The sequence below is a fragment of the Emydura macquarii genome, unplaced genomic scaffold, assembly GCF_026122565.2.
Source record: "Emydura macquarii macquarii isolate MOO-44397 ecotype Brisbane River unplaced genomic scaffold, CSIRO-AGI_Emac_v2 contig_2205, whole genome shotgun sequence".
Classification (NCBI taxonomy): Eukaryota; Metazoa; Chordata; order Testudines; family Chelidae; genus Emydura; species Emydura macquarii.
In genome coordinates, this window is record NW_027132342.1 from 19,322,530 (window position 1) to 19,391,760 (window position 69,231).

At 47.3% G+C, this 69,231-nt stretch overlaps 4 protein-coding genes across 10 annotated transcripts in view; 3 read left to right on the forward strand and 1 right to left on the reverse strand.

Annotated features, from left to right (window-relative positions):
• The first annotated feature begins 5,137 nt into the window (after positions 1 to 5,137).
• WBP2NL (WBP2 N-terminal like) lies at positions 5,138 to 18,812 on the forward strand. Its single transcript, XM_067559599.1, has 8 exons — positions 5,138 to 5,233; positions 8,951 to 9,059; positions 10,428 to 10,563; positions 12,585 to 12,677; positions 13,844 to 14,050; positions 14,616 to 14,744; positions 15,500 to 15,576; positions 16,692 to 18,812. The coding sequence occupies exons 1-8, from the start codon at positions 5,175 to 5,177 to the stop codon at positions 16,737 to 16,739; spliced, it is 858 nt and encodes a 285-aa protein (XP_067415700.1). The 5' UTR covers positions 5,138 to 5,174; the 3' UTR covers positions 16,740 to 18,812.
• Positions 18,813 to 20,786: 1,974 nt separating this feature from the next.
• Positions 20,787 to 41,824, reverse strand: NAGA (alpha-N-acetylgalactosaminidase). Of its 3 annotated transcripts, XM_067559603.1 has the most exons (10): positions 41,710 to 41,755; positions 37,302 to 37,479; positions 32,337 to 32,514; positions 28,574 to 28,748; positions 28,134 to 28,311; positions 27,142 to 27,236; positions 26,641 to 26,802; positions 25,951 to 26,148; positions 24,584 to 24,727; positions 20,787 to 23,744 (listed from the first exon to the last, which is right to left on the reverse strand). In XM_067559603.1, the coding sequence occupies exons 3-10, from the start codon at positions 32,489 to 32,491 to the stop codon at positions 23,562 to 23,564; spliced, it is 1,290 nt and encodes a 429-aa protein (XP_067415704.1). In that variant the 5' UTR covers positions 32,492 to 32,514; positions 37,302 to 37,479; positions 41,710 to 41,755; the 3' UTR covers positions 20,787 to 23,561. The 3 variants fall into 3 exon arrangements, with proteins under 3 accessions (XP_067415704.1, XP_067415703.1, XP_067415701.1); XM_067559602.1 differs by lacking the exon at positions 37,302 to 37,479 and having other exon boundaries at positions 41,710 to 41,824; XM_067559600.1 differs by lacking the exons at positions 37,302 to 37,479; positions 41,710 to 41,755 and adding an exon at positions 32,851 to 32,935.
• Positions 41,825 to 49,858: 8,034 nt separating this feature from the next.
• On the forward strand, positions 49,859 to 61,418 carry PHETA2 (PH domain containing endocytic trafficking adaptor 2). Of its 4 annotated transcripts, none has more exons than XM_067559606.1 (3): positions 49,859 to 50,194; positions 57,339 to 57,492; positions 58,282 to 61,418. In XM_067559606.1, the coding sequence occupies exons 2-3, from the start codon at positions 57,395 to 57,397 to the stop codon at positions 59,099 to 59,101; spliced, it is 918 nt and encodes a 305-aa protein (XP_067415707.1). In that variant the 5' UTR covers positions 49,859 to 50,194; positions 57,339 to 57,394; the 3' UTR covers positions 59,102 to 61,418. The 4 variants fall into 4 exon arrangements, with proteins under 4 accessions (XP_067415707.1, XP_067415705.1, XP_067415706.1 ...); XM_067559604.1 differs by having other exon boundaries at positions 49,859 to 50,058; XM_067559605.1 differs by lacking the exon at positions 49,859 to 50,194 and adding an exon at positions 50,669 to 50,757.
• A 4,520-nt stretch (positions 61,419 to 65,938) lies between these two features.
• Positions 65,939 to 69,231, forward strand: part of SMDT1 (single-pass membrane protein with aspartate rich tail 1) — a 4,246-nt gene continuing 953 nt past the window's right edge. Inside the window, exons 1-2 of one of the 2 annotated variants that reach the window (XM_067559611.1) lie at positions 65,939 to 66,204; positions 67,949 to 68,088. In XM_067559611.1, coding sequence (XP_067415712.1) covers positions 66,049 to 66,204; positions 67,949 to 68,086 — 294 coding nt within the window. In that variant the 5' untranslated portion in view covers positions 65,939 to 66,048 and the 3' untranslated portion in view covers positions 68,087 to 68,088. The remainder of the gene's footprint in view (positions 66,205 to 67,948; positions 68,089 to 69,231) is intronic. The other variant, XM_067559610.1, reaches the window with a different exon arrangement.

Consider the following 69,231-nt stretch of genomic DNA (forward strand, 5'->3'; position numbering starts at 1 on the left):
AAATAACAACATTGTGTTAGTCAACACATTTTCTAACAGGATGCTGTCGTTCCCAGTATAGACAAGGCCTAAGAAGGCATCTGGAAAGAGGTAAACATATAAGTGAAGTGCTCAAGGAGTGAACTGGCCATGTCTCGGTAAGAGAGAGTTTTAATAACACAGTGTGTTGTGGTTTTTTGTAAAATCTAAAGATTTTTTCCCAAGGACACACAACATTGTCCATCAGTAAATACAGCTGGGAAGATTTTGAACCTCACTGGAAATATCAGATGCTGATGCAGATCAGATGCTGCATTAAACTCTTCCCTGGAGAAAATCGATTATTTATTATATTAATAATAAATAAAATACAATAATCATACTTTGTAAGAATGTAGTGCTTTTTATGCAGGGATCTCAAAGCACTCTATAAAAGTGGGTTGCAATTATTATTCCCATTTTACAGAGGTAAGCTGAGGCAAAGAGGTTACACAACTTCAGGGGCACAGCTGTGAATAAAATCCACACCTCCTGAGTACCACAGGTCTGCTGCCTCCCCCGTCATCATGTGCTTTTAAAAACCAAAGGTGGAGAACATCCCCTGTATCTTGAATGAACCAACTGTTGTTTGAATAAACAATAAGGAAGCCAGGGTCACTTCTTAACAGGTTATTTCTTCCCCCAAAGCAGGATCAACCTCTGAGACATGTCCCTCTGAAGTTGGAAGTCATGCTCACCCTCTTTCCCCTTTCTAGCCCCCGTATTCTTTATGCAGCATCTTCCCATGCAGTACCCCTGGGCTGAAAAAAGATATTGGACTGCTGATTTCAGAGCGAATGCCAATGCAGTGCAGTGGGTGGATTGGTGATTCCCAACAACAAAACAGGTGACTCCACTATTAAAGCTGGAAGTTCCCACACAACATATTTCAACTAAGAGTAGGTGACAAAGCACCCTGAGTTTTCCTTTCTCCCCACTGCCAACCCGAAAGCCATTTGGTGCACCCCAAACCTGATGTACCTTATTACAGAACTCTACAAAGAAGAACAAAAAATGCTCCTTAGCAATAAGGGGACATCTACTCAGCTTCTCCCCTTTGATGTTACTTATGAATCTGTACGGCAGCTGCAGGGCACCAAGGCTTACAGGGCAGAAAGAGAAAAGAAATAAATGGTGATCTCTGCCTTAGCTCTGGAAATACTGTGCCATCACCAGCCATTTCAAGATGCACCCATAGGTTTTCAGAAATCTTTGATCTCACTTCTTTTGTTTGGAAGCAAGTGCAGTGAAAATCAGTTACTCTCACTGAGAGACAGTAGAGCAAGAAATGGAAGCAAGAGCAAGCAAATTAAACCTGGTTCCTGGCACCCCAAGCCCCTGACAGTATCAGGACGGAGTCCTCTTGTATCAGTCCAGCGCTGATCGAGGAAGAACAAAAACACACAGATTAGTGGTGTAAATGTTGCCTGACTTAACTTTGTGTTGTATGATTAAACAAAATGTCACTGTTTGAACAAATGCCTATCTCATTTCTTTTCTTTTTTATTCCTGCACTTTGTATTTTTACTTTCCCTTTCCCCTACAGTTAGAGTTCCCTGATCCCATGCAATATACATCTGGCACTATCCTGGTGTAGCACAATCCTGCACCTACAGGCAGGGGCCTGTCCAGGTAACAGGAATAATACAAATAAGATAAGGAAAATAGCTGTTAGGTCACATCTTGACCACTGCCTCCCAGTCACCTCTCCAATGCAGGCTGATTCCCTACATTTTGTATATTATCTTGGGCTCTCTCTAAGCTGACTTTAATCACTCCAGTGATGAGACATCCCCCACTTCTCTTGTGAGAACATTTCATTGCCTAATAGACCTCACTGCCAAGTAAAGTTTCCTTTTTTGGCTGGGATATTCCTTTGCTTCATTGAAATCACAGAACTCAGAGACAGAGAAGACTTATTAACTAATCTGCTCATTCAGGAGAGTTTCCAAATAGAGGATGTGTCAGATATTAAAGAGGTAACCCCTCTTATTCCTACGTATATCCCCCTAAAACACCCTGAACTAGTTGTCTCACTGGGTGGTGTTTACACCCTTCAACAGTCTCTCTCTCCGTTGTCATTTAGCAGCACTAAATATTTCTCTTTCTTCACAAGGCAACATGCCAGCCTCTTTAATGATCTGAGTTGGTCATCTCTCAAATCCCATTAGTGTTTGGATGCTTTTCTGAAATCTGGTGATGTCATGAAGACCAGATCTTGTGCAGGAAAACAGGGAGGCTAGATAGAATCAGCTCTTATAGAAGATTCCCACTAACCTTCTTCTCAATTCAAGGTCTGGCTTAAATTTGCATAAACCAGGGTCCTCCCAGGCAGGGAACTGGTGGAGATGATTCAGGTCTGCTCATAGAAGTGGAATTGTGGGTGGCAGAGAGGGATTGAGTTTAACCTCTACCTACATACATTTGGGAATCTGGAACTGTACTGGAAGCTAAGCTCACAGGTGGATGGGACAGAGCTATAGACTGAGGACTGCCTTGTGAATTTTAGGACAGTCTGTGAATCTTTTCTCCACACCATTATATGCAGTCCTTGTGTTATTGGCCTGGAAGGAGTGACTTGAGGTCTTTGCAAAGCCCCTGAAGAGGTTTCGTTCCTTCCTCACTGTGTCTGGAATCTGAGGACCTGTCTGTCAGGGAAAGCTCAAATGAGGGAGCAGTAGAGGCAAAAAACCTAACTAGTTTCAAGACTGAGCTAGATAAATTTATGGAGGGGATGGAATGAGGAGACTGCCTTACAAGAGCATGTGGCCCATCTATGTCTGCTAATAGCAAATATCCCTTATTGCTAGAGATGGGACACTAGATGGGGAAGGCACTGAGTTACCACAGTGAATTCTTTCCCAGATGTCTAGCTGGTCGGTCTCGCCCCCATGCTCTGTGTCTAACTGATCACCATATTTGTGGTTGGGAAGGAATTTTCCTCTGGGTCAGATTGGTAGAGCACATGGGGGCTTTTGGTCTTTGTAACAGAGCAGAGGATGGTAAACCCCTCACCTGGTTTTGCTGGCCAGGGCCTAAGAGGCTCTGACAGAACAGGTAACAGTTGCCACCTTGATTAGGCTGAGTCAGAGCCCTGGCTAATGAGGGAAAAGGGAACAGCTGGTGACCTGTCTTTGGAGATAAATAGGCCAGTGCAGGAAACCAGAAAGGAAGCATGGCTAAGTAGCATAGGGGAAATCTGTGAACCAGGCTGCCTGTGAACTAGGAGGGAAGTAGAAACCTGAGCCTCTGAGGCCCTAGGATGTATGGAGCAGACAGTGGGACTAAGCTGTATGCACTGTAAATAAAGGCACATGTGTGATTGCAACCAAAGAAGCTGTGGTAAGTCCTTTGGGCTGGGGGAATGTACCCTGTGGAAGAAAACAGGGGACCCAGCCTGCTACAGTCTTCTTCTGCAGCATAGCCCATTAGCCACTTGCAGTTTTAAAGTAGTGTAAATGGTGGATTCTTTGTAACTTGAAGTCTTTAAACCATGGTTTAAGGACTTCAGTAACTGCAGAGGTTAGGGGTCTATTACAAGGGTGGGTGAGGTTCTGTAGTCTGCAATGTGCAGAAACCTAGATGATCATGAATTAACTAAAGGTGCGAAGTGAAAGTGTATTCACTAAAGCACATGAAGCCCTTGAGGGTGCTACTCTCATTCAGAAGTAGGGTAGCCTTAATTCACTGTAGCTTAATTCCCTTTGAAGACATAGGTTGCCTCCCAAATATCTAACCTGGGTTTAGTAACTGCATCTGAACTTCTAATTTGGATGTGGGGGACACTTCAGACACCTTACAGATTGAGCAGGGCGTCCAAGTTTTCAATGTCGAGGGTTACAGTGATATCTTGCTATTGACAGAGTCTGGGGACTATGTCTAACTTGCTATTGTAACCAGTTCTAACGTCCTTCGGCTAGTTTAGCTGGCCCTGCTAGCCACTCAGGCACTGTTTGAGAATGGAGATCCCAATAGCTACTGTGTGTGAGAGCTTGAACTCTGGCTTTTATGGTTTCAGCCCCAACCTCTCTCTTAGTGAGAGGTCAATGTTTCTCTGAGATGATTTTCCACACTGAATGGTATTCAAGACCTCCATAAGGTACTTTAAACTAAAAATAGACTTTATTAGCAAATGATCGAAACCGAGAGAAGAAACCATAAAAGGAAAATGTGCACTCACCTGCACAGCTACTACAAGAAAGACTCCTATGCTGGCCCAAACCTTGGGTTACAGAATATTGGTTTAGATACATGAAAAACTGTACATGGTAGAAAAGCCTTTGGTCTAAGCAAGCAACAGCAATGCTGTCTCTGTCTTTTAGTCTGTCAAATTTCCCAACAAGGGTCATGACCTAGAGCTCCTCTTTCCCTTTAAGGAATATATGACTAGGTCTCCCCAAGGTACCTGCTGCCCTTCTGAATGGAGCAGGTGGTCTGTATGTTACATTGCCTTACAAAACCATACTAGTATGGTGGAACCATTTGGAATCTGGTTCAATTGCCTCATCCTTCTCTTTACCCTCAAACTGCATTATGCAATTTTTCTACTCAGTCATCTTTCCCATCAGGTTGGTTTCCCACCTCTTTCAGTTGGCCTTTTATTTAACAGGTTATAATCAGACTGACCCACCTAGACCCATGAGAAACAACAACAAAGAATGTGGATTTCACCAACCTCAAGGGCAGTCAGCTCTTGGGATAAAAAGCTTCCAAGTAACAGAGAGGGAATATTTCAAAATCATTTTGGCTTAGAGAATACAGCTGCATAAATGAGCCATTCAGGTACAAGTGTCCGTCACAGAGCTATACAACTGGACAAGACCCAGCCTTCTGTTCCTCTGTCTGTCCATCCGCCCGTCCCTCCGCCCTTCTGTCTGTCCGTCCCTCCGCTCCTGTCTGTCCATTCACCCCTCCCTCCGCCCTTCTGTCTCTCCATCCATCCATCCTATCCTCTGTCCGTCCCTCCGCCCCGTCCTCTCTTTGCCGCTTGCCCGCAGCCGATCCGTGCACGAACCTCCCCGCGGCTCTGTCCAGTCCAGGCCCCACCCGAGACCCCGCGGGGCGGGGCTGTGCGCGATGAGATCACGGGGCGGGGCCACGGCATAAGACGGCGGGGGGGGGGCTCTCCCGGACGGTGCCATTGGCCGGGAGGGAAGATGGCGCTGAACAGGAACCACTCGCAGGCGGGCGGGCTCGTCGCCCCCCCAGGGGAGAGGTACCGGCACCGGCGCGGCTAGTGGGGCTCGCCCCTCCCCTCCCCTCCTGAGACTGAGGCGGACCTACCTGGGCTTGGCCGAGCGGGGCCACCCCGAGCCGAACCGGAGACTCGTAGCTCGCGGGCTCCGTCGCGACTCCCCCCCGCGCAGGCCCGGCCCCGGCTCGCCGCCCCCTCCGGGCCGCCTGGCCTGAGTGGCCTCCCGCCGGCCGGTGCCGCGGGGCAGAGCGCTGCGTCCGGCCCCCGAGCGCCCCAGCGGCCCGCCCGCTCTCGCCACTTCCCCCGGGCCGCACAGTCCCGCTGCCCCGGCCCGGGCTGGGGTTCGCCCCGACCCAGGAGCGGAGGCGCCACAGGCGCAGCGGCCGGGCCTCGCCGCCTCCCTCTCGCGGGCTGTGGGTGCCCCCGACTCGGGGCATGTTGCGGGGTGCCCGGCCGCGGTGCTCGCCTCGCAGGCTCCGGGAGGACGGCTGGGCTGGGCTGAGGCACGGCTCTGCCGGGGCGGGAGGCTTCTTGCTGTGGCCTGCTAGTCTGGATCTAATTTCATACTTTAAAAACCGATCCAGTTCGTTTCCGGCGCGGGCTGTCAGAGTCGCTCACTGGCTTCGGCGTAAATAAAAAGTTGGTGGGGAAAAGGAGATGTGTCTGGCGGGGAGCTGAAGGGGGAGGTAGGGGTGTGGATAGGACTCTCAAACCCTTTGGGCAGAAGTGCCCGGAGGCCACTGGGAGATGAGCAGTGATTTGATTATTGCCCAGATGAACCCAGTTTTCTTTAGCCCACTCTTTTTAAGCAGCTCTGTCTACGTAGTGCTTTCTTGACTTCTGCATCAGGTTTTTCCTGTGCTCCCTGAGCAGCTCCCAAGTTGGCAGCAGGGGTGTTTGTTTGTTCAGAAACTGAAAGCTGCTGTTGCTCACTAGTAATGGGCGTGACCACCCAGAAGAAATGCATACGAGCGAATCCGAAGTCACATGAGCTGCAGCTTGTCAGAAGATTAGTGACTGACTGAGCTACATCACAAGGCATTACAGGCCCTTTCATAACAGGGTGTGCAATACTGGGTTATTAGGAACATCACATGGGTTTGGGTATGTGCTGAGGTCTGAATTAAATATGCTCAGATTGCAAATAGGGATGTAGTTGCCTTCTGAATAGATTGCAGTAAATTATTTTTAAATATTAAATGTATTATTAGTGTGAGACCTGACTAATTCTCCTTGTCCACAAATCTTCATTGCCTGTTTTTTAAAAAACAAAACAAAACAAAAAAACTGAGGTATTTAGAAAAGGTACTGACTTTCTAGCTTCTATTTTGCTTTTTCCATAATGAGATGTAATTCTGAGTCTGACTGCTCATGGCCATTAAAGATTCCATAGTATTCTTATGGGACTATGCCTAAAATAACCCACCACCACAATCAGATCAAACTCTGGGCCTCCTCACTTAATTAGTGTAATTCTTAAGTAGAATACAGAACTAAAACGTGCTGCTATTCTAGTGTCCATAAAGATACATCTAGAACACTTCTCATATCTCTTCTGGTAAATAGTGGGCCAAGGAAGAGTGATTTGGACAAGCCCTGTGTCAGAGCAGCTCTGAGACACTGAATGGAGAAGTGTGGGAAAGAGAACTGCCTTCTGGATTGCTTTGGGCTGGTTTAAGAGCAGAAATATAGATTAATAAATAGTAAGCTAAAAATTCTACTTGTCAAGTAATTGGCAAATGTTATCTGACCACCTGTAGCTTTCCTTGTAAAGCTGTTGGGCAAACTTGCTGGACAGTATATAAATAAAGTTCCCAACAGCACCAAAATTTCAGTCCTCCTTCAGGCATGAGTTTGTCTCAATCAAAATAGTCCAACATAAATTTAAACAAATAAAGCAGGTCTTGATGCCTGTCCACTTCCCAGATCCTTCCCCGTACCTGCTCCTTGCAGGTCTCTCCCAACTGAGCTACTTGTTGGCCTCTTAACTAAGAGCCAGGTTCCCAGCCAGACATCCCTTGATCTCTGACTTCAAACCCATCACCTGTGATAAAGCTTAGTCACAGTTGGGGTGAAGCCAGTTTACCTAAAGGGGCCAGTCCTCCTTGTGACAGTCCTAATAACTAAAATTAAACCTGTCGAACAAACAATGTAATGACCACTGCAGTTGATACACTAAAAGCAGTAAGTGCTGTTTTACCTACCTACATATACAGTGTATGATTAAAACAAGCTCTTTAAAATAGGCACATTTTAAAATTGGATACCTGACTGTTCTTCTCACACAATGTAAAGTTACCTATGACATTTGTTGCCATAGAATATTGCTGCAGCAAGTAGTTTGGTGGGATTCAGAACCAGATTAGACATAAACAATTGCCCTACTTAAGAAGAAATGTCTCCTCATTGCATCCTAGAAATGGAGAAGACCCATTAGTTTCTTCAGTTCGTCCCTCCCAGCCTTCCAGGAGTGTGATGGGAGTATTACATTTTAAGTAATATTCTAAATTTCCCTCCCTCTTTGATGTCTATGCTTTTCAGATACTTGTGGATTGTTATCCTCTGTGTCTCCCTTAAGTAGTTCCACTAAACGTTACCTAGCTTTCAATAGTTTTCTTCAGAATCATATCCATTTAATTCTTCTCTTCCCCCAATAATATTGCTGTTCCCAAATTTGCCCATATTTGTGTAACAGGGCCCCTAAAACTGAATGGAGCATTTAAATATGGTCTCATCAAGGCCATATATAGTCACCCTATCTATGATGCCTCTGTGCTGCTCTGAATAGCATTGCACTTTTTTGCTGGCATAACACACTGCAAACTTGTCACTCCTAAGTCTGTCAGTATTTCCACTTCCCTGGTTTCACTTTCATTGACTATCTGTTTTGGATCACTTTCCCCATGTTTTCCCAAACTGACTTTATCTTCTATTCTCATTTGTTATCTCTGAGTCCCTCTGTGTTATTTCCTGTCATTGTTAATATTCACAGTTCCTGTCAGTTTAGTATCTGTAGCAAACCTTACTAACATGTTGACTCCCTGTTCTAAATCACTGAATAAGTTTAGAACCTGACCACTTGGAACAGTGTTTCCCCAATTCCCCTCTCCCTTGAGGCATTGCTCTTTATCACAAATCTTTGCTATAGTCCTCGGTCATTTGCATGAGGCTATGACAGCATCTGCAGTAAGCCTAGCTAGCTATAAAGAAACGTTTTCCTTAGTACAGTTGGCATAAGTGGGGTTGTATTATTGGGGTTATGCTTTCCTGTGTAGCATCAGCATTTGGCTACTGTTGGAGATGGGGTACTGGGCTAGTCAAACAGGGACTTGCTCTGAGGCAACTCACTTATTCCAGAAAGACATATTCAGTCAGTCATGCTCATTCTGTGCTATGACTTTTTGTACTGAGTCTCTTTCAATGAGAAAAGAATGGTTTCCCCAACAACTGTCTCGAATGGCTTTGGAAATGCAGGGAGAAACAAGCTCATGAGGCTAGAGACTTCCTTTGGCAGAACAGGGTTGGGTGCTGCAGTTATGGAAAGAGTAATTCTCAGACTGTATAAACTGTGCATGCATATGTAGGGAGAGAAGGTGGGATCCTTATCAGAACTGAGCCTTTTGGGGAAATGGCCTCTTTCTTGGCATGCTAATGTACGTATGGCGATTACTCATACTTTAGGTTTGTTTTTGAGACTCTGCATCCCTGAAGTCTGTCTGTCTTTTCCTCCTGCTGCAGTATTCTTAAGCAGTGTAAAGATGTGGAGCTTTCCTTCAGCGATGTGTCTGACAAGTCTGAGATCTTCAAGGGCACCAAGAAAGGAATGGTATACCTCACCCCCTACAGGGTAAGTCTTGAGCCAACAGCATTCTCCCCTTTCTCAAGGGATCCCACTGGCTTCTAGTCCAGGAGACTTGTAAATGATTGGATAAATCCCCTAGTTATGTGAGGAGGCTAGAAATTCAAGATGGGAGAGAGGATGGTGGAAATAGGTCATGCTTGTCGTTTTCTTCACAAGCCCCCCTTCCCAGCTATGGCCAGTATCAGATTGTTCTCTACAGCACGTTTTTATATGTCTTATATAGTCCTGTTTTCAGTGTCAGTAGGTGGGACTTCCACTATTTTCTTTGGAAGTCTTCTTCAGAATCCTTGCTGGGGAGTAAGAGAGAGTGAATGGGTGTGTGTGTGTGCATGCATGCACACAAAAAACACTCCATGAGCACATCCAAAGACACTGTCCTGGACGCCAACCACTATTTAACTTGGCTTCTGAATTCTCATGCCTGGTGCTGCTTTATGTAGTCTTCTAAACTGAACAGGATTTGATTTTTACATGGATTTAGAGTACATTATATGGGCATTGGCTTTACCTGTTCAGTCTTATTGTACAGGTACAGTGGCTTAGCTGATTGAAACAAAGGGGAAACTGTTCAGGGTAATTCAAAAAACTGGACTAGCAAAGTCCTGGAGAACCTTCTACAGGGGTCGGTTCTGTACTGGTTTGAGGGATGGACAGTAAATCTTTCCCATCTTCAGTTCTGTGGCTTATGATGGCCACAAGTATTCCTCATCCCCTCAGGATGCAACTAGTGCTCAGGTGCCAACATCACTCTAGAATTCTTCACTTAGCCAATGCTTCCCTAGATAGAGTTAGAAAACTAACTAAGCTGGTCTGAATTCACAGCTTTTGGTTGGATACAAGTCAGAGGACACTGCCTCTGGTTTTCCCTACTTAGAAGTTACTGTGATCATTCTTAAGTGCATGTTCAAACAGGCCACTAGATTTGGGCAGAAAGACCACATGTGTAAGCAGTCTGGCACCCCAGTCCACTTCAGTGCAATAGAACTGCAAGCCATGGTGCTGTGTACTGTGCCACGCAGATAGTGCGGTAATTTGAGGTTTTAAGGGAGGAAATATTTCTTAATATACATAGTGTCAAACTGCACGCTACTGTGGAAGTTACACATGTTTCGGGTGAGTGAGCCCTACATATACAATTGACAAAGTTCTTTGGGATCTTTCAGAAAGAAAACTGCTATGTAGCTATAGAATAGAAACTTACATGCATAATTGTTCCTGGGCTTTAGTTTCTTTTTACCAGCTTTTAAAGTAGTTTCTGGTTTGAACACTCCTGAAATTGCCTCTTTCACTCTAGGTATAAAGACTGCTTGTAAATTAACGACTTAAAAATGTCCCCTCCTTTCTGTCTTGCAGATGATCTTTGTGTCTAAGGGCAAGGATCCCATGCTGTCCTTCATGATGCCATTCTATTTGGTGAAAGGGTGCTCCATCGAGCAGCCTGTCTTCTCTGCCAATTACATCAAAGGGATGATCCAGGCTGAGGCAGGAGGTATGTGTTAATGTGTTACAGCTCCAAGCAGATTTAACTCTGAGCTTCCCAAGTACTTTTTCCCTCTGCTAAATTTTTAACCCAGGGCTTGTCCACGTGGGAAATTGACTAGCATAGCAATAGTGAAATATGCCAGTCAATTTTCCCGCCTAGGCATGCCCTAAGTTTAGTGGAAAGCCAAAAAAAGCCTTGCATAGTGGATGTTTTTGTCCAGTTTAATCTTGTAACTATGATTCAAATGTTATAAGAAAATTATTTGGTCTTTGAATCTCGGCATGTCTTAGTTGCTCAGCTTGAGAGAGAGGTGGAGAGGGTGGGGTGATGGGTTCACCAACTTCAGTTGCTAATCTTACTGGCTGCTATTCATGACTGTACGAAGTGAACACACTTCTCTGGAGATCTGCAGACCCTTCCGAACTGAAATGCACGCGTGTGCGTCTCCGTATATTGCTGGTTCAGACTTGACCCAAAGCTAGTAGTGGCTGAAAATTGTTACCATCTGAATGATGCCCTGTTTGAAATGACTTGGTGGTCTTGCTCTTGTTCCTAGTAGTCAGATATCCGTCTCAGAAACAACAATCACAGTCGGCACTAATTGTCAGTAGTTACAGAAATAAAATCAGGACAAAAAAGGACCATTAAGACAATTCCCCTCAGCTGTGGTACTAGTTCCTCTTGGTTCGAGGTACTTGAGTAGGAGAGAGCAGTGTATCTGGAAATCTTACATCTCTGTTGACTGCTTCTGTACTTGTTCTAGTGCTGACTAGGTCTCCAGGGCTGTGAATTTTGCCACTTTTCACTGGCAATAAAATCACTCTTAAAAATACCAACTTTGGGGAAATGATGCTATAGTAGTGGTGACTCATTGTATGTCAGGATCACTCTGGGTCTTGAATAGCTAGAGCTTTCTGCATAATCTACTCATACACTGTAGTGGTCTCTGGTACCTTTTTTTTTACAATTGCAGTTCATTTGCCACACTCCTTTAAATCCTCTCTCTCTACCCTAGCCTTTCTTGCTGGCTTGGGGTGTTACTTCATGATGGGAAGTGTAGAAGTGGGTTGTTGATTGGTTGCGTAACTTGCCCAAGTTTAACTACCAAACTACTACTGATAAGACAATAGGAAAGAATAACATTTGAGCAGTGCAGTGTTTATAAGTGCATTGTGGAGCTAGCCACTTCCTTTCAATTTATGTGCCTGATTTTCTTTTTTTTAAACTCCTCTAACAATGCACAGGAAAAACTCCAAACTTCTCATACAGTATCCTGACAACTTTTCTTGGAAGAAGTTAATCAGACAAGGGATTTTGGAAACTGGACTTTTCATTTTAAAACTCAAACTTTAATCTCCCATCTGACAACTTAAAAACTCCCAATTTGGTTTATCCACTTGTCTTCCAATAAGGAAAGTCGCCTTTTTGTACAGTTTGGATGGCTTATCTTGGAGTCTTGGTACATAGTAATGAATTTCTGAAAACTCCTGGTAGGCCTAAACCTTTGTAATCTTTGTCTAAGATGATTTGCTTCAAAGAGGTTAAAGAGTCTGTCGGTGGAATATTTGATTCAAACCCTGGCTTGAGTTTCAGGCCCTGATTGAAAGTCTGTTTAGTTTGGTGGAAAGACTCGCATTCAATGGGCAGGCACCGAGTGAATAAAATGTCCTTTTTACATCATATTTATAATTGGATTCTCTTTTAGCCTACCAGAAGAAAATATAGATTTACAGCAACTCTTTCATATCCATATTTTAGACTCTCCTTTTAAAAAATAAGGAAATTCCCAGACAAATCCTCTCCTGACCTCTTGGAGATTATCTTGTATACAAGTGGACTGAGTGACCATTGCAAAGAAAGCTGGCAGGTCTGCAGTCAAAACCCTGTGTGGTCTCTTGTTTAAGTTGGGAGGTTCTAGGAAACAAATCAACTGATAATCAATATCCAGATTCAAACTAGTTTCTTGGCTTGAACCTTTTAGAGGGCTAGAATAGGTCTCATTTTTAATTCCCACTTTTCTCTTTTAGGTGGCTGGGAAGGGCAGGCTTCATTTAAAATGACCTTCAATAGTGGAGGAGCCATTGAGTTTGGACAGTTGATGTTCAGAGTTGCCACTAATGGTAAGTGATTTTCAGAGATTTGAATATTCTTTAGCTAGAAGAACTGGCTGGAAAACTAACTTTTGCTGCAGTAAACTCTGTGAGGTGGATCGGGGGGCAATAAGTCCTTCAAAACTTCTCTATCAAAAAATGTTGAGTTTTCCATGAGAATTTTTTGTCTTGATTCTAAACCCTATTGTTACATTTGGTCTTAATACTTTGGTTTTGGAAAACTGAAAAATGTAATTTTCCCAATTCTCAGAAAGATTCCCCTCTTCGCTTTTATTTAAAAAAAAAAAATTGTTTCCCCTCTATCTTCCAACTGGAAGAAGTAGGAAAACATGAAATTGCAGTGGGGTGTGGGGAAATTATACTCACTTATTTCACCCCTCTCCCCTCCATTTTCCCAACAGGGAGAGAGTGTATTAAAAAAATAGAGTGGAGGAAGAAAAACTTCCTACTTTTGTCATCCAGAAATTGATGATGATGATCTAAACCAGTGGTTCTTAACCTTTCCAAACTACTGTACCCCTGAAGCCTGAGTCCCACCCCCACGGGGCTGAGGCATGTAACTTAGTTTCATGGCGCCCCTGTGGCTCCAGGCAATTGCCTTTCTTGCCACCCCCAATACCAGCTCTGCACTTGCGACCCCTCTAAAACCCCAGGTTAAGAAACACTGATCTAAACCAAAAATTTCATTTTGATTGGAAACAAACATTTTGTATAGACTTTCCTAATCAGAAAATAGAATTTCTTAAAGGTGTGGGGGGTTTTTCACTTTATTTTTTGTTTGGTTTTGGTTTTTATGAAACCACATTCTTCAGTAGAGAGAACCTTTCAGTGGAGAAATTTTGGCCAGTGTTAGTGACTAGCATCTGTGTGGATGTTGCAAAGCAGGGTTAATCTCAGTCATCTCCATAAGCTCTTCCCAGCTCAAGGTCCAGCCCTGCTCCTTAGTGTCCAAACTGGCAAAGCTAACTACCACAGCAGTATGAACTTGGGAGAAGAAATTATTGCTAGATGGGTTTCAGGCAAAGCAATCATACCAGAACCTGGTAGCTCATAGCTCTGTCGCAATGACAGATCAAACTAAATTAATCTGACAGATACCTTTCCTTTTCTTTGCTGCTCCATTTTAATTGCATGGCAATGTGCTGAGTCAGACTTGCTAAACTTATTCTTTTTAGCTTCCCGAGGGGCTCCTGCCCAGAATACTGGCTATGGCTATCCACCTGTCCCGGGGGGGTATACCCCTGCTCCAGGAGGTTATTCGCCTGCACCTGGGGGTTATGCCCCCCAGCCAGCGAACGGACCATACCCCTATGTGCCCCCACCAATGAATGGATATGGACCAGCTCCGCAACCCATGGGATACCCTTATGCACCACCTCCAGGTAATGCCTTCTGACAGGCTTCACCTCTTGTAATATACCAATGTGCATGAGAGGCAGAGTGCCTGTGCTGTGTGTACTGGGAGCGGTAAAGGGCTGTGTCAGAGGATTAAAGAACACAATACTGAAACATAGCCGGTGGATGACTTGTACTGCAGCAGCCCAGCCTCTCTGAGCAGCGTCGTTAGTCTCATGAGGTCCCTGAGTACTCTGGGTCACTGAAACTCTTCCTTGTAAGGGCAGGGGTGTCCTGGAAAAATCCAGCTTGAGTAGTATTGCATCTCCCTAGAGTTCCAGCTGGACAGGAAATAAAAGATGCAACATCCTAAGCTGAGTAACAGTCTCTACCAGAAGGTGACTGCCAGATTTGGGAAGTGATTGTTGTCTGCAAAGCCCTCTGGGATCAAAGGCGCCACAGAAATATAAAATCCTACTGTGGAGCTGCTGCTCTTTAAGCTTAGGTCAAGGCAAGTCACCCATGTATATCAGCGCTGGACAGGAGCAAACTCCCTGCTGCATGTCCCACAGGAATGGCTTAAAGCATCATTTTAATGTCTCCTTTCTATAGGCATGTACCCACCTCCTCCTGAGATGAACCACCTGTATATGGCTCCTCCTCCTCCCTACCCTGGCCCTCCTACTGCAGGACCCTCCGCGCCCACTGCCCCTACAGCCTGGGTGGAGCCTGGAATGCCAGGTAAGGGAGCAGGAGGGACTGTCAGTGTCCAATTACAAAAGGGGATGGTGTAGATATGAATGATGGAAATGCTCTTGTTACAAGCTCTTTGTGAGTCACCCATTTCTAGGCAGTTTATGGGGGATGGGCACTTTCCAGCATTTATGCTGATTCTGTCCAGCATGAGCAAGTCCCTTGCTGTCATGAGCAGGCCCAAAGTAAAACCAAGAGCCGGCTCCGATGTTGCAAGCTGGTCCTCCTTGGCAGCTTTTGTCTCCAAGTCTGCTTAAGAAAGCTGTATTAAAAGGCCAACTACAAAGCAGGAAGGGGACGCTACTGAAAATGTTCAATGGGGATTCTTTTGGAACAGGAGGTCTGCATTGATGACCACAAGTCAAACTGCTGCTGGGTGCTATCAATTGGAATTGGAAATGTAAGGTTCCAGATCATTTTATAGTATAGCATATTGCCAGACTAATAGTCACAGTTCCTCTGTCCACAACAGTGCCATGGTTCTTACGCTTAAAATGAAATGTGACCTAGCTTATGTGAGGGGAGACTTGTCTTACTTCCAAAGAGCTGTAAAGCCCTGGATATCTGTTAATGAGGAAGGATTGTCTGGGGGTTAGAGCACAGCTGGGGAATGTGGGTTCCATTCTCTGCTCTGCTACAGACTGACTTTGTGACATTAGGAAAGTCAGTTAACTTGTCTGGGACGATGTTCTCCCCTACCAAAATGAACTTAGGAAGACTGTGTTTCTTGCCTTACTCTGTAGGTGGCAGTAAAGCAGCAGAAGCAGCTTCGAGTGCCTATTACAACCCAGCCAATCCCCACAATGTCTATATGCCTATGGTAAGCAACTGGTTGAGTTGTCTGTTGTGCCGGAGTGCACAGGGCAAACACGCTTGCTGCAACAGCTGAATCCTGGCCATCTTACTGCAGCAGACACTCAGATCATAGCACCTGTTGTGCCATATCACACCAAGTCTGGTATCCTGCTTCTGGGTGTATCAGTGCAGGCGCTTTGCCCATCTAGTCTAGCAGTGGGCAATGCTTGATCCTAAGAGGAGAGTGGATCCACGCACACCCACCAGATCAGTTATACTAAGATGGGTCTAGGTGTCTCATTTCTTCCTGACCTCCATAGGCAGTTGGGGCTCCCTAAAGCAGGAGGTTTAGGATCATTTGGTTTCTAAATAACACAGCTACAGATGGTGGTGGTGGAACAATCCATCCATACTCTCCTACAAAGAAGGCCCATCAAAATACTCGTACTTCATCACTGTTCCTGGGATCAATCTTAGTATTTTTCTGAACAAAAAGTTGTTCCTGTACAGAAACAATATATAGTTCTCTGCTTCTGCAGGAATGAGGGGGAGCCTGTGTGTCCCCCAGCCAATAAGCTCATCCCCACTCCTGTTCCACCACAGCATATTTACTCCAGCAAATCTCTTATTTGTCTTGTAATGCCCCAAGCTGAGTTAGACTGACAGAACATATAACAATCAGTCCCTGCCTCAGAGAGCTTGCCATCTAAAGATCTGTCCTAACAAACTGCTACAGGACCAACAAAGTCAGTGGGGGGAGGGTGAGAGGAAGATGAGGATTAAAACGGTGTCCAATCACAGTGCTGCTTTTTCTGAAGTACACACATCCTGATGGGCTTTTAAAGGGACTCTGTTTGGGTTCATTTTTTTTGGTGAAGCTCCATTTGAAGCAATATGGGAACTGGCAAAGGGTCTGGGATGTAACTGAAACTGGGGCAAAATGGCCATGAGTAGTTAGCCTAATGTTTAGGATCACATCTGTCACTGTCAGCTCAGTATCTCTCAAGCTGTAACCAACTGAAAAGGCAAAGATTGGGTGCATAAGCTAAACCTGGGAATGGCTGGAAAGCTGAACATCTAAAATTGGCAGTGCCCTGTGTAAAACAGACGAGGGAACTAATTGTTTCTTTCACTTTGCAGGACCAGCCACCTCCTTATGCACCTCCTGCTGAGAAAAAGAACAACTAATCCACCAACCAACTGCTCACATTCCTTCTCCCCAAAGACACTTCTGTCATCACCGTCACCCCCTCAGTTCAGTGCATCTCTAGGCTTCCTCGTGTATATAATATACGTAGTGTTGGCTGGTGTAACACCCATCCTCCTTAAACATTGAGTGTAGCAATACAAGTGGAATAGCAGAAGCGGCAGCTCCGTCTTTCTGCCTGTTTGCTTTTCATCCCAGCACCAGAGCGCTATCCCTCTAAGGCTTTTGCCAGGAGTTTGAGGGAAGGGGTGAAATCTTAGACCAGCAGAGAGAGCACATAACGAACATAGGAATAAAATATTAAGGCTGCTTGATTTTTTGGAATGAAGTCAAATGGTTTGAGACAGTGGCTTTCAGCTTCCTCTGAAGAAACAGCAAATAAGAAGGAAAGAGGCAATGGGTTGCTGGGTTTCCCCAGGTTGGCATAATCAAGGCGCCTGTTAGCTTTTTAACTTTGGTGCTGTTCCCTTTGTAAAGTGGAACTTGGAGAATCGAGTGAAGTGCTGGAGGCTTGTGTCCCCTGCAGTTCATTGGAAGAGGGCCACATTGTAACCTGGGAAACGTCTCCTGAGACACACAAACTAGCTAAGCATTTTGGAGAGTGTAGGCTTCAGTGTGGAGTAGCCAAACCCAAGACCTAACTGAGCAGCAGCAAGGAAGTGTGAACTGGCTTTCGCTAAACCATCAGCCTACAGGCAAGAGGAGCAAACATAGGTGCAGTTATACACCTGCCTTGGACACCGCAATGCCCCCTGTATGTACCTGTCTCCTTTCCCAGTAAACCTGCCTCTCATAAAATGGGTGATGGCTGGAAGAGGCAAGATGCTCCACTTGCCTGGATGCATAGACATCCAGTGGTGCCTGGTTCTTCCTCCTCCTCTCTCCCCTCTGTTGTGAGAGGATGCTCTTCTGTATTGTAAATGTATTTTTGAGCAGAGGGGGATGTGTGTTAGCGGGTCTCGTGAGTGCAGCCTAAGCCAGACCAGATGGCGGTGGCCGATGAAAGACTTGGGAGGTCCTTGTGCATCTGAACTGCGACTGGGCAGTGGCTTTCTAAAAGCAGCCTGCCTGCGTAGATGTACCATAGAAAAATAAATTGGGACTGGTTGGAGGGGAGAGGAATCGGCTACAGAGCTCTGAGTAAATGGTGAGCATGCTGGGAGTGGGAATTAAGCCAAATCTTCCTTTCATTCTCCTGGAAACTGGCCCCTCTGTGCAGTGATGCTGTGTGTTCAGCTGCAGCCGTGTGGCTGTGTGAAAAGTATTCGGGTGTTCTGCCTTATGACAGAACATGTTCCACCAAGGAGAGAATAACCTTTAGCAACAGCCTCACCATAGGGATGGGGACAGAAGCTGTTGCTCTGACTACTGAGCAACCTCATACCATGTGCTGGCTTACCTAGAAAGAACTTGGGGGAGGGGGAACAGTCTTTCCTCCACATGCGACTGAAGCCATGCTGGTGTGAATGCGCTGGCATCTGAACAGCAATGGGGGTGAGGAGGGAATCCTAGTGGGTGAGGTGGGTTCTGTTTCTTCAATGGAGTTGTGGTAACTGGATGGCTCTTACTGCTTGCATGGCATCCCCCCTGTGGTGAGGCGGTGCCCTTTTGCAATCAATAACCAGTGTTTTTTGTAATGTAGATGTTACTGAGACTAGAGCTGCTCAGCTGTGACCTTCTCTTCTCTCAGGAGCTAATGCCCCTAAAACTTGTTCTCCAAAGAGAATCACACTTGTCTAGTGGAGAACTTCTGATTCCCTGTGTCGGGCCTGTTCAGCCCTGTTCTCACTAAAGGATAGGGAATGTTTTTCCCCCTTACCCCCCATGTGCTATTGTACAAGCAAGGCTCACATGAGGGGGGGGTGTATTCCTGTAGTTGCCTGACATTCCTCCCCATAGCAGCTGTCCGCAAGGGAGGAACTTCCTTTTCTAAGAAACCTTTTTAATCTGAGTCAAAGTTTCTCTAATAACTTTCTGGAATTAAAAATGTTCTGCCATGAATGTTTGTAATATTTTTTGCATTGCACTTTAATACAGAAGCATTGAAATCTTCAGGCCTGTGTGTCAGTTGAGTGTTGTATGTAGTAACCACCAGCTGGCCGTGCAATGGGCAAGAAAAATGGAATGGCTAGGATGAGAATTGCAAAAAAAAAAAAAAAAGAATTGGCTTTGTGCTCAATGCAGGGTCCTTGCACTCCTCCCCTCCCCCCCCGTGCACTGCTTAGCTGGGCTGTAGAACTAGAGTGGGGGAAATGACCGTCAGTTAAAAGTCCTACTCCACTTGTAGCTTGTGCTGTGAGGTATCCTATTCCTTAGGCTGAGAGGGGAGGGAGGCTGCCTTCTGCCGTCACTGCCTTAGCTGCTGTAACTAGTGTCCCAGTTAACTCAGAACTGGTGTACTAACCTTTTTTGTGGCATGCCAAGCACCACACTTAACAAGGGCAGTGCCAGGGCTGTGGGAGGCCTCTGCCAATGCAGTATTCCTGCAGCTCTTCTTATAAGCAGCTGATCTCAAAGGGCTTACTTGCCCAGATCCCACAACTAGCACTGATTCTCTTTTATTAGTTAAGGAGCAAAAGTGGAAGGTCCCCAGTTCTTTCCCTGCTGCCCAGTTGTCATGGTGGTCAGCTGTTCCTCAGGGCACAGGTGTATTGTCCACAGGGATTTTAACCTTTCTTCCACATTCCCCTGCACTCAAACAGCTTGTCTTGTGCAACCTAGACTTGCTCTGGTGAAATGTGGGATAGCTTCAAGGGAGCCAGGTAGCTGGAGGAAAAGCAGTCAGGCACAGTTGCTTGTGGCTGCTTCTGCTGAAGATGGAAATGAGGGCAGGTTTGGGACAATCCCACAGTCAAGGCTGAGAATTGCTGTCTCTACACACTCACTGTTAGGAAGCCCTGGTACACTCCAGGCTTGAGGAGATGGAGAATCACATCTGTCTTTGGTAACTAGGGTGATCAGATGTCCTGATTTTATAGAGACAGTTCCAGTATTTGGGGCTTTTTCTTATATAGGCACCTGTTACTTCCCCCACCCCCACCCCTCCATTCTAATTATTCACACTTGCCATTTAGTCACCCCATTGGTAACTTGGCTAAAAGCTTTGGCTGGATCAAGGCTTAAGCCTAGGTACTGAATGTGCCTAAGGTCCCCCCTGCCATCAACTGGCAGGGTCATACCCAGCGCCCTGCGACATGTTGGCAGTGGTGGGCTCTACGCTGTCACCATGGTTTGCAACACTACAAAAGTTGGGTGAGGAGAGAGAAAGTGAGAGGCTCTTGGCAAAAGGGTGACAGCAGTCATCTGTTACCTGCGCCCAGCTTGGTTGGCTCAGCAGCCTATACGGAGTCCTCTGGGTAATGGGAAGGAGGCAAGCTTGAGCCATTCTTTGAGCCTCTTGCGGCAGGTGTTGTTGAGAAGGACAGTGACACTCACTGCTGTCCCATAGCAGTGTCCTCTAGCTGTCTGCTCCAACTCTGTGTATATCTAGTGAAGACTGAAAGGAGTCAAAAATTGACACCAGCCTCCTTGAAACACCAGTGAGTGAGGTGTGATGGGAGGACCGTTATTGCGCTGAGATTGTTTTTCTGTCAGGTAACAAAGTCAACACACAAATTGCACTGTTTATGTAAGTCCTACACGGAGTCCATGTTCTCGCCCCTCCCCTCAAGCTGAGTGGAAACATTTAAACTGTCCCCAGACCTCATAACAATTTGCTTTGTTAGCATCTCTTTTTGTGGGGCAAGGATAAAAGGAAGATCTAACAGTGACTCTTACAGGGGAGGGGAAAATCTTAAATTCTTTTTTTATTGTAGATAGTTACAGATTTAAGAGATGACTTGTTAATTGCAAAAAATCTAATTTGAGTATAGTGAAGGCTGAGTCCTCACTAAGAATTGACCTTGCCCCATAATCACTTGCAAACTAGCTCCTGCTCTTCAGTGGCCCTCTATAATGTATGCAGTTCCTAGGGTGGGTCTTATGGCACTGTATATATAGGCTGAGGTGGTACATTACAAGTATGAGTGATAACCTCCCGGTAGCTGGTAACATGTTTTATGCTGCCTATTTAGGCAGCAGTTACAGTAAAACAGATCTGTGATTCCCTTCTCTAGTTAAACAAAATAGATTTAGAAAATGCTGTCCTGCCTACAGTGCTCCGGACATGCACAATGGACTCCTTTGCAAAGGCACAAAGTGTGATCAATCCTTCAATTATTTTCTTTAGAAAACATAGGTTTTAGAGTTCTCAGTGGCACCTGGCTGGTTCTGCAAACCATCTGCCACTCCCTGCTCTCCTTGCTGATTAGGAGTGGGGAACTGTGCAGGGAGAGCACAACATCTGTCTTGTAGCCCTTTTCCTTGCAGAGAAAGCCTTGCAAATGTAAACAGGTGGAAATCCATGCTATCAGCTGGCTGAAGTGGAAAGGAACAAACAGCTGGCTTCTACTTCTGCACCAGGAGACTGGGGGCACCTAGAGATTCTCCCAAACTCCTCAGGCCAGCCTTGCAGCTTGTAGTGTAATCATAAACAGGTTTCAGTTACAGCCGGGGGGGGATCACCTAGCACAAGACTGTGGCAGTTTGGTCCAAAATGGCCAAGGCCAGTGCTGCTAGCAACCAGCAGCACTGGCATCTCCCATTGTATCAACAGTACTATTGTACTGCAGCGAGATGGGTGTTACTTATCCGAGCCCGCTGTGGGGGTGGTGGGGAATGCAGTGGGCAACCATTTGCCTACAGCACTTGGTGTGTGCAAAAGCCTAGCTTAGAGCCATTGTTCAAAGTCCCCTCACCACCAGTTAGCATCTGCTATTCCCCCCACCTCTAAGCTGTAGTGTGTCCCATTCATCCAGCATCAAGGGACCCCAAGTGTTCTGAAACATTCTTTCCACTACTGAGGGAGGAGCTAAGCCTGTATCCCCCTTTTGCTGTCCCTTTGTGCCCCTCCACCCCCTCCCAAGCTGGTGCCTGGCTGGGCTGGAGAAGGTAAGGTGTTTTCCTGCCTGTTACAACATTCCACTATCAACAGTTCCTCTTCTGCCAATACAAATATATTATTCAAACTTTAATTCTCTAGAACAACTTACACTGTAATACCGACCGACAGGGTTCCCTTTCACACCATGGATTGCAGCCCTATGGGGCTCTGGGGCCCATAATGAAAGTGCCAGCCTCCTAATCCTATCCCCTGAAAGCGTATTAATGGCTAAAAGGCTGTTTGTCATGGAGACTTACAAATATGTACACTGCTGCCTTTCCCTGAGAAATCCGAGGAGAGCTAGAGAAGCGGGGAGGGGGGCCCAGTTGCTGTTTCAATAGGAACAAGTAGCTCAGTTCCTGGATATGCCAGTGCTAACATGGGGGCAATTCTCAGCTTGATAAAATAGTGGCTGTGCATGTGTGTCTGAGCCCAGCCAGGCACTGCACACTGCTGCTTTCTCAGCTAATAAACCTGTGTACAGTTAGTGGGGGTGTTTTTCTAATGGTGATAACAAGGTGTAATCAATCAGTTGAGCACACTAACTCTTCACCCTCTTTTGAGAACTAACTAAAGAGGCAGCAGAAGGGGTTGTGCAGAAGCCAGGGAGCCAGACAGTCCTGTTGAATTTCTGCTCTGCCCCTGATTTAATGTCTAGCCCCTCTGTGCATCAGTATCCAGCAATAGGGCTATATGAACATTAAGGCTCACCCGAGATGAGATTTTGTGATGATCAAGTTCCTGTTTGTAGGGCATTTGGAAGATGTTAAGTGCTAAACATTACTAGTAATACCACTCCCATAACTGCAGATTGTCCCCAATTTACAGAATGGGAAACTGAGGCATGGTCTACACTTAAAAATTAGATCGACCTAGCTACATTGCTCAGGGCTGTGACAAATTTTACACCCTAAGCACTGCAGTTAGGTTGACCTAACCCCTGTTGTTGATGTGGCAGAAGAATTCTTCCATGAACCGAGCCACATCTGAGAGAGGCGGATTAAACAGCTTCAGTGGAACAGCCCCATCCCACAGTGCAGGACATGTCTACACTACAGTGCAGCAGCCCCATAGCTGTGCTACTCGAGCAGAGGTAGTGCTGACGTACCCCAGGGATTACTAAAGGCTATGCGCAGAAGCAGCATTGAAATTCAGGAGCTTCTAACTCCCAGGCCCCTGCTCTAGGTTCAGAATAATGCTGCCCCTAGTAGGAGCTAATACTTTCACAACTGGAAAGGGAGGAGTGCCCCTGGGGGAATTTATCATTGAAGGCTTCTAAGCAAAAGAAATGGTAGAAAAGTTCCCCCCAAATGGAACATGTGATTGTATAGTGCCTCCAGGAAGACTCACTCCTCATGATAGATATGTCAGAAGATCAGCTCTAAGACCCTATTGCCCATCTAGGGGAAATGACCACTTCAGTGAGCTGTGCTGTTTTCTTCAGCTCCTACTGCTCTAGAGAGGGATCAAAGCCAAGTGTTCAAGTATTGAGAGTTAGCAAATTCTAACAGCGGCCACGCTCTGCGCCTGGCTGGCACCATCCGTGGCAGGGTCTCAAAGCACTTTACAATCAGTAAGGAATTAACCCTCACATCACGCTGTGAGGTATGTAACAATCCTCCCTGAATGAGGGAGAGGAAAACCAAGGCACTGAGAGGTGAAGTGTAAATCATCAGCTTGCTCACTGTGAACGAGCAAAACATCAGCGCCGTGCAGTAGTGGAAACACCCCCAGGAATCACTCTTGGCTGGAGAGGAATGTACGCATAGGGGCTTGATAAACCCACAGCTGGCGCCCCCCACCCCCCATCCTCGGATTGGATTCACAGTGCAAATGGGTGGAAGCCCCACCCCTGGGGCTGCTGTCTGACAAAGTCCAAGGGCTGATCCAGGTACATTATGGGGTAGAGGTACCACATGACTACTCCAGAGGGGTTAACGACAACAGTGAAGTTCTGTCCCGCCTTCAGGCCGCTGATGATCCCCCCGCTGTACACATCCTGTGCCTGGAAGAGATGGGGTTGTTGCCAGCCTTTCTATTGCACCTCTCATCCCAAAGTACTTTAAAACCCCATTTACATACTAGGATCTCTCATCCACCCGGGAAGTGTAGCCCCCTCTGGCAGGCCCAATGAGCAGCTGTTCAGCAGGGCACAGTACTGCTGCACAGCAAGGGCAGAGTACTGTATCCCACCCAATGGGGCTACAGGAGGGGGATCTGCTCCAGTTACAAACCAAGAGTCAGGATGATCCAGGAAACCCAGGACAGGTGACAACCCTGCCCCCATCGTCTCCTCGAAATCTCTCATCCACACACTGAGCAGCCTGACCCACTGAGCTTATGAGCTCCATAGGGAGCACGGCCCAATAGGCTGTGACTAGTGGCACCGCAAGCACACAGTCAAACAAAGTCACTGAGCCAGGCTTGTCAGCGATTTGCTACGGTCGCCACGCCCACAGCACCAGCATGGAGCGAGGACGGGCAGGAGCTTTGTAGGTGTTGCTCCTCCCCTACAACAGGAAGGCCCCACTTGCCCAGGTTCAAGACTGCAGTATTCAGAGCGCACTTGAATCCGTGGCATGACTGTGCCAGGGAAGGGATGAGCCCCAGCCCCAGGGGGTGGACGTAAGTGGGTTTGGGGGCTTGGCTCCCGACAGTACTACGTGTTGTGCGAGGCTGAGGAGGCAGGACAAATCCCACATTCAGGGGCAGATAGTAGGAGGGGGACTCTGAATCCAAGGGCATTGTGATTGAACTTGGGGGCTGGGATGCCCACTCTGTGGAGACAAGGGGACTGCCCGGCAGGGGCACCAGGATGGGCCCTGCTGTGCTTTCCCTGCTCACCTCGTACACGGCGCTGGCCGTGAAGTTGAGCTTGCCGAGGGAGGTGGTGTAGCGGTACGGCTGGTCCGTCCGCCGGCTGAAGAAGACCAAGGCACTGGCTGAGTGGGAAAGCGGGCGCAGGAACACCTCAATCTGAGACTTCTCCTAGGGAAGAACAGGGGGGAGGAGAAAGAGGAGTCTAGGTGAATCTCCAGCTTCTCTGCATCTCTCCCTGCAACTGCCACCAGCTCCCCCACACACGCGACAGCTCCCAGGATGGCTCATGAATCTGCCCTTGCAGGGGCCTAGAAGCATCACTGATCAAATCTCTCTGTTGGGCATGAGGTGCCCAGCCAGACGCTGACACAGTCAGCAGGAGGCAGCAGTTTTGCAGAAAAGAACCTGGGGGTTACAGTGGACAAGAAGCTGGATATGAGTTAACGGTGTGCCCTTATTGACAAGAAGGCTAATAGCATATTGGGCTGCATTAGCAGGAGCATTGCCAGCAGATCGAGGGAAGTGATTATTCCGCTCTGTTAGGCACTGGTGAGGCCGCATTTGGAGTATTGTGTCCTGTTTTGGGCCCCCGACTACAAAAAGGATGTGGACAAGTTGGAGAGAGTCCAGTGGAGGGCAACAAAAATGATTAGGGGGCTGGAGCACAAGATTTATGAAGAGAGGCTGAGGGAACTAGGCATTTTAGTCTGCAGAAAAGACTGAGGGGGAATTTGATAGCAGCCTTTAACTACCTGAAAGGGGGTTCCAGGGAGGATGGAGCTAGGCTGTTTTCAGTGGTAGCAGATGACAGAACAAAGAGCAATGGTTTCAAGTTGCAGTGGGGGAGGTCTAGGTTGGATTTTAAGAAAAACTTTTTCACTATGTGGGTGGTGAAGCCCTGGAATGGGTTACCTAGGAAGGTGGTGGAATCTCCATCCTTAGTGGTTTTTAAGGCCTGGCTTGATAAAGCCCTGGCTGCGATGATTTAGTTGGGATTAGTCCTGCTTTGAGAAGGGGTTGGACTAGATGACCTCCTGAGGTTCCTTCCAACCCTCATCTTCTATTATTGCAGCTGTGTGATGGCCTTCCTCCTATCACTCATCTGATCCCAGAGCTCCTAGATGAACCCTTTCAAAACCAAGAGAGAAGAAAGGGAACGGGAGGACCAATGGAGTAGGCAAGTCTGGTGGGGAGGGAATGAAGGAGAAAACTAGAGCTATTTATAAAAAGCGTTTCTTAGTTCAACCCTTCCCCTATGGAGGCCTCCCCAATATTACGTTACCCCTATAAATCCTCAGCTCCACAGCCAGTCCTTCTCAACGGCTGTTCCCCCATCTACTCCCCTCTTCCTGGCCCTTATGCTGTCAGGTTCCCAACGCTCCCTCCTGTACCTTAAGGACCCTGCGTCCCTGGATTCCTAGGGCGTCCTGGTTGATTTTGATCATCAGTTGGTTCTGCAGGATCTCCTTGGAGCTGCGGGAGAGGGTGCGGAGGTCCGTGGACATGAAGAGTGGGGCGGCCAGCACCGTCCACAGGGCCATCTGGGATCGGGACTGTTCATAGCTGAGGCCAAAGTTTCCAATGATCAGCTGCGGCGCAGAGGGGGAGTAGCCAGGCAGCGGGGTGCGGGCGACGAGGGAGAGAGTGGAAGAGCAGAAGGGTGGTACAAATTAGCGAGACAACTGCTGTTCTTAATGGCAGGAATAGTACCCAGCCCAGGGAAAGCGAGCACTGGAATCCTGGCAAGCTGTTTCCCTCCTCCACGGGTGGAGCATGCCTAGCTAACACGGTCGTAAAGATGTCCAGCCCCATCTATGCTCGGTGCTAAGCGATATTAAATATGCATTAATTAAAATACTAACACGTTTAAACCCACACCTTTTCCCTAGTCTAGACTCTAGTCAGGGCCTTTCAGAGTGGCTGGGGGATGCTAATCAGGGGTGGTATAAAGGTTAGGCAGTTCTTTGTGGTGTTCCAAGGGTTAATGAATTCCTGCCAACCATGATCTCCAATTCTCCACCTACTTCTAGACAGGAAACCCCTGGAGACCCTCCTCTCCACCATCCACGGCCCACGATTACCATGTCCGGGTCATTCCAGTGGCCAGGGCCAGTCATTGGCTGCAGCACATCCTGATTTGCCGAATACCAGTCCACGATGGAGAGGACGCTGTTCCAGGAGTCCTGAATGTCACCATAGTTACGCCAGAGGTTACAGATGTTTCCCAGGAGGGTGTAGTTCACCTGAAGAGAGCAAGGTATAAGGGCGGGTGGGGAGAGCAGGTGGATGGGAAAGAGGGGATGTGCCCACAGAGCTGTGGGATGCATCTTTGTCATGGGGAAGGTTGGGAATGGGGAGAGGGAAAACATACCAACCCGCCGCCCCTCCCCACACATACTATACTTCTCATCACCAGCTCAGAAGCCACTGGCGAGACCCACTGGGAACATTGCTGCTCAGTTCTGAGGGCCTTTGTGTCCAAAAGAGGTGGATGGATTGGAGGGAATTCCAGTGACTAAGGGGCAAGGGGACACTTAGAGGAAAATCAAAGGAACCCCAGGATCTGCCAGGGTGAGCCTTACCTTGGGTGGAAGCCCTCCCTGATAGGCTGGCCAGCTGCAGGAATAGGCAATGGGACGGCCTGTCGCATTCAAGGCCATTGCCATTTTAGGGTAGCCTTTGAGAGACAAGAAATCCAGTTGGTCAAGGAGATGGCTGGCCCTGACCTACATCCCAGGGGGAAAATGACAGCGCTTTCTGGATCAATTGCTCAGATGACCCTAATTACATGTATTTTTAATGGGATATTTTAAGAGACACATAAACAGAAAGAAAGAGGCTCAGGGGTGGAGAGTGGGGGAGGGAAGGAGAATAGCAGAAGCTGCCTTCCTTAAGCATCAAATATTTGAGGGCTTCTCCACCCTCAGGTTCAGACTCTGCGGCTGGAACCTATCTTCCTGCCATCAGCACTGCCAAGCCACAGGGTCCCCCACCAAAACACAGAGCCATAAGACAAGCCACACTCCTGCCACTACTGGGATTTCTGTAGAAAAACAGCTCTGCCTTATGGCCAGTATGGACAATCCCCTCCCCGCTCCCCCAGACAATATCCTATGCATGTGTATCTTGGATACCTTCTAAAATCCCAACTAGGGACCTAGCTAGGATGTGAAGATCCAGAACGGGAGGCACAAGGAAATTAACCTAACACAACAGGGGTTCATGCCCTTTAGCAGAGGGGTTCTCGGCCTTTTGCCAAACCCCAGTCAGCCACTTCCGCACACCCTTCCTGAAACGTGCCACCAGCGTCCTCGGACATGGCCCCACTTCCTCTGGTGCTCCATGGGAAACACCGTGAGAATCAGTGCAATGGGTTATGGAGGTGGAGAGCAGAAATGAGATGGCAGCCCCGTTCCCCTGGTACGTGCAGGAGCATCCATCTGGGATGGCTCACAGGCTGTGACAGCCTCTGCTTTGGCATCAAGAAAAGAGGTCCTCTCAGTTTCTCTGACACTGAGGACAGTAACCGAGTGGTATGGCTCCAAGTCCACACAGCCTGGGAGGCAGTCTTTACCCTGGGCCTGCTCTTCCTCTGATGAGTAGCAGCCATCCAGCTTCAGCATGTCTACCCCCCATTTCGCGAAGGTCAGGGCATCCTGTTCGATCCGGTCCAGCGTGGTGCCTGGGTAGCCCCCACAAGTGTAAGTGCCCAGGTCTCCATAAATGCCCAACTTTAGCCCCCGGGAGTGTGTCTGTGAGAAGGAGAAGGCTGTGAGAGAGAGGTTGAAAGCCCCTGGCTGCCCCTTGGGGCAGGTGTGTGTTTGTAGGGGAACATGTCAGAGTGTACAGTGCTATAGCTGTTCTAGAGCATCACCTCTCACATCTCTCCGCCCATTGACCTCATGCCTCAAGGCCACACGATGTGATGTGGTTGAAATACTGGGAACCCGCTCTGCTCCCCACCCACCCCTTCCCTCTCTGGATCCAGCCTTTGCACCAAAAGAATCTGCTCACGTAATCCGCCAAGGCTTTGATCCCGCTGGGAAACCTCTCGGGATCCGGGATCAGTTGCCCCGCTGCGTCCCGCTTCTTTGCCATCCAGCAATCATCTATGTTCACGTACACGTAGCCCAGCTCCTTCCAGCCATCATCGGCTAGACGATCGACCATGTCAACGAAAAGCTTCTCACTGCCTCGGGGATGGGGAGAGAGAACAGGCTCAGAGCAGGCAGAGGTAACAAAAGACACAAACAAAGCCATTACTAAAAACAATACTTAGCAGCTGCTCCTCTTTATCCCCAAAGGCTGCTACAAAAGCCATTCACCCATCACGAGTCATTCAATCTTTAACCAAGACCGGAAAGGTCTTTTAGGTTCCATCTTCCGCTGTCACTGCCAAGGCAGGGCTCTTGTCTCTACAGAAGAGTCTGAAAGACTTTGCTCCGGTCCAGTTTGAAAGGACTCCAGCAACGTTCACTTCTCCTGGGAGTCTATTCCTTTGCCCACCGGTTTCCTGCTACTCCTCCTTGTGTCTCTGGGAGTCTGAACAATTCTATCCCAGGCACTCATCTGACTGTAGCATCTGAGCCCCTCACAATCTGTAATGCACTGATCCTCACAACACCCCTGTGAGGCAGGCCCGGGCTATTCTCCCCATTTCACAGATGGGGAACGGAGGCTAAGGTTGCAGCAGGGAACTGACCCTGGGGCTCCCAAGTCCCCAGGCTAGGGCTGTAACCACTGAACCTTCTTCCCTCTTTACTAGCCTTGCTGTTTACACCCTTCATGTGTTTGTTGATAGTTGCTAGCTCCCTCCTCACTCCTGGTGAGGCCAGTGCAGACATATTTTGTCCTTTCACTTTTTCCTTTCAAATCATGCCCTCCAACCCCAGCATCAGTTTTGTTCTTTAAATTCCCTCCCGTTTCTCAATCTCTCCCCGTTACTAAGGTCCCAGAACAGAACAAGGAATTGTCGATGGGGGTCTCTCCCTCTCCCTTGACAGCCACGTAACCCCCACTTGGAGTTTGTCAACTCCTGGGCTCCAGACTGAGCCTCAGGGGACCCCACCCAGACTATAACTCAGACTGCGACCAAAGTCCCCTCACCCCGTTCCCAGCCTGCTTGGAATTAGGGAAGGGGACGGAAGGAGCTAGAAACCCCTGCTGCGGACAATAGGTACTTGGGAGGCTTCTCCCTGAGGTGATTTGGGTCTGGTCAGGCAGTCTGTTGGATCAGTGCCAAGCCAGGGTGGCACAGCTGCTGAGGCAGTCAGCCCAACTTTACACAAAGGAGAGAGGCAGGACGTGCAGATCCGGGAGTCCCTGCTGAAATACCACTGCTCTGAAACTCTAGCTGCTTGAATCAGGCAGCTCCAGTGAACAGCATCCAGCAAGAGAGAGAGAGCTCCAACCCGGCACCTGCTACCAAGAGCCCATCAAGACCCCAGGAGGATTCCGGACCAGGGAAGAGTGAGCCCAGCCGGAGTCTGGAGAGGACCCTGCCCTGTCCAGGGGAGAAGAAAAAAGCAAGGAGACTGTTATTGAAGTTGGCCTGTGCCACAGAGCTGCAATGCTCCAGCTCAGGACATACAACCTCAGCCTACCATCTTTCTTGGGAAGATGGGGCTGGAGGAGCTTCAGAGTGTTAGGAGGTGGGGAAATGATTTAGTTATCAATGTTGATCAATTATTAGTTTACCTTAACCCTTTTCTTCCCCAGATCCTAGCTTCCTGTTCCTAATAAAGTCCCCCTATGTTGTGCTGTTATTTTGGGTGCGCCATTCCTTTGCTTTATTTACTTTATTGTCCTCAGATTACTGGTCTTTCCACCAGCTGGTAAATGTGGTCACTGATTTCTCAAGGAATGGTATCTCCGTGTATCTGGCACAGCAAGGAGTCACAGCAAGGAGCAAGGAAAAAAAGCCCCAGGTGCTGACCTGCAAAAGGAGAATGGACAAGCTCCAAATATTGGTGAAAGCAAGCGCCACAAGAGAGAGGAATGGGGAGAGGCTTAGTCCACACCTCAGAGGGAGCGGCTATAGTTATTATTTGTTTTACAGTAGCATCTAGAGATCTCAGTCAAGACCAGGACTCCATTGTGCTGGGAGATGTGCCCGTGCAGAAGAGCTTGCCATCTGAGATGAGATGCTGTGAGGGGCTGTCACAGGACGGCCACAAGGAGGTTGTGCAAGGGTCACAGTGACAGGAACGTAAGATTACATTGACTGGCTAAGTGAAAAATTACATGCTCTTGGCTTATTCCTATTATATATAAATCAGTGGTTCCTATTGGCCGCCTGTGCTGTGCTGTGCTAGAACACCCAGCTCCAGATCCTAACAGCTCTTTTGCAACCACTCCACACAGCACCTTCTTATCTCATTTGTCATCCTCTACCTTCCCTGACTGTCAGCAGGATCAAAGAAAGAGGAGGGGTGTCCGGGAAGTGGCTGCCTTGATCCTTTTACAGGGCAGAGAGGGACGTCGGGCTGATAACGTTTCAGACCTCAGGATGGTTCCACAGGCTTTGCTTTAAGCATAGTAGCTCTTGGGGGCCTCGGCACAGGAATGAACAGTGCCCTGATTCACCACAGTGTGTGGGTGTGTTTCTGTTGCTGGAGTGAGAGGAAACATTGTCCATCCCCTCTCAGAAAAAGAAAAAGTGTCTTATTTCTAGGAGAGGTGTTGAAAGTTCTGCTGGGATCCCATCTGCCAGACAGGAGATTCCCAAATGAGATCCTATGTTTTCATGGATAAGAACAGCAAACGCAGAGACACCAGCTGGAGTACAATTAGGAGGGAAGTCAACCCTGTGCATTCAGGTCCCAAGCTGAACACACCATCCCGACCCCACAGCTGGGGCCAGGAAAAGGTGTCCCTCCAGGATGTGATATCACACAATTAAGCATGTTATGACCATTTAAGTTCTCCGCTGAAGCCTGAGATTGCGGTGCTGCTAGGGGTGGGAGATAGACGAGAGGGACCAGTGTCCTGGCCCAGTGTGGCACGTCCCACCGTCCTTCAATCGCTTCTGCCACGTTTGAAAAGGACTCTTCACAGCTCGGAGATCAGCTAGTGCAGGTGTTAGTGATCTTTGCCTCACATCCGACTTGAGTCACGCGTGACATGAGTGTGGTTCTCTCACCTCAGATCCTCCTGAGCCAGGTGCCATGGCACAACCCAGCTCCTGCTCCCAAATGCCTCGTCTCCCCCCTGCCTACCACCCACTCCTTTTGTCTCTCCCAGCTGCCAAACAGCGGGTGGGGGTGCAGGTGTGGGACTCATGTCCGGGGGCTGAGACAGAGAGGGGCGGGCAGGAGATAGAGCGTAGGAGGGGAAGACTCTGCCTGAGGCGTCTCTGAATGGGGAGAGAGGGGATGGAGTGTGGGGGACAGGAGGCTAACTCTGCCTAGAGTATCTCTGAATGGCGGTAGGAGATGGAGTGGAGGGGGATACTGGCGCTGCTCGCTCAGGGTGTCCTTGAGTGAGGTGGGAAGGAGACGGAGCACGCGGAGAGGGGCACTGGCTCAGCCCAAGGTTCAAAGATCCCCCTCTGCCTTTGCTCTCCCAAGCAGCGAAGCTATTCAAACAGAGCACTACAGAAAGGTAAGGCTTTAGCCCTGGACACAAAGAGGGGAAGCATGGGAGCTCTTCATGGGGCCGGCGGCTGCAGGGCGAGCCAAACAGGTGTCAATCGTGGGGGTGGTGTGCCCTTTCTCCGCCCTCCCTCTTCTCACCAGGCAGTGCTTCTGGGAGCAGCCCCTGGCACTGCCTCGCTCACCTGATGCAGTTGTCAGGATCCGTCTTGCAGTCAGTGTTGCAGCGAAATCTCTCCCATGCCAGCCAGCCCATTGGGGGCGTCCGCATGAGCCCATTCTCCAGAGCCAGGGCACAGGTCAGTAGGGCCAGGCCAGAGACAAAGGCTGCCAACTTCATTGCTCTGGAGCGAGGGATAAATGCTGATAAGAGAGAGAAAGAGAAAAACCTTTCAGTGGAAAGAGCCCTCTCCTGCCCCAGAAATCAAAGGTGTCCGATAGGGGGATTCTCCCTCTGTAGCCTGTCATCCAGTGTGTAGCAGGGCTCCCCCCACCCATCCACCACACACAGACAGAGTGAGGAGGAATATGATGAGATATGGTATGTCCAGCCCACTCCCCTGACCCAGCCCTGTGCAAATCATGGCCCTCGCATATACCACAACTTTATCATCAGATCTGGGCCACCGCAGCCGATGGATTTGTGTAGGGTCCTGTGGTGGCTCTAGTTGTTAGTTATCCCTCTCTGGCTTTGTTTACCTTGGAAGGGAGGTTGTATCATCCACTCATTATGGTGTTAGGGTTCCTTCCATATAGGGTGACCAGATGGCAAGTGCGAAAAATCAGGACAGGTAATAGGTGCCTATATAAGAAAAAGCCCCAAATATCGGGACCGTCCCTATAAAATCGGGATATCTGGTCACCCTACTTCCACATCCCCACTTCCTCTTCCCTCTAGTCCAGTTGCCTGAGAGTTCATCCACAAACACCACCACTAGTACAGCAATCCGTGAGTACCTCAGAGCTGTGACTGTAATGCTGTATGTTAATATACCAACATCCCACCTGTGCGGCATCATAAATTCTACCTGTGCCCACTATGCCATCATCTAGTAACCAGTGCACTGCACCCCCAAAGCACCAGAGCAAGACACTTGCACCCTGCCCCACACACCCATCCAAGCACCATGGTGTCAGGTCCCATCTCAGTGATTCATTCCTAAGGCTGAGCTGGTCATGGAGGTCACAGATTCCATGACTTTACATGACCTCCATGACTTCAGCCCAGTTGTCAGTCCCAGGCGGCAGGGCTCCAGCTTCCGTGTTTTATTGTTTATTGCCCGCATCCTGTCTGTGACTTTTATCAAAAATCGCCTTGACAAAATCTTAACCTGATTTTCCAGTTTGCCCAGCAATCTTCCTGCATTTCCATTACTCCCCAGACCTTCCAGGCTGCCATAACAAAATGGCTGAGTCCCAAATGCCCTTTCTGGACCCACAGCATGTTATTGGTGCCACCTGCACTCCAATGCACCACTGTATCACATACAGGTGGTGCCCCTGTGGACTCCTGTGCCATTATCCAGTAGCAATGGTCCAATGCACGCCGATGTCCTGAACGCAGGCTCACCAGTACTGCAGTTCAGTGACACACACACTCCCAATATGCTCTCTGTGCTGGACCATTGGCTTTTGCTGAGCTGTTGGTGAACTCTCTGCTTCTGCTGTCCTGAGGGGGACACACTGTTCTCCGGCTCAAGGCTGTAAGGCTTTTGCTGTTTATTAATCCTGGGCCACAAGTGTGATGGCAACAAACACGTGATAAAAAGCTCAACCACAGGGTACTGCAGGCTATTGGGGGTGGGGGGTATGTCTACACATCATGAGAAGCCTGGGCTCTGACTCATGTTTGAGTCCACGCCCCACTTCTGTCCACAGACAAATCTGTCTGACTCGAGTCAGCAAGCGTGCAGGACCTGGGTCCTAGGACTCTGCTAGAGGGATGGATCAGAGCCAGGTCCTGCTGTGACTTGGGTCCAAGCCCTGTCAGTCTGCAGTGTTGACATGACGCAAGCTGCAGACCTGAGTCAGAAGGTCGGCATGGTGCAGCATGGACACATTAGCAGGGCTGAGAGACTCGGGTCCAGCAAGTGTAAGTCCAGGATTACAATGCCGTGTAGGCTCTCCAACACAGCCTTGGAAACACAGAGTCCACAAGACCAGGCCTCACACGCCTAGGTTTACAATGCAGTGTAAATATACCCTGGGGAGGAGGGGCTACAGGCAGCACAGGCTGTGATTGGCCAGTCAGGTAGTTACAGAGCCAGAGACAACCACAGAGTCAGTCTGTGTTCAGCAGCTTCAGTAAAGAAGCCCACTTTGTGCTCGTTCCAGATGAGCCGTGCTGGGAGATACCCCAGACAGGAGCAGTGAGGAAAAATGCTTCCCAGTAGATCACACTGGAGATCTGGATGGGTGGGGTGCCTTTAAATACACCCATTTACTTGGCAGCCCCCGTCTTTCCTGTTTTGGCTTGATTTTTTCTAGTCTTTAATCCTCACCTCTGCCTTAGGTGACTTTCTATAGTAGGTGGAGTGGAATAAGTGTATTTGCTTTGGTTTGCACTGTATACACAGTCAGATCCTGCTGCTTATCTGCACTGTATGTCCAAACTGTGTCTCTCCGTTTCCATTTCCCCTGCCAAGGTATTAGTCTATGCACTAGAGTAATCCCTGTCTTGACCACAGCACCTTCCTCCTCTTTAGCCATCCTCTGCTTCCTCCCTCAAATCCATTTAAAACTTGGCTGCCTGGATAGTCTTCCTTTCCTTCCGCTGGTCTCATGTCTTTCCCCCTTCTTGAGTCTGCACTGGTTTTCCCCATCATCTTCCACATAAAGCTCAAGCTTCCCCTGGCCCCCCAAACGCTTGATAACCTCAGACTCCACTTCTGCTCTCATTTCCTGTTCCTACACAATCTGCCCTGCACTATGCTTCACCCATTCTTCACTCCTGACTGTTCCCTTTGGGGGGTGCTGACACTCAGGGCTGAACAGAGGGTTTTGGGAGGCCTGGGGCAAAATCTGAAACTGAGGCCCTCCCTTTAAAAAAAAAATTACAGTCCAATGAGGGCAGTCCAAGGGGTAGGAGCAGGTTGGAGGTGAGGGCAGACCACATTCACCCCACAGCAGCGACTCAGCTCCTGTCCCACGGGTCTAGGCTCAGCTCCCTTCTCCAGGTGTTGCAACCTGGCCCATGGGGTAACCGAGCCATTCAGGTTTGGCCCTCATGTTGGAGGGGCCACCAGGTCAAATCCCATGAGTGACACTGAAACCCAACAGGCCAGGTCTCACTGCCACTCAGTTTCAAACGGGCGTCCGGGGCAAACTGCCTGTATCTGGGTGGTCCTGTCAAAACTAGGCCTTTTCCTAAATATTTCCCATGGCTGCTCCCAATTGTAGTAGCACTGATGGAAGCACTGGTACAGACAGGCTGCCAGCCTTCTAACTCGGTTCTGAGATCATCTACACAACACAGTGTTTATAGCTCATGGAAAGAAGTTCTAAAGGGCTTGCATCAAGCGTTTAAATATTTAAAATGTGGTTGTGGTTAGAAAAAATGCAGTGTCATCAACCTGTGCAGCTGTGTTGCAACTCTTAATATATCTGGTGCTTTCCTTCAAGTCCCAGCTGATATGATGATGTGAGATGCTTGGCTTTCATTTAAAAAACAAAAACAAAACAAACAAACAAAACCCTATATCTCTAGCCTTCATGGTTGTAGAGAAAAGCTTGAAAACGTGACCCCTAAAAGCTATGGCCCCCAAAAACAGAAAGAACCCCACACTTAATACTTTTTAAAAATCTCATGATTCATGATCTCATGATTTTGGGGGCTTGACTCATGATTCTTGAATGTTTGGGATTGACAACGTTGAACACAGCAGTGTAAAAATAGTACTTTCTTCCTCATCTGCTCCCTGTGGATCTTCTACCCCTCTCTTCTTAGGTTAGTGACCACGACAAATTGTGGGTGCTATTTGCCAAAAGTCAGAAGGGGAGACACCGAATAAAGCAAAGCAGCAGCCTGGCACAGCTAGGGAACAGCTCAAGCATAGAGGACTTCCTTGGCGAGCACAGAGCTGGCTCTGCACCTCCCCATCTTTAGTGCAGGAGAGCAGCAGGGGCTTTCCTACATCCCAGATATTTACCAGTTGCCTGTGAGATCCAGGGCACAAGGGAAGACAGTCCCAAGGGCAGCTTAACCTGCACAAGGGGCTAAACCAGTCCCCAGAGACTCCAGGATAGGGGAGGGTCCAGCTGTCTTGCCTGCACTGGGTTCTCCACTGCTTTAGGGATGATTCAGGGCCTGTTTGCGCAATTCAAGAGAGCCACCATGAGTACAACGAGAGGAACATCCATCCCATCAGGGGGTGTTTGGTAAGGTGCTGGAAAAACAGGGTGGCAAGGCAGTCATCCTAGAAGGTCATGCACTTCTTGCTCGTGTAGGCCAAGCTGTGCGTGTAATCCATGTGCAAACAAAGGCCCAGCTGGGCACTTGCTAGAGTGGGGTCTCTGGCTGGAGTAGGGGGCTGAGAGGCCTTGCTAGGGAAGGGAATAGCCACAGTGGGGAAGAGGCCCGGCTGAGTGTACAGCTCAGCCTACAGAAGGAATGAAAAGTGTGGCTGACCCTGTCTGCTCTATGTACAGGCAGCAGCTTACCAGAGGGCACCAGAGCTTCCTCTGCCTGCAGCACCAAATGGGCATTCTGTTGGCCTGCGACTAGTGGAAATGAGGCGTTTCTGGTTTTCACCCACATCAGTCGGGTTCTACCACTGACTCCTAGAACATTCCCTGAAATTTGGAATTGGTCAGGTGCAGGGCTCAAAAGTGACAGACAGACACGTGCTGTTGGGCAAGCAAAGCAAGGCCCTACACTAGAAAGAGGAACTTGGTCTGAATGGAACAGAAAGGGGAAGCTGGGGCAGAGGTCTGGGCAGCTGCCTCTAGGCTTCCCCTTTCTGTTTAACAAGGTGTAAAACTAGTTTAGAGATTGGGCATCGAATCTTGAAGGAGCCACAAGTTCACAGAGAGAGGCACATGGACAGCAGGGAGGAAATTACAGTTGTTCAGACCTGTATATTTGCTCTTTTTTTTTGTTTGGGTGGTAACTTTAGCTGCAGACACCAAGGCAACAGACACACTATAAATACCTAGATAAATAAGATGGAATCAAGCACAGCAGGTCCCATTATTCCCTGAGCAGATGGGTCCATATTATGAAAACCTCACTCAGCTCAGCTCTGCTCGGTGCTGTTGAGGCCTTGGCTGGAGTATTGGTCAGAGTTCGGAGAAAGGCAACAAAATGGTAGAAGATACAGAAAACCTGACCTATGAGGAAAGGAGAGGTTAAAAAACTGGGCATCTTTAGTCTTGAGAAAAGAAGAGTGAGGAGGGGCCTAATAACAGTCTTCAAATATGTTACGGGCTGTTATAAAGAGGACGGTGCTCAGCTGTTCTCCACATCCACTGAAGGTAGGACAAGCAATGGGCTTAATCTGCAGCAAAAGAGATTTAGGTTAGATACTAGGAAAAGCTTTTTAACTATAAGGCTACTTAAGCTCTGCAATAGGCTTCCAAGAGAGGTTGCGGAATCTCCACCTGTGATGCAGTCTGCATTAGGGATGACCATTTATAATATTATTGATATCAATATTGCAAAATTATAACAAATCTCACAAAATATGCCATGTAAGAGATCATTGGAAAAGTTACAATTTACTGAATATGACAAGCTCATCTATGTGTGTATCATCTTTGTATTGTAAGCTATGAATGTGTGTGATATTTCTGTATCTAAAACTTGTGCTGTGCTACTGGGTGATACCCCCGCCCCAAAAGATTAGACGCAGCACTGTCTAGCCTGATTGAGGGCAGTCAAGGGCCATCAGCTATACAATGAGCCCAGGGCAAGACGCCAGGGCTATGCCTATGAGTCATCAGGATATGTAGGACATGCCTGTGGACAGGAACTCTTAGAGCTTTTCCCTGCCCAGTGCCCATGTGCTGTGGGCTTGTATTTGAAACATAGAATGTATAGGCCACATGGCAGAAACTATAACATGCAGCTTCACCATCTCCATTTTGTCTTCATTCCTGTTTCTTACCTCTGAATCAACATCTCTACAATTGAAACTGTGAAACAAAGGACTGAGACCCATCCAGATACTGGATGTTAATCCAGAGGAACTGTACCAGCCTGCAAACTCCACAATACTAAGAACCTGATATATATGGACTTTGAAGTCATTTGTATGTATCTGATGGCTTTTATCATTTAACACCTCTCCATTTCTTTTCTAATAAACTTTTAATTTAGATACTAAAGAATTGGCTGGCAGGGTGGTATTTTAGGTAAGAACCAAACCTATGTTGATCTGGCAATGTGGCTAACCCTTTGGGGATCAGAAGAACATTTTGGTAAAGTGAATAGAGTTTTTTAAAATAACTTATCTTGTTACTGCACCTAAGCGCTGATTGGGAGCCAGAGATTGAAATGCAGTAAAGGGGGCTGTGTATTTCTTTCGTGGTGCTTCTTGATAACCAGTGTGAGAAATCATGAGGACTGTTTGTGGCTGGTTGGTGAATCTAACTTCAATGTTAGCCACCAGTTCTGGAAGAATCTGCTCTCCTTTTGCAGCCTGCCCTGATCTTGGCATTTTGAAATGGGCTACCCTAGGCACATATGGGTAATTGGAGGCTGTTAAGAACAGGTTCGACAGACACCTGTTAAGGATGGTTTAGGTTTACTTGGTCCTGCCTCAGCACAGGGACTCAGGAGCTGGACTAGGTGACCTCTCAAGATCCCTTCCAGCCCTACATTTCTATGATTCTATTATGGTTTCTGCACAGGAAGGTCCATGTGGACTGGAATAGGTGGGGAGGGGATACTACTTGTCAGGACCAAATTGTACTGCCAGAGTTGTGTAGCAAATCTAGGGTAAAAACAGCAAGCAGTGGAGGTGCAGTGGAGGTCAGAAGTCAGGTGCATTTGGAATCTGTATGGGGTAAACTGGCATTAATGAAGGGTGAACAGTAGCGAATCGAAATCTAGTGCACATAAAGCAATGTGTTTCCTTTGGGAAAAATGTAGGCATTTTAACATGAGCCAGATTGTAACCATTTCACCAAACTCATTGGGCTAGTGAAAGGTAGAAATACCTACCTTTTCACCTGCCACAATCCAAATTGTCCCTGAGCATGCACCTGCAGCTCACCCACCACCAGGCAAGTATGATCTGGCTCTCCAGGTCATAAAGTCTCCCCTCCGCCCTTCCCCCAACATGAAGGAGAAAATGATTTACAGCGTATTAAGAGGTTAGGCTTTTACTGAACGTTAAAAGAAAAGTGGTGTGTAGGCAGCACCTTTGCACAGACGATAAAAAGAAAAGGGAAGCAGAACTCTGTGGTCTGTGGCTGGAGCACAGGACTGGCTGGAGACATGTCCCTAGTTTTGCCACTGACATGCTGTGCGATCTTGGGCAAGTCTCTCTGGCCCAGATCCACTGGCCTCACTTTCCCCATCTCTAAACTGGGACAAGAACATTTACCTCTCACAGGGGATTGTGAAGCTTTCTGCATTAATGTTTCTCTAGTGCTTTGAGGCCTTCAAAAGGGAAGGCACCACAGAAGTGCAAAGTGTTATTTTTTTTTACTGATAAAGGCGACATGTTAAAGAAACGACTGGGATGTGCCCTGCTTTAAAAGCACAGGATCATCTTCTAGCTTTGAGTTGTGCACAAAACTCCCACTGATATCACAATACGATCCTGGATATGTTGAATGTGCCCCCTAAATTCTTTAATACAGCTGCAAGTCCCTAGCACACCGCTCCTTCCTAGGGGCCCAATCCAACACCAGGGAAATCAACAGGCATCTTTCTCTTGACTTTAATGGGCACTGGGTTTTGCACTCTCTCCTCATATAAAATTGGGAAATATCCTCAAAGATCTGAGAAGGTTGAGGACCCCACCTTAGAAAAAGTAGCAATCTAAACATATTTAGAATGACAGGATAGGCAGCTCAGAGGCCTGGAGAATGGGGACACGGAGCCTTTAACTTTTAGTTTACTTGGCATATGCCAAGTCAGTAGCGACTGCAAGTTGTTACCATCTGATGGCTGTTCTGTGAGCTGTGTGGAGCATTGGAGGGTCTCAGTCCAGTTCCTACTGGGACAGATGCTCACATTACAAAAAAAATCACCTACACAGCTTGCACAAACTGACTTTCTTGTTGGCAGTCTCAGCAGAGGCCAAGAATTAAGCAGGTCTAGAGTGGAGTGAAGTATTCACTATGAACAACATAGCTAATGAATTTGATCCTGGCTTCAGGAATTAGCCACAATTTTGACTCATATTTATTATTCATAATTGTCCAATGAACATATGCTAGCCAATGGGGTGATTGTGAACTATTCATTTCAATTATTCACTGCTCAGGGTGTGTTACTGGTTCCTTAAGTCACATGGGACTGTTCATGCTCCCCAACTCAATGATCAAAACTTTAGTAACAAAATTCCTGCTCTGCCACAGACTTCTTGTGTGACCTTGGGCAAGTCACTTGATCTCTCTGTGCATCCATTCCCCATCTGAAAAATGGGGATGCTAGCACTTCCCTACCTAACAGGGATGTTGTGAGGATACATACATTAAAGATGGTGAGGCACTCAGGTATTACAGTGACAGGGGTCATATAGAGAGGGGTAAACACTCCTGACACCAACCGTGAGCCCCCTTGTCTGCATTTGCATTTGAATGTTCACATTAGGAGCAGCCGCTCCCCAGCTTTGTGCAAACAAAGGTTATTTTTTCATCTTGAGGGGAGGCCCTGCCATAGGTACATTAAGGCAGGAAGCGGAGAGGATTCAAGTGCACCTGTGGAGCTTGCACCACTGCTGCACTGTACCTACTCTTCAGTTAAACAGAGCGCTCTGCTTTCTGGTACTAGACAATTGGCACGCCTCCCCAGGGAAACAAAAGAAAATCTGAATGGCAGGATGGTATTTTTGCACCTTATCGCCTGGCTAGGCAGTGATCATAAAACAACTCCAGTCTCACACGGTCGGGAACATCGCAGGGACCGTGTTAATGGAACAGTCTGCATCTACAGAACCGATTCAAACTAATCAACCACAGGAGGAAACTAAGCGCCCGGAGAGAAACACATGCACACGGCCACGTTCCGGGTAGGGAGGGAGAAGAGCTGCAGAACTAACAGCCCAGATCTACAGCACCTTGCAGCCTGCACGGTCCCAAAGCCCTTGTAAGATTGCACAGCGAGGGACTCCCACCCACCTACCCCACTACCAAGCCGCCGCCGCCGCCTTCGGAGTGAAGGAAGAAGCAGCATTTTAAAAAAATCATTCTCCGCCCTCCCCCCGGCTCCTGGACGGCAGGATCTGTCTGGCTCTGTACCCTCCGTCCGCTTCGTGGAGCAGTGGGTGAGCGATCAGCCACAGGAGGGAGACACCTCCACCAGCCAGCTAGCGGAGCGCGCCAGCGCCGAAACCCCACCTGCGCCTGCAGCCGGAGGCCAGAGCTTGCCCGCCCCAGCTCACTTACCCGGGGAGGATCCGGTCGCCTGGTAGCAACAAAGCAACTGATCTCCTCTGCCGGGAAGGGAGCTCTGTAACCAAACCGGCTAGTCAGGTGATCAGTGACTAGCGCTGATCACGTGATGATTGCCCGGCCCGGCTGGCAGGCCCAGGCTAAGCTGATCACCTGACTAGCCGGTTTGGTTACTTTTTGGAAAGCCGTAAGCCAGGCAGGCGCGTGACTGTGCAGATGCGGCTCGTTGGAGGAGTGGCGCCGCGGCCACTCCTGTCCGACAGTGCGCGCGGCAAAGGCTCTTCCTGCCTCTGAGCTGAGGAGGCAGCAGAACAACGCCCGCCCCGTAACCCTCAGCTTCCCGACTGGGCACTGCGTCGGGACTCAGCGTGCACCGGCCCAGGATGACCCACCTTGATAGAGCAGCACGGCTGGCTTGGGCAGTGGAGAGGCAGGATTGCGATTGTTCAGCCTGCTGGCGGGCCAGGGCAAGAACAAAGGTATTTAGTCAGTCCTGGCAGACACAGTGTTCACCCTTTAGAGAGTATCGCGTTTCCTGAAGGCCCTATTATTATTAGTTGTAAACAATATGGTAGAACCTAGAGACCGGGGTCCCACTGTATGAGGCTGTGTGCTCATTCTCTGTCCCCCACCCATGCAATGGTCTAGTGGTTACAGTACAGTCCCCTCCTCTGCTAGACTTCCTGTATGAGCTTGGGCAAGGCCCAGGGCCTCAAAGATATTTTGGTAGAAACAAAGGCAGAGAGATCCCTAAATACCTTTAAAGATCTGGACCTGAGTCTCTCTGTGCCTCTGTTCGCCATATGTAAAATGGCTCTTCCCAACCTCACAGGGACGTTGTGAGGATAGATACTGTCCTACTGCCTGGAGTGGCTTGCAACCATGTGTGCCAGCCTCAGGACAGACTGTCAAGAAGCAAGGTAAGGACTCCAGACTGGTGGTATGTTCTCTAATTAGATTTCTCCAACCCAATAACAAGTGTGAACACACAAAGTTAACAGTCTTACCATGGACTCACAGATAGACTGGAATGCCCAAGGGGACTATCTTGCCACCCAGGCAAGCTGGACTTGGTGATAGTTGGTTGCTATACACCAAAGATCATGAAATATTCAGGTTTTCCCAGTCCCAAGAGACCAGTCACTTATCCCAAGTCAATTTGTACTTTAGATCTCACACCAAAGATGCGTGTAGCCATCAATTTCTATAACAAACTATCTAAGGCTTTATTAATGAAGAAAAGAAATGAGAGAGTTAAAGCAGGCAGAGGTATATACACAAATGAGTTACAGTCTGTGGTTCCAAAAGGTGACAGGGTTGTAGTAACCTGTCAGCTCTGAAAGTCTTTTAGGGATAACCCAGGTTGACCTAAGGGATCTCTGCTTCTGTTTCGTAACTCTGATCCTGTGAGAGTCCGAAGAGCAAAAGAGATGAAAAAATTTCTTGTCAGCTATTTTTATTTCCTTCTTCCAGGATTTATGCTGATAGGACAAGTCCTTTCGCACATAGCCTCTTCATGAGTGCAAGGGGGCAGTTAACCAAGTCTTTATATTGTGATGCCCCACAATGGCCCAGTTAGTTTGGACAGGCCTTCTGATCATAGAATCATAGAATATTAGAGTTGGAAGGGACCTCAGGAGGTCATCTAGTCCAACCCCCTGCTCAAAGCAGGACTAACCTCAGCTATATCATCCCAACCAGGGCTTTGTCAAGCCTCAGCTTAAAAACCTCTAAGGATGGAGATTCCACCACCTCCCTAGGTAACCTATTCCAGTGCTTCACCACCCTCCTAGTAAAAAACTTTTTCCTAATGTCCAACCTAGACCTCCCGCCCTGCAACTTGTGACCGTTGCTCCTTGTTCTGTCATCTGCCACCACCGAGAACAGCCTAGCCCCATCCTCCCTGGAACCCCCTTTCAGGTAGTTAAAGGCCGCTATCAAATCCCTCCTCACTCTTCTCTTTTGCAGACTAAACAAGCCCAGTTCCCTCAGCCTCTCCTCATAAGTCCTGTGCTCCAGCCCCCTAATCATTTTGGTTGCCCTCCGCTGCACTCTCTCCAACTTGTCCACATCCTTTTTGTAGTGGGGGGCCCAAAACTGGACACAATATTCTAAATGCGGCCTCACCAATGCCAAATAGAGGGGAATAATCACTTCCCGTGACCTGCTGGCAATGCCCCTCCTAATGCAGCCCAATATGCCATTAGCCTTCTTGACAACCAGGTCACACTGCTGACTCATATCCAGCTTTTTATCCACCGTTACCCCCAGGTCCCTTTCTGCAGAGCTGCTGCCCAGTTCGTCGGTCCCCAGTCTATAGCTGTGCATGGGATTCTTCCTTCCTAAGTGGAGGACTCTGCACTTATCTTTGTTGAACCTCATTAGATTTCTTTTGGCCCAATCCTCCAGTTTGTTTAGGTCACTCTGTATCCTATCCCTACCCTCCAGGGTATCTACCACTCCCCCCAGCTTAGTGTCGTCCGCAAACTTGCTGAGGGTACAATCTACCCCATCTTCCAGATCATTAATAAAGATGTTGAACAAAACCGGCCCCAGGACCGACCCCTGGGGAACTCCGCTTGTGACCGGTTGCCAGCTAGACATGGAGCCATTGATCACTACTCGTTGAGCCCTATGCTCTAGCCAGTTATCAATCCATTTTATAGTCCATTCATCCAACCCATACTTCTTTAACTTGCTGATAAGAATACTGTGAGAGACAGTATCAAAAGCTTTGCTAAAGTCAAGGTATATCACGTCCACCGCCTTCCCTACATCCACAGAGCCAGTCACCTCATCATAGAAAGCAATCAGGTTGGTCAGGCATGACTTTCCCTTGGTGAATCCGTGTTGACTGTTCCTGATCACCTTCCTCTCTTTCAAGTGCCTTAAAATCGATTCCTTAAGGACCTGCTCCATGATTTTTCCAGGGATTGAGGTGAGGCTGACCAGTCTGTAGTTCCCCGGATCCTCTTCCTCCCTTTTTTGAAGATGGGCACTATATTTGCTTTTTTCCAGTCCTCAGGGACCTCCCCGTTGCCACGAGCTTTCAAAGATAATAGCCAATGGCTCTGAAATCACCTCAGCCAACTCCCTCAGCACCCTCGGGTGCATTGCATCCGGCCCCATGGACTTGTGAATGTCCAATCCTTCTAAATAGTCTTGAACCCGTTCCTTCAGCACTGCGGGATGTTCACCTCCTTCCCATTCTGTGCCACCCAGTACGGCAGTCTGATGGGCAGGAGACAATCCCTCTGGACTGGGTTCATAGTTTCAGAGCAAACATGTTTTACAGTTACAAAGCAAAAACTTTAATATTACCTTATAGCAGGTGGAGGGGTACAGATAGATGAAATGAATTGAATTTATATTACAAATTAATTGTCTTTGCTGTCTATATAACACACACTAAAACCACGCTAAATTGATTCATTCATAAAATCGCGCTTTGCGCATATTAGGAGACACTTAGAGCCGTGCTTTCATGCGTTCTCTGAGAAAGCCTCTCCTTTTAGTCAACACTGACAAAACTGTCTCCAAGTCACTAGCTGCCTGCCCTGCTACTCTTTAAATCACTTGTGCTTTTATTATTATCAGGGATAGAAACTGACTGTCTTTTAAGTAGCTCATTCTTTTATTATAGCCATTAGGAATTGCCTTTAGAGTATTTGTTAGTCAATACTGTGTATCTGTTCTTTAATGTCATAACTACAGTGACTCTGTAACTCTGTTTAATAGCTTGTCCTATTACATTGGAACCAATGTCCCATGAGACTCCATATTGTAAATGTGGAACTCCATCTTGAATCATGTACTCCATTTTGTTCTCTTGATAAAACTTGGTTTTAGGTGTATACTGTGTAATTTCATTTAGACGTGTGAACGAGATGTGTGAATGAAGGGTGTGCGTATGATGGGATCAGTCTCCAACGCCAGCCTGTCCTGATGAAATGCAAGTACCACCTTAATGGCTGAAGAATGCAGACAAATCCCTGAAAAAACAAGAAGGATCCACCCTAGAAAGAAAAGAACAAAGCATAATCAAGACAAGATGAAAGTCATGTCTGCAACTGACTGGAGATCAGTGATCCCACAGGAGCCCTGAGGCAGCATGACACAGCAGGACTCATAGACACATATCAAAATTAAAACCTATAAAAGAATGGGTGAGACTGAGCTTTGGGTAAGGTTCTGCATAGCATCAAAGAGCGTCGGTGCTCGCCCGACAGAGACCTGCTCTCCCTCGTGCCCAGCTCCCCTGGCCAGATAGCCGCCACGAGCTGCAAACACCAGCAGTGAACTCAGGCTATGATCTCAAGCAACGATCAGGACTGGTAACGATACCTGATGAACTACAGAACATTTGGTGTGTGTGTGTGTACTAGATATTAGCTATTAATATAATTGTGTTTTTTATCATAATAAACATGGTATATTGCCTTGTCCCCTGAATAAGATCCTGCTAGTCTTTTCTTTTACAAGAATAACACAAGTGACACAAATATTTTAGGTGAAGTTAATGCATGCAGCAACTTACAAGCATTTCATAAAGTCTAAACATTAAATACATTGTTATAAGTCCAATACTTACCTTAAGCATACTAACACACAGGTGCCAGCTTTCCAGCAATGAACTTGTCAGTACTTGACTCAGGTCTAAAGCCTTGGCAAGAGCTGGTATGTGGTCTGCCAGCATCACAGATACATTGAAGACTGTGAGATGCTCAGGTACCACAATAATGGGGGGAGGGGGTGTAATAAGTACCTCAGATAGATATAATAGAGACAGCCCCAGCCCCAAGATCTTACACTTAAAGTGTCAGTCTATAGACAATAAGTGGATAAAACAAACAGGGAGCAGAAGGAAACAATGGGACTATATTGGTCCCTATGAAAGAGTGGTCACAGGAACCAGCTGTCTACCTACTGTTACAGGTGCTTGTGAGGGGATGCGTGCTATTAAGTTCAGGGATATGAAATATGCTGTACAATTCCCATTTCCCAGCTCTGTCCTGTGTTCCAAGGAATATTAAAGAAATCCAAATTTATTTCAGGCTTTGCCTCATCACCTATTGGCACAACATGACGATGTCAGTCTGTGATATTTCTATGGCAACTATCACAATCATATTTAAGAGCCAAACAACAATTAAAGTTTGCGTATAAAAATAGTTAGCAAGGTAAAGAAACAAATACTACCCTGTCATTATGGTGTTCCACAGAAGAAATACAGAGAAGTGGCACCCCCTTGTGTGCAGATACATGGGATAATAGCCTATGCAGCAAAGTTTTTTGTTGGCAATCTCAGCAGAAGAGCTAAGGATCAAGAGTTATAAAAACTAAGCCCCTCCACCCAAACCTGTCCCCTGCTTGTTACACATTTGGCATCCTTCAGTCTCAAGAGACCATGGGTATGCGCCCTTGAGAGGTAGAAAATTTACTCAGTTGGTTTTATGGCAGCCACAGCTATGGCTGAAGAGACCCACTCAAGAGAGACAATCTCGGCCGCATTTGTCAGATGTAAAGGTGGTGTTTCGACCCTCTGAGCTCTGCCTTTTGTGAGCTCTTTTCTCCTCTGCTAAGCCGGACTGCTTCCTCTCGTAACTTTGGAGACCTTTACTGAGCTATTGTTTCCAAAGGCTGTGGTCATGAGAGTGATCTTCTCAGTTATCCACATCCATATCCATTTCTTTGAGGTCTCGCTTGCACACATCTTTGAGACACAATTTTGGGCGCTCTTTAGATCTTTTCCCGGATGCCAATTTACCATAAAGGATGTCCATCATTCATTCGGCACACATGCCCAAGCCGGCAGAGGCATCTCTGTTTAAGGATTGTCTGCGTGCTGGGTATACAGTCCTGCTCAAGCACCTCAGTGTTGGTGACTCTGTCCCTCCAGGAGATTCCAAAAATTTGATGAAGACAATGCATATGAAAGCAGTTGAGCCTTTTTCCTGATGAGAGTATTAGGTCCATCCATATCTTGCTCCCATACAAAAGAGTACTGATAACACATGCGTGATACACACACATTTGTGTGTTCTGTCAGTTTGTTGTTTTGCCATAGTCTCTTTTTCAGTTTAGATACTGTTGTGACAGCTTTTCTTATGCGGATATTGAGTTCTGTTTCAAGTGAAAGGTTGACTGCAATAGTAGACCCCTGGTATGTGAACTCATTCACCACTTCAAGTTCATAATTATTGATGTTGATGAAGGGTGCTTCTTCAACTCCTTGGCACATTATGTTCATCTCTTTTAGGCTTATAGAAAGCCTGAAGTCTTGGCAGCTTTGGAAAAACTATTCATGTGGTTTTGGAGATGGGCTTCTGGGTGGGTTATCTGTGAGATGCATGCTTCTCACATGCGCTTCTTGGCAGGGGTGGTCTGTGAGACGCCTCCACAGCCAGTGTCTTTATCATACCTGTTCTGCAGATAAACAGAGGATTGCAGTCTCCAGCTCTGCCAGGCAAGCACATTTCATTAGCTCTAGTTATTTTGAGAAAAAACCCACCACCTCCCTCTAAGTTTTTAATTACTGTCACTGTGCAGTTAAAGAAACAGTTCTCTCTCTGTGCTTCTGTTTCCCCACCTGTAAAATGGGAACAATCATACTCACTTTCCTAACTCACAAGAAGGGTGTGAGGATTAATTCACAGATGTTTGTAAAGTGTTTTGAGATCCAAATATAGAAGGATCTAGAGAGGTGCAAAGTATTATTATTTATTAATAAATCGCCCAGATACTGCAGTGATGGGAGCAATATCAATGCCTGAGACAATAATATGATGTGCACATTAGATAATTTAATTCAGAAAGGGCAGAAACAGACACCAAGTCTCCTGTTATGTGCTGTGCTTGTGATATATCTGCTATGACTGGAATCTGATTGTTTTAGGGGAGGGAGAGAGGGGACTCTTAAGTCCCTGCAGGGATCAGGGAACCCTCTGTAGACTTGTATAGTTATGGTTCTTGGGTTACATGACAGAGACCAGCTACCTGAACAGTATGGTAACTGGGGTGACCACCTGTCTTGAAATTCACAGGCTCTGATCTTCATGGGTCTGTCCCACATCCTGTGGGTCTCCATCTTCTAGGATAATTAAACTCCTGAATTAAATGTAGTTAGGGAACCTTCCCTCTCAGCCTGACCCATGACCTCACAAACAGCAACAAGCATGAACCACAAATTATCCAGAGAAGACGGTTAAGGGGTGATGTGATTACACTCTCTAAGTACCTACACAGGGAACAAATGTTTGGTAATGGGCTGTTCAGTCTAGCAGAGAAAGGTGTAACATGATCCAATACCTGGAAGTTGACACTAGACAAATTCAAACTGGAAAGGAGATGTAAGTTTTTAACAATGAGGGTAATTGACCAATGGAACAATTAACTAAGGCTTGTGGCGGATTCTCCATTGCTGGCAATTTTAAAATTAAGAAGATGGGATGTTTTTCTAAAATATATGCTTTAGGAATTATTTCAGGAAGTTCTGTAGCCTGTGTCATATAGGATAATTAGACTAGATGTTCACAAGGTCCCTTCTGGCCTTGGAATCTATTAATAAGTTTCTAAAAGTTCAGATGCTTAATTAGACTGGAAATCTCACAAGATCAGATTGCCTCTGCATGTTTCTTGCACTTCCCTAGTTTCATCCATAAGAGAAATACCTTGAGAATAGCCTCTCATGGGAATGTCTAGTGCTTCTGCTTCCAAAAGCTGGATGCTCAAGAGGTAAACATGTTTGTTTTTTAGTTAGAGCTCATTGTGGTTTGGATGTTGAGCAATGTCTCTGGTCAGTTTTTACTTGGCCTAAGAAATGGGGCGAACCAGTTTGTCACAACACTGAAGTTATACCATTGCTTCATCAGGCCGCAACTCTGTCTTCTTCCATCTCAGCACCAGGTGCAGGGCCCAAGCATAACTTTTTTGGGTCCAGTACAAACTTTTAACACAGGCCTCCTCCCGTAATGGGGGTTGCAGCCTGGGCCAGGCCCTGGCCCTGGTGAAGTGTACTCTTTTCCCCACGTGGGGGCTCTGACCAGGCATCAGGGGAGGGCACAGGTGGTTTTAAGCCTTATGCTGGCAAAAGGTAGAGCAGTTCTGGGGGCCTGTAGGGGCCACTGCAGCAGTCAAGCATAGTTAAGAGCACTGGCTGTTCCCTCCTTGGCACACTCACTATGCTTGCCCTTCAAATAGCTCTGTGCCAAGTGGGGAGCCCCCTCGATACCAGGGGCATTCTTCAGAACCAGCTCCACCACTTATATGGCCCCTTTATCTTATGGCAGTGGAGCAATACAAAACAGTCACCATGCAGTGGAGAATTGGCCTGCGGAATCCACGGTCAGGCAGCTCTCCTCCAGTTAACCAGCAGGGGGTGTGGTTTTATGCAACCGGGGCAGAGCCTCTGTGTGCGAAAGCTAGGAGAGAGAAACGGGAAAGCGCCTTTTAACGCCATTGAAATACACTGGCGTGGAAGGTGGGGACAGGACAGATGTTTTGCTAATATGCAGCCACGCCGCTGGCTGGATCCAGTCTAGGGACTGTCCCGTCCAAATAGGGACACATGCAAACAAGTGTCTGTCCCGCCCGGGATTCACAGCCAGGAAGTTTTTCCTCGCCGCAGCTGAACCGGTTCCAAGTTAGGCTGATGAATGCAGGGCCAAATAACAAGCGTAGCCGCCGCCAAATGTAAACCCCCAGCCCCAGTGTGTGTCCTTAGGGGGGTGGGTGCTAGGAAATGAAGTGCAAAGGAGTCAGATCAGACGTGGGGTGGGGTTCTTCTGACGTGGCTCCCCCAAGCCCCGCTGGGGTGCGGATGGGGAGGACTGAGACCAGCTGCCCCCTCCTCTGTGTAAACTCAGCCTGGTGGAAAACCTGGAGTCGCTCGGGATCCTGAGCCCGCCGAGTCGCGCCGCTGTTCCAGTGGCTGTCCGGCCCTCCGGGTTTTGTACCGGGGGAAGCACGGGCAGCTGCTGCCCCCTTGTTTGTAACTTGTAGCGACTCGAGCTCGGAGCAGGGGGACGGGCTTTGCCGGCGGCGGTGAGTAACACAGTGGGGCGGCCCGCAGGCCCGGAGTCCCTGGCTGTAGGGGAGAGGGAACAACCAGCCGGGCCGGCCAGACCAGACCGCCCGGGCAGCTGCGATTCCTGCTCCCACGCCACGCCAGCCGGGCGAGCGCAGAGGTGCTCCCCGAGTCCAGCCTCTCCAGCGGCCCGGCGCTTCGGGCTAGTGGCCTGGCTCAGTTCACAGAGGACAGGCATCCGCAGGGGGTCCAGGAAGGGCCAGTGGCCGGGGCGGGGGGGAGCACTGCACTGCACTGCCTCTTTGCTAGAAGTAGACGGACAATCGCCCCTCCTCACCGTCCCCTCTCACAGCCTGGGCTGTTACAGTGGGAGCCCCCCTCCTGCTTTGATCAGCCTTAGGTTGGCTCGGGGATTGGCTTCCCAACTGACCCTAGTTGGGGAGCACATCCCCCCCATGGTGGTAGTCTCAGCAAACAGCCTGAGTGTCCTATGGAATCTCTCAAACAGGAGGCTCTGGTACAGTTAGGCGTCTAGGGTGAATCCCAGCTCCACCGACGTCAATGACAAAACTCCAGTTGACTTCAATGGTGTCAGGATTTTAGTCTTCTACGAGGGGTTTGACTGGGTGCCGTGTGACATTTTAATTAAAGAGCTAGAGTGATGTAATTAAACAGGGCATACATTAAATGGATTCAAAACTAGCTCACTGATGGGTCTCAAAATGGAACTGTAAATGGGGAATTGTCATTAAGGGGGTGTGTTTCTAGTGGGGTCCGACAGGGATCAGTTCTTGGCCCTTCGCTATTTAACATCTTTATCAGTAACCTGGAAGAAAACAAAATCGTCACTGATAAAGTTTGCAGATGACACAAAAATGGGGGGAGTGGTAAATAATGAAGAGGACGGGTCACTGATTCAGCGATCTATTGCTTGGTAAACTGGGTGCAAGCAAACAATATGCATTTGATTACTGCTAAATGAAAATATATAAGTAGCAACAAAGAATATAGGCCATAGTTACAGAAAACAGTCACTCTGAAAAAGATTTGAGGATGGTGAGGGATAATTAGCTGAAAATGAATTCCCAGTGTGACACTTGGACAAAAGAGCTAATGCAAATAACATTATTGCATATACAAGGGGAATCTCAAGTCGGAGTAGAGAGATTATTTTACCTTTGTGTTTGGCACTAGTGCAGTCACTGCGGGAATACTGTGTCCAATTCTGGTGCCCACAATTCAAGAAGTTTGTTGATAAATTGGAAAGGGTTCAGAGAAGAACCACAAGAATGAACAAAAGGATTAGAAAACAGGTCTTATAGTGACAGATTCAAAGAGCGTAATCTATTTAGTTTAACAGAGAGAAGATTAGAGAGAGATTTAAGAACACAAGAACAGCCATACTGGGTCAGACCAATGGTCCATCTAGCTCAGTATCTTGTCTTCCGACAGGAATGGTTCCAGATGCTTCAAAGGGAAAGAACAGAACAGGGCAATTATCAAGTGATACATTCCCTGTTGTCCAATCTCACCTTTCGGCAGTTGGAGGTTTAGGGACACCCGAAGCATGGGGTTGTGTCCCCAACCATCTTGGTTAATAGTGATTGATGGACCTATCCTCCATGAATTTATCTAATTAATTTTTTAACCCAGATATACTTTTGGGCTTCACAACATCCCCTGGCAACGAGTTCCACAAGTTGACTGTGCATTGTGTGAAGGAGCACTTTCTTTTGTTTGTTTTAAACTTGCTGCCTATTAATTTCATTAGGTGATCCCTGGTTCTTCTGTTATGTGAAGGGGTAAATAACACTTTATTTACTTTCTCCACACCATGCATGATGATATAGACCTCTATCAGATCCCCCCTTATTTATCTCTTTTCTAAGCTAAACAGTCCCAGTCTTTTTAATTTGTCTTCCTGTGGAAGTTGTTCCACACCCCTAATCATTTGTGTTGCTCTTCTCTGTACTTTTCCCAATTCTAATATATCCAGAATTGCAAACAGTACTGAAGGTATGGGCGTGTTGTGGATTTATATAGTGGAATTATAATAATCCTTTCCTAATGGTTCCTAACATTCTGTTAGCTTTTTTGACTACTGCTATACACTGAGCAGATGTTTTCAGGGAATTATCCACGATGACTCCCAAGATCTCTTTCTTAAGTGGTAACAGCTAATTTAGACCCCATAATTTTGTATGTATAGTTGGGATTATGTTTTACAATGTGCATTACTTTGCATTTATCAACATTGAATTTCATCTGTCGTTTTGTTGCCCAGTCACCCTGTTTTGTGAGATTCCTTTCTAACTCTTCTCAGTATGTTTTGGACTTAACTATCTTGACTAATTTTGTATCATCTGAAAACTTTGCCACCTCACTGTTTACCCCTTTTTCCAAATCGTTTTTTGAATATGTTGAACAGCTCTGGTTCCAATACAGATACTTTGGGGCGTCGCTATTTACCTCTCTCTATTGTGAAAACAGAGCATTCATTCCTATCCTTTGTTTCCTGTCTTTTAACCAGTTACTGATCCATGAGAGGAACTTACCTCTTATCCTATGACTGCTTACTTTGCTTAAGAGCTTTTGGTGTGGGACCTTGTCAAAGGCTTTCTTAAAGTCCAAGTACACTATATCCACTGGATCACCTTTGTCCACATGTTTGTTAATCCACCTCAAAGAATTGTAATAGGCATGATTTCCCTTTTCAAAAACCTTGTTGGGGAAGAGTCAACACATCATGTTCGTCTATGTGTTTGATAATTCTGTTCTTTACTAGAGTTTCAACTGATTTGCCTGGTACTGAAGTTGGGCTTACTGGCCTTTAATTGCCAGGATTACCTCTGGAGCCTTTTAAAAAAATTGTTACATGAGCTATCTGCTAGTCATCTCATACAGAAGATGACTTAAGCAATAGGTTACATACCACAGTTAGTAGTTCTGAAATTTCATATTTGAGTTCTTTCAGAATTCTTGGGTGAATTCCATCTGGTCCTGGTGACTTATTACTGTTAATCAATTTGTTCCATACCCTCCTCTACTGACATCAAGGATTGTGGTGGACAATTTTAAATTCACGATTGGATGTTTTTCTAAAAGATCTGCTCTAGGATTTAGTTTGGGGATGTTGTATGACCTGTGTTATACAGGAGGTCAGACTAGATGATCCCAGTGGTCGCTTGTGGTCTTGAGAATCTATGAATCCCCTGTACTTGAAATCCAGTGCTTTTCTCCAGCACTAAATTAACTTTAGCTTTCTGCTCATTAAGGTGCTTAACCCCACAATGGTGTCTGAATAACAGATTTGTGACATTACAGTTGTCGTCTTAGCAGCAGGTTGCATAGTGGCACAAACTCTGGATCTACACTGTGATGTAGAGGGGCATCAGGAGAAAGTCTCATCCTGGCTCTAAATCTTCCACAGTAGCAGGGGAAATAAGAAATTAACTGCTTTGGGGTGAAATGATGGTCTCTGGCCTCAAGTTAGTTTGTGAAAATCTCTCCTTGAAAGGCTCCTAGAAAAGAGGCAGGAAAAGTGGGAAATGTATACAGCAAGGAGAGGAATGTACAGTGGCCTCTCAGTGCAATGGGGGGTGCATGAGGGAAGTGGGCATTGGGGTGTTTGTGGGGCGTTGGACACTCTATGCTGGTTTGTTAGTGAAAGAATGCTCATGAGAGCTGGGGTTCTGCACACTGAGAGCTCCATGTGAGAACAGGGACTCTGCATGGTGCTGTGTTATTGCAGGAATGTTTGTGAGCACTGGGGCTGCATGCCGTGATCTGTTTCAGCGGCCTGAGGGCTGGGGATGTAGATGGTGTCTTGTATCACGCTGTCTGGAGTGGCAGGGCAGACAGCCCAAACTGGTGGTATGTTCTATAATTAGATTTCACCAAGCCAGTGACAAATTGTGAATTCCTGGATCACTGTGACAGTCTGACCATGGAGTCACAGACTTGCCACCCAGGGAAGCTGGACTTAGTGATAGATGCTCACTTACACCAAAAATCACAAAATACTCAGGTTGCTCCTGGTTCCAAGAGAACAGTCACTTAGCCCATCCCTCCTGGTACCCTAGATCTTAAAGACAACGCCTGTAGCCAATCCTGTTATAAACTATCTTTTAAAGGTTTATAAAGTAGGGGGAAAGAAGTCTTTACAAGTTAAAGCAAGCAAATATATGCATACAAATGAGTTGCAATCTAAATCTTAATAGAGTAGTAGAGATCTGTCAGTTCAAAATGTCTTTCAGGGCACATCCACTCAGGGTGCGAATCTCCGGGCTTCAGCTTAGTGTCTCTGGCCTTGTGAGAGTTTAAACAGAAAATAGATGGAACATTTTCCTGTGACTTCAATTTATTTCCTTCATTCAGCCCTCAAGTCCGTAGGACAAGCTTCCTTGGACATAGCATTTCCAAGGTGCGACAGGCCATTCACCAAACCTTTGTATTGTAATGTTCCTTGATGGCCCATCTGATTTGACAGTTCTTCTGGACTGGTGGTGGGAAACTCTCTTCCTCTATGAGTTTGCAAGTTTAGTGCAAACATTTTCATAACTATATAAAGCAAAAGTTACACATTTCCTTATAGCATAATATACTGATGTTACAGATAAGAGAATGCCTGCAGCATTCTATAGAGTCTAAACACTAAATACATTCTTAGTAGATTAATACCTATTTTGAGCAACAGTAAGGCCTTATCTAGACTAAAAAAATAAGTCGACGTATGTTATGTCGACTTACAGCCACCGCTATAGTTACAGTGGTGGCTGATGTCCACACTGCTCTCCTTGGGTCGGTGGAGCGCGTCCTCACCAGGAACACTTCCACCGACCTAAGGGGCAGTGGGGGGAGCTGACAGCCCCATCTCTCAGCTCCCTGCTGAGAGCCCACAGGCTGCTGGGCTCCCTGTGGGCTGCCTCCCCCTCACTCTCTGGTCCCAGCCGGGCGCTGGGGGCAGCTGCGCAGGGTCTTCTCCCCTCCAACTGCCTGGGCTTCAGCTTTCTGGAGTGGTGAAATTGACAAGTATGACAGCCCCACCACCGATGTAAAGGGACGCAGTGCCTACACTGACAGTGAGTTGCGCTAACTATGCCAACAAAAGCCCTACGCCTCTCGTTGAGGTGGTTTTATGTTGTCAAAAAAACAGGGCACTTTTGTTGGCAGGGAATATGTACACCAGTGTGTACACCAGCACTGTTTTGTCGAACAGCTGACTTTTTTCAGCCAAACACTGTAGTGTAGTTCAGGCCTAAGGACTTGTCTATACCTACAGCACCGAACTGGTACAACTGCCACCACTATAGCACTTAGTGAAGACACTACCTATGCTGACAGGAGAGTTTCTCCTGTTGACTAGGTACTCCATCTCCCAGACAGATGGTTGCTATGGTGATGGGAGAAGCCCTTCCATCAACGTAGTGCTGTCTATACCAGGGATTAGGTTGGTGTAACTATGTCGCCCAGGGGTGTGGATGTTCCGCACTTCTGAGTGATGTAGTTATACCCACATAAGTTTGTCGTGTAGATGAGGCCTAACACATAAATGAACTGGTCTGGTGTCTCCAGCTATGAGTTTGTCTGTTCTTAGCTAATGCCTGCAGCCTTGGCAAGAGTTGACACCTCGCCTGCCAGCGTCACAGTTTCTTACTGTAGGATCATTTGGAATAATGAAGCTAAAGGCTGTGTGGTTGCAGTTGTGTCGGTCCCAGGGTATTAACTTATTACTTGCAAAAAAAACCCTAGAGTTTTCAGGTGCTTAAGTAGCCCCTGGAATCATGGTTAAAGTTGCCCTCCCCCCGAATCAGAAATGGCACCCCTAGCCAGAACACCTGTGCACTATAGCTAAGAGAGGAGAATTGGGCCCAGTGTCCCTGCCTGAAGAGCACTGCTTAGGGAAGGCCACTTTGGAATACTGGGGGGGGGATTTTATAGTCTAATTGGCAGGGCAGGAATGTAAGAGGAGTGGAATCCTGAATGCTGATTGGCTGGGGTGATGGCCATGATTTATAATCCAGTTCATCCCTATTGTTTTGTGCATTTCTTTGTCCAAAGTTTTTGCTGGAGAACAAGTGCTTTCAGGCTGGAAGACTAAAAGGACTACATTCATAACATTGTTCTGTCTGACCCACTCTATACTGTGTGTTGGTCTGCACATTACAGGGTGCTGATGGAAACTGATATGCTTGTAACAAACACTCTCCCTTGTAACAAAAACAAAACAGCTGTTCAGGATCCAGACTCAACCACAGAACCTCTTTCCAGCCTTGAGAATTGAATTGCATATATATATTTTAAAAGGAAACAGTTTAAAATCCATTCTTCCTTCAGCTATCTTCAGGTGGCAGTATTGGGGCATGCAGGGCTGGGCTTGGCTCAAGTTCAGGGTTTATATCTAGCCCGGAACTCCCTTTCCACCCAATGACGTGCGTGTCGGAGCTCAGCACCACCTGCGCACCTGCTGACAGTGTGGTCCAGGGAATCCTGGTGAACATGTGCTCCGCCCTGTCATCGGTGGGGACTGTGCTCAGGTTCATTCTGTTGACTTTATAATGGGGAATATATGTTTGAGTGATGTGACCTTGTGTTTCAGTTCCAAGCTGCCCTGGGCTCTGTGAAACCTGCCTTCAACACCCTCCCTCTGACTGGATGCGAGGAGCAGAAGGATGGAGCACTGTGGACCCTTGTCAGAGAACTAGCCTGTTCAGGAAAAGGGCCAGTGAACTGTCATCTAACCATCATAGCTGGTATGGTATGGTATCTCCCTGCCCCCATCCTGTCCATGTTCTGGGCAAGCCAGGCTACAGCATAGAAGGAAGGGGACTGGGCTGAGGGCTGCTGCTGGACTTGTAGGTAACCAGTGGGAGGGCAGGAGAAGCATTTGCCACAGAGGGGAAGCATCAGACTGGAATGCCCTTTCCACCCAATGACTAAGTGTCCGAGCCAGTGTCACCTGCTGGCAGTGTGGTTCAGGGACTCCTGATGAACATGTTTGAAAGGCACTCTTCTATTCCTCCTGTCCCATAACACTAGAGCAAGAGCACACTCAGAGGAATTAACAGACAACTAACGTAAAAGGAATAAAGGGAAAATACCGCTTAAGTGACACATAATTAATCTGTGGAACTCACTGCGGTAGGATATTATTGAAGTAAATAGCTAGTGACATTCACAAAAATTTAAAGAAGTAATCATTTGTTTGAATAAAATAAGATAAGAGGCCACAGATCCTTAGTGGTGTAAATTGGCTGTGCTCTTTTATGCTAGTTGATGATCTGGCCCAACACCTGCAATGACACTTAGATTAAACATTGTACAGTAGACATCAAGATGATTATTTGCTGGAATCAGGATTTCTTCCCCCATGGTCTAGTACTGCTTAGTGAGGTGCCATGTGGAGGCTTTACACCTTCCTCTTCAATATTAAGCAGTGGCTGCTGCCTGAAAAACTGGATACTGCACTAACTGGCTCAGTAGTCTTTTCCAAAGCAGGAGTTGTTCCAAAGCTGACTCCCTTGTGATCTCTCTCTTTGCAGTACCAGAACGATGAAGCTGAACGAGCGAAGCGTGGCACATTATGCCACATGTGACTCTCCGGCAGACCATGCTGGCTTCCTACACAAGCGCGTCGAGCGTCACCACCATCACCACCACCACCACCACACCACTTCCTACCACCGTCGCTGGTTCATCCTCAAGGGCAACCTGCTGTTCTATTTTGAAGATCGTGAGAGCCGGGACCCCCTGGGGCTTGTTGTGCTGGAAGGCTGCACGGTGGAACTGTGCGAGGCTGCCGAGGAGTTTGCCTTTGCCATCCGCTTCGATGATGCTGGCGCCAAGGCCTATGTGCTGGTGGCCGACTGCCAGGCAGCCATGGAGGCCTGGGTGAAGGCGCTCTCGCGAGCCAGCTTTGACTACATGCGTTTGGTGGTGAGAGAGATGGAGAAGCAGCTGGAGGATGCCCGTAAGAGCTTGGCTGCCTGCCATAAATCTCCAAGGAAGTCGTCGTCTGGCATAAAAAGGCATTTGTCCAATCCTGCTATGGTGCCCGTCCAGGAACAGCTTCCCATCTTAGAGAATGGCTACTCCACATGGGGCAGTGGTTACATCCCGGCAGGGGCCTCCTGCTTTGACCACAATGGCGGGTGTTCCAAACCCCCACCCCTGCCTCCACGCCGGCGCTTGGCAGCTGGGAGTGTATGCGGAGCATCCGCCGCTGGCCTTTCTTTGACTGGGCAGGAAAGCCCCGTGTCCCCAGAGACAGCCTGTTTCTCCAAGCTACACAGCTGGTATGGTCAGGAGATTGTGGAGCTAAGGCGGGAGTGGCTGGAGAGCCAGAGGAGCAAGGAACAGTGAACTGGGGAATGCAAGGCAAGGCACAGGATGACATCAAGCCCATCTCGACAATATCATTGCTGTGCTTGGTGACCTCTTTCCCTTCCAGGAAAATAGCCAAATAAGAGACAATGTTTTTTCTCCTTCTTTTCTGGAGACGTTGCATGCTTCGTGTGTGGGTGGGTGTGGGATCTACGAGAGACACAAATCTTCCCAACACCTTGTTTTCACTTCCTGAGTCTCAGGCAGTGTGTGTTTCCCTGGGGAGTATTGCAGTGGGGCTGAAAATGTCAGGAATTCTAGATTTTGAATCTGGGATGGAGGCTGTGGAGTGACCAGACTCATATACACAAAATGGGCATCGTTCTTCTTCCAGTCAGGTGGCTGTTTTTATTTCCTACCAGTCTGGGATAGTGGATGGCGTGGTGTGTTTTATTGTTACCCCTTCTTTGAGTAATCCCTTCTGATTTCTTGTCAGCAACTGAATGTTTGTTTAGGCTAGAGGTAAGGAACATCTATTGCCTGTTAGCTTTAAAAATGGCTTTTTTGGTGTCACCCTCAAGTTCCTTCTGAGCCACAGCATGATCAGTGGTGAATTAAGACTGGGTTGAACAGAATGGCTGAACTGGGCCCTATGAAGTTTTGCAGCTCTCCCTCTACTCACTGGCCTGGACTCAAGCAGATTTGGGGCTCCATGGTTTTGGCTGGTCCAGAGGCCATATTTCACCTCAATCTGTCCCAAATGGAGCTTTATGCCAGTCTCAGTCTGTCTGATTTGAGTGGGCTCAGATTTATGGACATAGAACTTCCAGTCTTCAAAATTAGGATCAGATCCAGTAGTGCATTATAGTACAGGTTGGCTAAAGAGTAGAAACGTAAAAGGCCACCAAAGGATTCTGGAACATCTGGTTGTATCAAGCATGAGGGCAGGTGCGACCCAATAACTAATGATTATTTACACAAGCCTGTTGTACCAACCCCCTCCCCCCTCTTCCCCCCGCCCCCCCCCAAAAAAAATTCTTGCCAGAGGTGTGGGCTGCAAGGATCTGTGGATCAGTGCCCATCTTGTTGCATGTTATGGAATTAGCATATCTACAAGTGTATTTCAGTTGCCTTAGTATTTATGGAGGATAAAGGGATGCAGTGAGTGGCAGTGTGGTACTTGAGTGCAACACCTGCCACTTTCATAGGCATAAAACAACCGAAACCAAACCCTGCTAAACCCATCCGTCAGACTTGTGGAGACCCCACAAACTCATTTCCCCCTCTCTGAATGTGAGTTTGGATGCAAGACTCCCACAGGCAGCAAGTTCTGTATTCAACCAAAGGTCAGGAGGCCAGAGCTCCCAAATTCTAATCTTGACTCTAGCACTGATGTGCTGTGTGGTCTTGGCCAAGTCAATTAACCTCGGTCTCCCCATCTGTAAATTGGGGATAATAAAACTCCTCTATCTCGCAAAGGCTTGTTAACCTCAGTACAGTGCTTTGATTGTGCAAAGTACTGCAGGTGGTGCATGTTCACAGATATTAGGATGTGGCTGAGGACAATAATTGTCCAAATCCCAAAAGTGGGCCCTCATAACTGAAACACGCGCGCACACAGACACAATGTGGAAAGGGAGGAGAAAATCAGTGAAGGAAGGACAAAAATAATCGTGCACTCTGTAGGGATGGGGCAGAGGGGTAGGGGCATGAAGAGAGGCATTTGGGGTTGAGAGAGAGGGCCCCTCTCAACACCAGTGACATCAGTACATCACTTCGCTGATCTCAGTGGAGTTTCGCCAGCTTAGAAGTGGAGTAATGCAGTGGTAAATCAAGCTTTTATAAATGAAAATGAGTTTAGACAGGCTGCTAGGCCACAAATTGCTGCTCAAAAGGCAGCTGGGCTTTGTGGGATAAAGATACATGGAGAAGGAAACCAAATAGTCCAGGGACTGTGTAAAAAGGTGGTGGTAAACATAATATAGAAGCAGTATTTATAATTGTCCTAGTCTTTTCTTTTATCCTCTAAGAACTTTGTTTCATAGCAGAATACATTGTACAGATCCCTGCTACCACCAAAGAATTAAAACAAAAATTTTTAATTACACGTACCATCAATGAACCATACTGTGAGAGCAATAAGCTGCTCCAGCTTGTGCACTAATAAGCTTCTGGTGCACTTCTTGGCTGGTTGAAGCATTCAGTCTTGTTCTTCACCATGCACAGGAGAAATGTTCAAAGGCACAAAAGGGAGTCAGGCCCTCAACTTCCATTGCCTTTCAGTGGGAGTTGGGTGCCTAACTGCCCTTTGTGCCTTTGAAAAGCTCCTCCCAGTGTGGTGTGCCAATATCTTTACTCATGCATGCCTTGCTGTGGTCTACTTCTCTGTTAGGGGAAACTGGGTCCTAACACAAATAACTGTTGACAAGTAAATAGAGCAACCTGGAACTGTGAACAACATAGTATGTGTATCTCTTATTCACTGCTGCACTTTGGTTTCCTTATAGCATTCTTTGGCTGAAATCCGCACCCCTTTATCTGTATCATATCTACTGCATCCATGAGTTCAAGGGGACATGCCAACTAGTGCAGGCTCCAATTTATGTTTTGTCTTGGGGTTGGGGAGATAGAAAGTGTTTATAAAAGTTAATATGGGGAGAAATATTTTCATGACTTTAAAAAAAAAAAAAAAAAGTCAATAAAAAGCTGTTTTGTTTGGAAGGTTAAGCCTTCCCTGGCACTGTTGCCTGAGAACTAAGATGTGAAAGTGACTTGAAAGAGAAAATAAGTAATCAAGCCAGTATTGCTGTTGGAGCTGAAATTGTAATAGTATAATTGATTTCAAGTCAGTTTGATTTTTAAGATTCTTCTCATTTTAATAAGACGAAGTAGTGTTAGTAATACTGCTAAAAACTTTATTTTAATATTTTTATTTTGCCTATCCCATTACACAGTTTTCATGCTACCTGGCTTCATATCTAGTGTGTGTGCTAAATAGCTTTCTTTGAGTCTGACCCACAGTGTTATCTTCAAGCATCTAGTCTTTTTCTGATGATTCTTTAGGTCCTTATATCCCTATGTCTATGAACCAGGGGCAGAATACCAATGTATTTGTGATTTGTGTTTGGGATAATTCTGATCATTAATGATCAGAAACCAAAAACTTGAGTGATATTTATGCCTGCCCTACAAATGTTTTTCTGACTTCCCTTGGTTATGGGGTGCAGCATGACTTTAGATGCACTGATTTAGGGTTTTCCTCATCTCTGGCCCACCCCAGTTCCATAGTAGGTTCTGTTGTGCAAAGATCTGCTCATGTATAGCTGGCTTTTCTCTACTGGTTGAGCAAAGGCAAGTGCTCCCATAGGCAGGGGCTCAATTAGTTAGCATGTGTGTGGACTACTGCCCTCTTTTGGATAGAATATCAAACCCGCTTATCTGTGTATCCGTCCTGCTGACTGTGCCCTTGAACTGCTCCCTAGGCAGAAGGTCAAGATTTTTGTTCCCTGATATTGATTGCACAGTTGAATTGGTTAATGCACCATACGTTGCTTTTATATCTGCAGACACAGATTATTACAGGGCAAGGGAGAAACTTTGTTGCCTGCCAGCATAGTCTCCCCTACAATAAACTGAGACACAGTTTTTAGCCAAACTTTTTTCTTCCAATCATTCAGGTTGGGGCTGCTTATTCCCCTTCCGCCCACACACCCCTTCATTATTCTTGAACAGTGAAAATCTCTGACCAGCAACACAGAACAGAATTCCTAGCATAGAGGATTGAATATTTTGAAGTTGGATGGCTGCCCCTCTGAAGGTACTCAAGCTGCCATCTTTTGCATAAAACTTTTTAGTACAATATGAAAAGTTCTTTCTGTCATAAACGGGAGGAAAAGGTTTAATAAAATTTCAGTAATCGAGGGAGGCTGGTGGTTCTGTTATATTTTTATTAGCTCTGCCAAAGATGGGACCTGATCCTGCCAAAGTAATAATTGAAGTCATTGTACTCTTCTGAGGAATGGTTTTCAGCTCCAATTCTGTTGTTTTATAACTTTATTTATCAACACTTTGTTGTAAAAAACACCCAAAACACTATGATCTTTACCACTTGATTCAAATTGATGCAGTGCTGATAGTAACCAAAAATACGTCGTCATTTGGTGGACCCATGTGAATTTAGGGTTACATACTATTTCCCAGTGGCATACTTGTTCCTAGCCAATTGCAGCAATTTTTGTGATGTTTTAGTAGAAGGGCCAAAGATTCAAATAGCCATGGAGACTAACCTGCCTGCTCACCATACAGATGGCATCTCCAAACAAGTACTCGGAGGTGGTATTGGGAAGCCTTGCACAGCTTCTACCTGTGGTATACGTGGTCTGTGAATTAAGTGGAGGTCAGTCTCCAGTGCTGCTAATCTAACATTTTTTGCTAGCACCAAATTCACTTGTAAAGTCTGTACAATTTGACAAAGAAGACTAAGAATAACTTGTGGTATGTTTCTCCCTAGTTATCTTGAAGTGTTTATACATTAAGTAGATACTGTATATTTTTAAAGAAGGCAATTTTGCATGGCCTTTATTTTACATAAAAAGCAGTATATATTGTGCATTTAATTGTTAACACTTGTATTTTAAGCTAGTAATGCTGAATAAACATGTTTTGAATTTGTAATGTGTGTTGTTATTAATTGAATCAGAGATACAGTTTTAAATGACCCCCAACATCAGGGCTACCACAATCCAACAGTTCTTAGCACTCACAACTATTTTGTAGATATTCAACCTCTGTTTTACTTTGCTAAATTACATGCTCCATTCCAAACATTGGTGCACCTTTTGTATGGAGTTGTGTAAAATGCTATGTTTTGCTTTGTATAGTAACCAGGCTATGGGGGGAAATAAATTAAATGAGCCAAGGGTTGGGATCACAGAGATCATACTGAGGGCACTTAGTGTCTTGGAAGCTTGGACCCTGAATATAATATATATACTAGTACCACTTCATCTACCACTGATGTAGAATGTAGCAGCTATTTAACACTACACAACAGTGTACAGTACCAAACAGATCAGGACATCAGATAAAGAACCTGATGCAAAGGAAACTACATGGGAATTTTAGATCAGAAGACTGCAATTACTTCAGTTAGCCCCATTGTCCTGGACAGATTCCCGACACTCTCTAACAAAAATGCTTTCTCGGTATAACAGCCAAGCAATAAGGGCCTTGGTTTTATCTGAAAGATGGCAGCATGGCATCCTTTCACAAGAGGCTGGGGCACTTCCTGCTGCACACAGGTTTTCATTTAAAGGTCTTCCATCCAAACTCTGACCCAGCTTAGCCTATGCAATCTGATGAGAGTGCCACAGCCACGAGGAACAGTCTGTCTGGTTAGGCTTTTTCTGTTCATTAAAGGATGTAGTCCATCCTGCTGTGTCAGAGACTGCCTCTTCAGGAGTGTGGCTCACGGGATGTGAAAATAACTGCACTGGGAGGGCTGGGTCCTTGCAGAGCCCACTGTGACACAAGAACTCCTTAATACCAACTGGGTTACAGGAATGGCCAGATAGTGGTCTGTGCATTCTGGTTCACCACCAGAGAATGTTGTGTGACATCTTAAATGAAAGCTGGGGTCATGTTGGTCATTAATATCATTGTGAAAAGTTCCAGAAGGGTAGCAGTGTTAAGTCTGTATACAGCAAAAACAACGAGAGTCCTGTAACACCTTAAAGACTAATAAATTTCTGCGGGCATAAGCTTTCATGCATCTGACGAAGTGGGTTGCAGCCCACGAAAGCTTATGTCCACAGAAATGTGTTAGTCTTTAAGGTGCTACAGGACTCTTATTGTTTTTATTAATATCATTGTGAACATATGTTTGTGTTCAAAACATGTTCTTAGCCTGTTTCTCTACCTCTGCTGTGATACAGAAGCTTTCTGTCAGACCAGAGTGTTTATTCACCTGTCTCTCAATCTGGATGTTAGTTAAGCATTGTAAGCCAAAACCATGGATACCCATTACAGGTGAAGTCAACAGAGAAATGTGAACTCAGCAGGACATGGGAAAAATAAGCATAGATGGTCATCCTGTCTGAGTAAAGCAAGTGAACTTTTAGGATATGAGTAGAAGACAAAGAAGACACCCCTTTTTCCTGCCCCTAGGAAATAAATGGGCACTGTTTTTACATTAATGAAAATGGGAGCTCAGTCAACCTGGGCTGAAATGCTGCAGAGGACTTCTGGGGGTGAAACTTCTTTAGCGAGGTTAGCCTGTTTAGTCTCTAGAAAGCGTGTTGCATTTATGATGATATATAATTTATATGTAACTATCATTGAATTTTGAATGTTTGCTAATCTTACTCCTGTTTTTACTATACTTAGATCTCAGTGCTGAGCTGTGAAGCACGGTGATGACCCGGAGTTAAATTTTACAAGCTGGCCTGTACAGTGTTCCCCTGGGGACAGCAGAGCTAGAATTTCTGAGAGCGTTCAGGGGATAAGGAGCTAAATACTAGTGGGGCTGGGGCACTGACTGCTAAATTGTGGGGCACAGCTAGGGCTGGCATAGCCCCAAGGACAGCTGGGGCCTGCATGACTACTAGGCAGGTGAGGTCAGGAAACTGAGGCTAACACGGAGTTATGCACAAGCAAGGGTGGCAGTGCCAAGAGGCAAGCTGATAAATGTGACTCAGGCCCGACCCTGCCCAAGCCTGTGAACCACCTCTATACTTAGGACAAATCTGCTGCCCCCACGTGCCCAGGCCACGCCCTCCCCAGATTCCTTCGCCGTCCCTATCCCCCACCCTACTCTTGCGCATGCGCACCGCAGCCACCATCGCGCTTTACCGCGACACCTCCCCACCCCTGACTCCCCGTCCGCGCCCGGTCATCGCGAGATTTGATAAGGCGGCGCCCGGGCAGGGGGACAGCTCGGGCGCGTCGCTATAGCAGCAGAGGCAGAGCGCGCAGGGGAAGGCAGGAAGATGGCGGGGCTCGTGGGGCGCTTGTTGGCGGCAGCGGCCCGTTCCCGGAGGCGGGTGGGGCCCGGCGGGCTCCGGAGCGCCCCCGCGATGAGCGCTGTGCCCTCGCGGAGCGCGACGGTCACTCGCAGCGGCGCCATCTTACCCAAGCCGGCCAAAGTGAGTGAGTGACAGTGAGAGGGGGCGCCGTGTGTGAGTCAAGCTGGGGGGAGCAACCAATTGCAGACCGCTGTGAGCCGTTGGCTGGCGTTAGTGACAGGACGTTGGCCAATCAGGGTAGACGCCATTTCCGTGTGGGGCGGGACTAAAGTTGAGGGCTCGGCCCAATGGGAATGGGTGTAGGGGGGTGCTTGGAATGCGGAAGTGCCCGCTAGTGGCTGCTGCTGCGAGGGGGCGCAGGTGTCCGTGTCACACCTAGTGGGCGGGGGGCCACTGGTCCGGCGCTGCCCGCACGCAAGCTGGGACCCTTCCCCCACTCTGGCTGGGCGTGTCTCGGGTCAGGCTCGGCCACAGGGCAGCCGGTCTCCGTCCCCCGCCCCCACTCCTCGCTTGAAGGCCGCTGTGGGGGATGGGGAGGCGGGAGTGGAACAGCCACGAGCGACACCGGCAACAGCCGGCCCGGAAGCGAAGGGCGCTGGCCTGGGCCTGAGGAGTGGGGGATGGTACGGATTGTGTGCCACTGACTGGACGGACAGATTTTGTGATCCTGGCTGTACTGAGCATGCTCAGTAACATTTGCTGCAGCCACTTCCCTCACCCTGCCCTTACTGGGCGTCAGACTCCGTTGCCCGCTGTTTAGAGGGGCTAAAAAGGGGCAAAAGGGGCACATTGGAGGTGGGGATGGGCAGGATGTAATCAGGGGACAGAATTTTACTGGCCTGGGGGGGTGAAGCCGATGGAGGTGGGAGTAGGAGAGGGGCTGAGGAGCAAAATCAAGGAGGAGGGGTTAATGAGCTGGGGTTAGCCCAAGGGCGAGGCGCTGCCAGCCTGTGGCAGAGGCAAAATCCCAGCCCAGTGACCCCGCTGGGATGAGCCACCTGTGACCTGCCCTGTTTGCAAAAATAGTGCGGGGTGGGGTGGGGGCGAGGGGCTTTTTTGTTTCTGCTCTCACAGGAGTCTGTGTCTCAGGGAGACTCTCAGCTCCGGCTTCCCAGGGCTGGGTTCTTAAAGGCACAGGCATCCCAATGCCTAAAAACAGCAGCTCCTGCTATACTGCAGGAGTCACAGTTTTTGTCTGGTTTTGGCATCGGGCATCCTGTGTGACAAAAACACAGACAGGACAGAAACTGTGGCAGTACTGCGGGGGTCACATGTTTTGTCTGGTTTTGGCATGGACAGAAACTGTGACGTTACTGCGGGGGTAACAGGTTTCATCATCGGGCATCCTGTGTGCCAGAAACAGAGATGGGTAACAAAATCTGTCTGTCCAGTTTTTGGCACAACAATGGCAGCCGAACACCGGGCCCCAAATGGGGCAGGACGCTGGGGGGGGAAGAAATCCCTGCCCCTGTGACAGGGGCTTTGGCGTCGCCGTGCTCTCGGCCTCGTATGGGAAAGATTTTGCTGAGATGTAGCGGGGTCGCTAGCCTAGAAGATCCCGCACAACAGGAACTCCACGAGAGCCAGCCGTGGCTGAGGAGCGGGGCTGATGGTTAGCAGCACGCGGGTTCCTTACACATAATTTTTTTTCCATTCCCATCCTTAATCAGTTTTTGTTCCTGTTCTCTGAATTCCCTCTAGGTTATCAATATTTTTCTGAATGCTCGAAACAGAACATAATGTGCTAGATGTGGTCTCAGCAGTTTAGAGTTCCTTCCTTGCTCTGTCTGTGTATCCCCCTATTAGATTATTGATTTAAAATGGAACTTGCTGATAGAGGTTAATTTGTTTTGATTGAACATAGATGCCCTTTGGCCTCGTACGAATATTTACCATTGTGATCCCTTTCCTCTACCTCGGGACTCAAATCAGTAAGAATTTTGCAGCCTTGCTTGAGGAACATGATATCTTTGTCCCAGAGGATGATGATGACGATGATTAAAGGTATGACATCAGTGCCACTAACAGTTCAGTTATGTGTGCTATTTGGCTTGAAAGAGTGAGGGGATTATGTAACTGGGTGATGCAGACTGCTACTGCTTTGGAAAGCTGCTGAACATTCAGTACTGGTGCTCAACCCCATAAAAAATCATAGAAAAAGGTAGTACATCTGCAGGTTCTTATCTATTCTGGAGCGGACCTTACCATGTTTGAATGAAACCTCTAAAGAAAACATAAATGCTGTAGGTGACAGTTGATTTTGAGCTAGTACTACATTGATACTATATTCAAAGTCTTGTCATTTGGGTGAGATATAAAACAAACTAGCTATTTGTAGACACTACAGACTTCAATGGTTTGTATGATTATTTGTATTAACATACCTCTTTGCAAGGGTTAGTGGGGGTAGCTTAGGTGTCCTAAGTTAATTCCAGCTTTATTACATTCTGTCTACTTAAAAAAAATCCCCTATTAATTCATTGGATGACTTGTATTCCATACCAAAGCTTGTATTTCTCAGATGATGACTGGTCATTATGTATGCAGTCTTAAGTGTACTCAGATCTTTCAGGCTGAAGATTGTTATATTGGTTCCCAATCTTTCTGAGTGAAAGCCCCCCTGGTTAACATTACGTAAAACATGCACCCTCCCCCCAGCCATAAACACAAATGACCCCTATAAACATATAACACAAAATTACATAAATAATAATAAATTATTCTTCCTGAGTAAGAAGCTAAGCCTTCCCTGGTGCAGCTACTACTGCCTGCCCTGAGTGGCCCTACCTCTTCCTGATGGAGGGAGTGGGCACTAGTGGATTGTCTGGGGCTGCTCTGCTCCAGCCAGGCACCCAGCCGGCTTGGGATTGGGGGAGCTTGCTCCTCTGGCTCGTGCTTGGGTGAAGTGCACCTGTCCAGCATGGAGCTGGGGAGAGGCTGCTCCTCCAGCTGGCACAGAGCTCGAGGCTGCTGTGCCTGGCCAGTGTGAGGCTTGAGGGGGCTCAATGACCTCAATATTATTGAAGCCTCACAGATCCCCTGTAATATTTGGTGCCCCTCTCCTCCCCCCCCCCCCCCCAAACAGGTACACACATCCTGGGTTGGGACCCATTGATATAAGTGTTCTTATGATGGTTTATAATAACT

Excerpts from the sequence above, each read along its gene's own strand:
- WBP2NL (XM_067559599.1), top strand. The coding sequence starts at position 5,175 with ATGGCGCTGAACAGGAACCACTCGCAGGCGGGCGGGCTCGTCGCCCCC. Across the intron at positions 10,564-12,584 it reads GATCCAGGCTGAGGCAGGAG|GTGGCTGGGAAGGGCAGGCT; the intron begins GTATGTGTTAAT and ends TTTCTCTTTTAG. Across the intron at positions 15,577-16,691 it reads ACAATGTCTATATGCCTATG|GACCAGCCACCTCCTTATGC; the intron begins GTAAGCAACTGG and ends TTCACTTTGCAG.
- NAGA (XM_067559600.1), bottom strand. The coding sequence starts at position 32,872 with ATGATACAACCTCCCTTCCAAG. Across the intron at positions 26,149-26,640 it reads ACTGGAATGACCCGGACATG|CTGATCATTGGAAACTTTGG; the intron begins GTAATCGTGGGC and ends TCTGCGCCGCAG. Across the intron at positions 23,745-24,583 it reads CGGCCAGCGCCGTGTACGAG|GCACAGGATGTGTACAGCGG; the intron begins GTGAGCAGGGAA and ends CATCTCTTCCAG.
- PHETA2 (XM_067559604.1), top strand. The coding sequence starts at position 49,896 with ATGCTTGCCCTTCAAATAGCTCTGTGCCAAGTGGGGAGCCCCCTCGAT. Across the intron at positions 50,059-57,338 it reads ATTGGCCTGCGGAATCCACG|TTCCAAGCTGCCCTGGGCTC; the intron begins GTCAGGCAGCTC and ends CTTGTGTTTCAG. Across the intron at positions 57,493-58,281 it reads TCATCTAACCATCATAGCTG|TACCAGAACGATGAAGCTGA; the intron begins GTATGGTATGGT and ends CTCTCTTTGCAG.